At 38.4% G+C, this 53686-nt stretch overlaps 1 protein-coding gene and 1 long non-coding RNA gene across 2 annotated transcripts; both read left to right on the top strand.

Moving 5' to 3' along the window:
* Window positions 1–2648: 2648 nt before the first annotated feature.
* On the top strand, window positions 2649–34410 carry slc30a6 (solute carrier family 30 member 6). Its single transcript, XM_066661624.1, has 15 exons — window positions 2649–2904; window positions 5157–5203; window positions 6878–6964; window positions 9760–9844; window positions 18106–18148; window positions 18261–18326; window positions 21901–21981; window positions 22518–22553; window positions 23177–23271; window positions 26366–26414; window positions 30284–30403; window positions 31204–31306; window positions 31481–31528; window positions 31744–31812; window positions 32474–34410. Exons 1-15 carry the CDS (start codon window positions 2721–2723, stop codon window positions 33038–33040), a joined length of 1680 nt encoding a protein of 559 aa, XP_066517721.1. The 5' UTR covers window positions 2649–2720; the 3' UTR covers window positions 33041–34410.
* A 685-nt stretch (window positions 34411–35095) lies between these two features.
* LOC136687019 (uncharacterized) lies at window positions 35096–44514 on the top strand. Its single transcript, XR_010800400.1, has 3 exons — window positions 35096–35164; window positions 36268–36320; window positions 44441–44514. It is a non-coding gene; the product is annotated as an uncharacterized lncRNA (long non-coding RNA).
* Window positions 44515–53686: the final 9172 nt, after the last annotated feature.

Genomic DNA, 53686 nt, shown 5'->3' with positions numbered 1-53686 from the left:
TACAAGCTTCCTATTTAACACCCTGATTTCAGTGTCCTTCCTTGAATTTGGTAGATTACCATGACACTCACAAAGTGCATTTGTTGAAGTCATCTGATCTAAGTCAAAATGAACTGTCAGCTGATATAGAACCTAAATAAACATCATCTATCTACTTTCTGAGACTCTATGGGTTTTATTTTGTGGACACTGCACAAGTGCACAGAAAAAATACATTCAAATACATCATTTCATGACGGGCAGCAGCTCACCAATCCAGCACAGAGCAGCGCAATCACAAAAAAAGGTTTTGTGTTAGAATGAATAAAAGACCAAATTCATTTCTCTCATTCTCTAGTGCACTGGTGACGCAGTTCTATGACAATATCGCAATTAAAGCACGGATGCAATGCCTATGCTTTAAATAAAATGAGTTAGCGACTGAGATAATGCTAATGTAAACGGTGGGAAAACAAGTTAACACTGGTTGCTACAAAATGTATTCATACACCACAAATGAATAGCATTAGCATTTTGCTACAAAGTTGTAATTAATTAACTGTAGCTTTGAGAAGAATAGGGTTAATTTTGGCAGCTTTGTGTAGCACTGTGGTTCCGTTTTGGTTCATTCCTCTCCGCTAAGTGCATTACAAAGGTTTCTTTGATGGAATCAATAAAAATTCTCCAAACTGCAAATTCGCCTTCTTTTTAGAAATCTTTTACTTTGGGGCCATGTTTGATGTTGTTTATGTGTTGAAATGTTAAAATTCGTCTGTTATTTTTGCCAAGAATAAAAGACAAAGACTGAGACAAAGCACTGCTGTCTGATGTCCCAGTGCTGTTCGCATAGAAGCAGCTACATATCTGAATCACTGCTGACCAAATACATTGTTCCAAAAGTGTTCTGATTTGTCTGAATGATTTGATTCTGACTTTAGACACACAGCAATGTTTTTTTATTATTATTATTATTATTATTATTACTATTATTATATATTTTTTTCTATAACCAGATGAGATTTGCATCAGGTGTAGAGATGGAAATGATTGTAGTTCATTGCTGATAGTGTTCTGTGTAAATGTTGTTCCTGCTTATTTCAGGTCTGTTCTGTAAAACTTTTCAAATAAGGGCATGCTTTTGTTTTACTTTCCTTAGAATTTCTACCAACGGTTTGTATTAACCATCACCAGCAGTTTGTGAATATGGTTAAATCTAACAGTTTCTGCTGTGTACAGAGTGTGTATAATCTCCATAAAATAGTGTAGAATTAAACTAGATTCTTTGGAGCTCCAACACATGCTCAATGACAAGTGCAGGATAGAGGAGTAAAAATCTCCCCAGAGGGTAGAGCAGTGAAACTGACAGGAACAGTATTTCAGCATTTTTGAACTTTCTCTCTCTCTCTGTTCAGTGTGATGGTAATTGCCTTTCTGATTCAACATGAGCAGACAGTTAGTTAAATGGGTGTGACAGAAAAAATGGGGGAAAAAAGAATAGAAAAAAAAAAGAAAAAGAAAACATGTTTGAGCGATGTGGTTAAACAGGTTCTACAGTGTGCGGACACTTGAACATAAGCTTACCATGGACAGGGGCTTGTATGGACAGGAAGAGGGACTTTGAAAAATCAACTGTGTAACACGCTGGACATTTTTAAGTCAGATTAATAATAATAATAAAAAATAAGTAACAAGAGATGTGATGTAAATTAATACACTTCAGTTGTGTCATGCTGAGATTTCCTCCTCCATGTTGTAGTAGTTTTGTAGCCCATTTTGATGTACTATTGTGTTTGGGTTTGAAAGCTTAAGTACCTCAAGAACATATTCCTTGTATTGGATTAACTGAGGAAAACAATTCAAATGTATGTTTAACCTCTATGGAGGACTGAAAATTGAGGTTTTGAGATAAAATTTGAGCTGTTAGTTAAATAATGATAAGACCTTTGTCTCACAAAAACTGAAATATGTTTCTATCTTAAAATAATTCGATATTTGATTAGATACAGGCTTTATTTTAATCCACAGAGCAACGTATTAATGCATCTAAAATAATTTTGGTATTAACAACTGTGTGTAGGAATTAAGTTTAATATATAACGTTTAACATAGGGTGACCAGATGTCCTCTTTTACCCGGACATGTCCTCTTTTTTAGACTTAAAAAAAATGTCCGGGCGGAATTTTACAAACGTCCGGGGTTTTGTTTTTCTAGAGCTTACATAGAACTTCGAGAAGTTTCGTTCACAAACTAGTCCCGCCCTCTCCTACTCCGATTGGTTCGCTTGAGTGAGAAGGGGGCGTGGTGAAGTAGCCTAAAATCTTCTGATTGGACGGTCTGACTGTAGAGCTACCGTTATTGGTCGATAACCTTCTCTGTAAACATTTAATTGGTCAGTCTGCACGACAGTAGTCGTCCACCCCAGAGACGTGTCCTCTTTTTCACCATCTCAGATCTGGTCACCCTAGTTTAACATGTAAAAGTGTTTGAAAGTGGCTCCTAAGTAAAGAACAATTCTGTGCTTAATTCATTTCTGTGCTGTTCCAGTAAGAGAATAATAAGTAAAATTATTTTGGGCTTTTCCACCATTTGTAAACGAGCCCCAGTGTGTGGGGGCCCCTATTTTACCTCTGTTTATGACCCGAAAGGTGTAGAACCCACCAGTAGGTGGTATTGTTGTGCCTCGTGTTTTCTGAGAGTAAAAACACAGCGAAAAAGAACAAGCGGAAGCTCCTGCTGTAAAGATGGCGATGGACAGTTTGTCCACGTCTCCAGCGGGTTTCTCGTTTCACAATGTTTCTGATTTTTACCCCAGGAAACTGGGCCCGAAGCCCGACGTGGTGCCCTCCGGAGTCACGGAGAGGAAAGTGGGAGCCGTGGACAAACCTGACATGGTGGCGGTGGATATTATTAACTTCAAGGACTCGGGTAACGTATGGAGAAGAGCAATAAACTGGCTACCTCGAAATGTCCGTTCCACCTTAAGTAGAGCAGCAGTTACACACCGGCTATCGAAAAAATAAACAGGTTCAGTTTAGTGATATGGTTGTGGACATCTATGGTTATGAGGCGGAAATAAGTTTTGTTTTAATGAATGTTCAGTTCCAATGTAAAAGCGGCTGGGTGGCTCCTCGGGTTTACTGATACATTCTGGTGAAACATTTAAGGTGGAAGGTAGCAGTAGATTAAGGTGTCAGTTTCTGTTTTGCTCTATTGTTATCTTATTTCAATTTTTACCACCAGAAGTTACATTTCTGACGCTTGTTACATTGTCGACGTCATCGTGTGTCCCCGAAATTTCCGTTAAACGGGGCAATAGTTATTTGAGGCGCACTGGGGCTGTACATCTGGTAGACGTTGGTCTGCTTATCGTTTGTGAACGTGTAGCCCACCTCAGCTTTGTAGAAACGTTAAGACCTAATGCTTAGATGTCAACCAGATTAACTCATTTATTTGTAAAGTTTAACTTCATTTCCTTCATTTTATTGACAGATTGAGACGTTGTAGTTTTGCTAGAAAATGTTTAATGAGGGGAAAAGGTCAGTCAGTACCATGGCTGAGTATTTTGTCTTTGAAATTCTTAAAAGGCAAATTCAGACAGCCAGGGTTTCTTTCGACACAAACCTATCCCTTCAAGCTGTAGGTGAGTGGCAGAGGGGTACGTGAAGACAGGCCCGGAGCAACTGCATATTTATATATTTATATCATGTATAGCGTTACGTGTAAAAGAGTTATAATTTTTGAGAAGATTATATTTGTAAATAACTAGATATTTAATTTGATAAACAGAGATGATTCCGTAGGCCTTTAAGTGATGTCTAGAGGGAGTCATTCATGTCGTATCATTGTTTATTTATTTCCTTCTTGAGTTATGTACAGTTCTCACATCAGGAAGCATACACACACACAGTGGATCATTCTCAGAGATCTGGTGATGTGGTGTGTTAGTGTGTGGGACTCACATGAGTGGATCAGACACAGCAGTGCTTCTGGAGTTTTTAAACCCAGGTTTCAGTGTCACAGCCCACTCTATTACGCACACCTACCTTGTTGGTCCTTCTCTAGGCCTTCATCAGTGCTCACTGGACACTGAGTGTCACTGCAGCCCTGAGAATGAGTCACCACTCAAATCATATCTGCTCTGTGGTGGTCTTGAACATTGAAGAACAGAGTGAAAGAGGGCAACATGTATGCAGAGCAACAGATTGACTACAATCTGTAATTGCAGAACAACCAAGTGCTCCTTTATTAACAGTGGAGCTGAGAGATAGGACATTGAGGACAATGACACAAGAAGGTTGTCATGAAGTTGTGACTGATCTGGGTTATATACGCTAATTAAAGGCGCTCTATATGATTCTGGAGAATGAATGTTGATATTTAAAAAGCAAAATAAACTCATTCCTTCCTTTGGTTCTGCTTCAGAAGCTCTGCTCCCCAGTTTCATGCCCATGCATTGCGTAAAGAACATGAACTTGCGCACCAAAAGAAACATGGCATCCTTCTCCATTTCTCCCATTTCCCCGTCGTTTGCATGAACGTGAATGTCCCGAAGTGTCCCTAAGTGTGGCCGACTGGGTGAGTGTTGATATCCTGTGATTGACGATGGACTGGTGCCCCCTCCTGAATTTATTTGGCCTCGTGCCCAGTGATTCCGCATACACTCTGCACGCAACATGACCGTGAAGAGGATGAATCGGTTCAAGAAAATGAATGAATGAATAAATTGTAGCTGAAAGAGAGAGTGGGAGAATCCAAGTCTCATGTCGTTCATCACCTGTGATGTTTTCGAACTCGAGTTGAACTTTGGTTGCCTTTGTTTCACAGTTGCCAAGGGCCACGGTGGAGTAGTGGAGATTAAACACCACCCTGCTTGATTCCAATTGGCAATCGCCATATTTCTTCTGTCTTTCACTCATTGCTAACTCCCATTTCACATCACCAATATTTGTCTGTCTTCTGTCACTGCGAATTCCTAGCTTTCATTAAAAATAACGCCCAGCTGTTGTCAAGGCATGTCACTGCTGGTATGAACACAGGTTAAAATGTACTTCTTTAAATACACACACAGTTAACAAACAAAAGTATTTGCTATATAATGAATAACAAATGCAGTTTATTCAATAGCCCTGGGTCTACATGTTGAATGATGTTAGCTGTTTTGTTGTTTTTTTTAACAGACACACCAGTACACAGGAAAAAGCAAGAAACGGACACCTATATTTTGGTGAGTTCATCACATTGTGGTGGCTTGTTGTAGGTTTGAAATAACGTATCCTGCAGGTTTAAATATACTACGTTTTGATGATGTTAACAAGAAGGGATTGAAAGTCATGGCATGGAAGTTATATTGTCTTCTGTCAAATATATTGGTTAAATGCACTGATAAATGCAAAGTAGTGACACACTGTCCCCACCGTCTGATTCTCTTTGTGCCTAAAGGTTAATATCTACTTCCACGTTCTCTCACACATTTCATCGTGCCACATTTGTCTCTTTGCCATGGGGGCATTTCTTTGTTGTTATGGAAATGAGACAAACAATGCAGCATAGCCTGGCCTCATCTACAGCACTCCTCACAACAGCCACTCCCACTTTGGTGCATTCTTGTAAGTTCAGACAGAGCTAAACTGAAGCAGGGTGCTGCTACCCTTTAAATATCACACATTCTGTGTTTAGCATGCCTCTGTCCTGTACCAGGAAAACATACAGTATTCATAGACTTTTTTATAATGGGTTAATAAGCCAGATGGTAAGGTCTTGCACAAATGTAATTACCTAGCCTGCATGTATTAGAAGGAATAGCTCAAGGCTGGCCTCAGGACTGAGAAAGAACCTATTGATTAGCACATATTGAGCTGTCGGTCTGTAACGTAGTTTAAGCGCTTAATGATCTGGCAGCAGTGGGTCACATTGAGGAATGTTTGAATGTCTTTAGTAGGAAACTTGATTCATGGAAGAGAAGATCATGCATATAAGCTGCAGTTTTTTCTAAGGACAATCAGGGGTCTTCTAAAGAAAAACAAACATATTTACTATTCGTAGTATGGTTACCGCTGGGCTACACTTTTATATATTATTTATATTATTATTATTATTATTATATATTACTTTTATATATATGTTTAAGTGCTTGAGGTGCAACCGGTTTAAAACAAACCTCTCTGAACATAGTGTTTATGATACACTCTACTCTTTAAACACAGTTTGATGGATTTTCATTAATGCCTTAAAAAGAAAGACACTTGTTTCTGCATTTAACTTATTCAGCTTATAGTTGTAAAATGAACTGGGAGTGCTTGTAGGGACACTCAAAAATCTGCAGTTTATTGTGGTCTCTGATGGGAATCGAGTACTTCTCTGCCAATCAAAATGTGTTAAACCTTAAAGTGGACATATTGTGCTTTGGTCAAATGACCACGAATAAGTGGGGCAGCTCTAAAATGGGTTGTTTAATTCAGCAGTTTGATGAGTGGTAGGAGCGCTAGATCCCCATTTTAGATCATTGTTTATATGTCCCCTTAAAAATGTTAATAATTATTTCTATGTTCTTGTAAATTGAAAGGCTTGAACTGAATTGGGTCTTGTGATTAAATGTATTGGAGCTTGTTTTTATGTGTCTGGCTTCTGCTCTACTTTAAATTTCATAGCGTTTGGCCCTCGTTGACTTTCAAAGTAATAATGAGATTTGACACTAGATGGTGGCATTGTGTAAGGTCTCCCTTGGAATGCCTGTTATTGACACGTGATTGACAGGTTGCTTGTTCCAGTTTTTTTGGCAGAGTGTAAAGAGGATCTCATTATATGTTTTTTCATATTAGTGATAGTTTCAGTGTAATTAGGTGTACAACAAAACTACTGTTATTTATTATCAATCTTTTTTGCTTGTTTATTTGCACAGGGCACTATTCACCCCTTTCGCAAGACGCACAAGTCCTTCTTTGGAAAATTTGCTCAAGAGTTCAATCTAGTTGTTTCGGACCGAAGGGTAAGTTCCTCGTGTGTCACACCCTCTCAGCTAACCTCGTAAGTCATTTGTGTTTGTGGGACATTAGGCTATTAATTGTTTTGGGTTTATGGTTTAAGAGGTTTACTTATCCAGCAATAAAACCACACCAAAGGCTAACTGCTGGACTTAATCCTTCAAACCTCAGGCTATTTTCCTGGAAGTCATCAAAGTGCTTTAGCTAAATCGCCATATCTCGAGTGGCTTTTTTTTGAGACTTTGTTGCCAACAGGTTTTGACCCTGGTGGGTCGATGATTTACTCAGCGAGGTTTTAGGTAGCGGTGGCACACTGGATTAGATCACGGTTTGCTGGAGTGGGGGTTTGGTTCTAATCTACTTTTGCTCAACACCAGGGTCCTGCTTTACAAACAAACCAGGATTGGATTACACCTCATAGATTAGGGAGCACACAGAGTTCAAGGTGGGATCTTGAAATTTATTTTTTTTGCGAGGGTTTAGAAAGAGGTCAGGGTCTTTGGGCTTGTATGTTGTAAGTAACAAAAGGCCATACTAAGCAACTATAAAAGTATTAATTTACAAATTAATTTGCTGGTTAATTTATTTGCTCCCTATCTCTAGATACTAAGTAGCTCTCAACTCCTGCTCAAACACAAAATACAAGCTTTGATTCATGTGGCTAATAAACTACAAAAAACAAACATAAAAATATATACACAAGATTTGAATTTCAATTTCACAATGTATGAATTTGAAAGCAGCTGATGTGTCATCGTCATGTAATAAACAGACTAACATATATAAGTCTGTTATATATAAAAATAACAATGTTATTTTGGATCTTAACTCTTGTTTAGCTCACACTAGACTGGATATCAAAACTTCTCATGGACACAAAAATGACTGACTCCTGTTCCCTCTACCAGCTTCATTTGCCTCATCCACTCATCATTGTGGTTGGAAACCACTGGGAGCACAAGCCTGGTTTTCCAATGACCTATCCAGGGCTAAGCAGCTTTAGGATAAACGATGCACCAGCAAATGGTCCATCTGCCAGACTGGTATTGTGTGGGATGCCCTATAGTGAGTCGTCCCAGCAGATATAGGAGGTCTTTAGAGAAAGTGTTGAAGGATATTCAGAATTCAAAAGTGCTGGGTGGGTTATATGACTGGGGTCTGTATGTAAAGGTTAATAATAAAGAGAAGGAATATGTTGTGTATGAGACGCTATGAGCTTATCTCACTGCTCCGTTAGGTCAAAGTACACTCACTCGTATGTTCAGTTCAGAAATCCAGTTAACAGAATGCTCTTGTGTTTTTCTTTCTAATCTTTATTTTCTGAGACTGTATCGTATTGTTCATAACTACAAATGTGTCATGAGTCTTGTGTCAGGACTCGCAACACATTTATAGTAATAGCCAGTGAGCCAATACTAAAGCCTGTTGACTTGAAGGTAGTGCGCTAGAGCGAAGCACAGCTACATAAAGTCGCAGTCATTCTGTGCTAATTCAGTCTGGATTTGTTGCAGGATTAGATTGCAGTCACTAAATTTTGATCTAGAATTTTCTGCTGATAACAACCTGATACTCAGCAATACGTAGAAAAATGTATGTTTTTAAGATTGCTTTCCCGAACTCATAGATGATATCATATTCTGTTTTATTCCTTTTTTCCCAGTTGTTTTAGTGTTTTTATTATTACTCATTCTGCTCTCTTTGGGTTTGTTTAATTGTTTGTATGTAATTCTACTTTACTTTTCCTTGTAAAGGGTCCTTGTGTGTTCTGAAAGGTGCTTATTAATAAAATTGTATTATTATTATTATTATTATTAGCCATCTCTAGAGAAATAGAGATACGATTTTAAAATACCAGATAAGACGCTGTAAGGACTGCCCATTTTTACAAGCAGACGTTTGATGAAGTGCATCCTAACTTAGTAAAAACCAGATAGGAATTCACAGGGCGTACTTTGTAGATACATATTGTGTTCCTACAAGAGCAAAATTAATCTACTTAGAAAGAAAACTAGGATTTAGATTCCCTGGGGTTTTCACACACTCAAGCTCTTCATTGAGGTCATTTCAAACAACTAGTGTGCAATTCTTCTGCTGTCCGTTTGGGGTCAGTCTTTTAATTCTGCATCCATTTCTCCCTGAGGAGGAGTAGTAGGGGGTGTAGGGGGTGGGAGGAGAGCTTATGTCGGGCAACGGGCTGTCTCTCTGTTTACACACAGAGACACACAGTCAAACACTCGCAGACACTGCCACAGGCCCACACACACACACACACTTCAGCTCCCATCTCTATCCGCGGCTGGGCATGTCACATAGTGCCCTATTGCTGTCATAACAACACAAAGCCCTATAATTGTGTATTTCACAGCAGTAAGAGGAATGTGGCTGACTGTGATTTGAAGTGACAGCCTGGGGATTGGTTCGAGATCATTAGGGAGTCCCCTCCTCAACCTTTATGCATTTGAATGTTTAGCGATAGCCCCTTTTTCCAGAGAGTGCCAAGGTGAACCACTGGTGAGCTGCTGCTGTAAGACTCCTGCATCTGGCAGCCTGCACTCTTTAAAGCAGAGGTGACACCTACTGTAAGGAACCTGTCAGTGGATGGCTTAGTAAAGAACACTTTTTGATTATGAAGAACTTCTCTTGAATAACCTCCGCATAAAATAAAGGTTCTGTATTTGTCCTGTGCTGTTTTAACAAAAAAAATATATGAAAAGGTTCTGATGTAGATGTCTTTGCCTCTTCCTAATAATCAAGATTTTAAGCATGAGAAATCCCTGTGTATTACTTCCTTGTGTTGCAGTCATGGAAGATCTTGCTTTTTGGGGTGTTGAATGTGATTTGCACAGCCTGCCTGCTCATGTGGTGCAACTCCACAAACAGTATGGGTAAGTACAGAACAATACACTTGTAGTAAGGCATCATCATGTGTCAGCAGATTGCTATTGGCCTCAAATATTAGAAGCCTTCAAGAAATATTTTCCCTTTCTTGCAACCTATTGCTTGTCACATTTCTACATGGTTGACTACCATTCACGGTAATATTGCCCTAAAACAAAAAACGGATAAAAAGATAAAAAAAAAACTGGTGGCTTGTGTTTATGACTTTGTTTGTTTATTAATTTATTTATTTATTTTACAATTATTGATCCCAGTTCTGGGCGGCATGGTGGTGCAGCAGATAGTGTCGCAGTCACACAGCTCCAGGGACCTGGAGGTTGTGGCTTCGATTCCAGCTCCAGGTGACTGTCTGTGAGGAGTTGGTGTGTTCTCCCTGTGTCCGCGTGGGTTTCCTCCGGGTGCTCCGGTTTCCTCCCACAGTCCAAAAACACGTTAGGTGGATTGGCGACTCAAAAGTGTCCGTAGGTGTGAGTGTGTGTGTGAGTGAATGAATGTGTGTGTGTGTGTGTGTCTGTGTTGCCCTGTGAAGGACTGGCGCCCCCTCCAGGGTGTATTCCCGCCTTGCGCCCAATGATTCCAAGTAGGCTCTGGACCCACCGCGACCCTGAACTGGATAAGGGTTACAGATAATGAATGAATGAATGATCTCAGTTCTAATCAGATTCTTACTTCTAGTGATATCCCAATCTACTGCACTTCAGTAGAATTATGTTATTCCAGCTTTGCTGAGGCATATTCTACATAACTAGAAAAGAGTGAATTTAAATGTTGCATGCTCTCTCATTATTTGCCCAAATGAAGCATGAGATTTAGGATGTGGAAACGTGATTCGTAACCCCGTCTTTGGTAGATTAAATCTGTTTAGCCTCGCTTGATTGTTTTGAATGATGATCATGGCGGGGATTCAGTGGTAAAACCATTTGGGTTCAATCTTTCTGCATACCAGCTACCAGGGAAAGGTGTGTGCGTAAGTAAAAGTGTAAAATAAAGAGACTGCAGAAACCGCCACCGGTGTGTCATAGACAGGAAATGGAGGATGCTCATGTATCGAGCTGTCCGGGCGAAAGGCGATCTCAATGTCAATACTTACAAGCCACGCTCCTTCCTGCAGACAGAGGACAAAGGATCCAGAGGACAGGAAAGTGTTGGTACACTTCCCATATGGTGTTTATACACATCGAAATGAATCGCTAATATTTATGGCTTTGAGGGAAAGATACTCTTTCCCTCGTCACAGACCCAGTTGCAGCAACAGGGCGAAAAGGCAACGTATGACTTTACACCTGCTGCTGTCTTTCAGGCATGAATTATCTACGTGTGAACAGAAACCTAACAACACTTACTTTTAAATATTTAGTTAAAAACAGCACTGTTAAGAAATCATAGTTCACAACTGATTCAGTCACATGGTGATATCTATTTACATCAGTACTGAAAGTGAATATTTTAATTTGTAATACGGACTGCGTTTACTAAACACCAGCCAAAACAAATAAATTGTGTTTTTATTGCATAGACATAAAGAAATAAATGAACCTATATTTAATTTCCAAAAACGTTCCTTATGGTAATACTAGTTTATTATAACAACTATATTACACCTGATACTGTGTATTTTTTAATTGTCAGTTAAGGGGAAATAGTTAAGGATAGTCTCCAGCAGTTTGGCCGAGTAGTCCTCTGTCTGTTGTATTGTAGTCATACTCTATCTAATATAATAAGACAGTAGATTTCTTTTCAGCTCTGTACCAGAACTGGTCAGCACTTGCTCCAATGCAGCTTGTGGATTGTGCCTATATTTTCAGTGCGGTTTTAACACAGTGCCAGCATTGAGCGCGTCTCTGTGACAGCTTGGCAAATTAGATCTCTTCCACATCTCTGGAGGTTTCCAGTCATTGCATAAAGACCCTGATGTGCTACAGTGCTGCACATTTGACTTCTGCATCATTTGGCCCTGCTCTCTCTCGCCTGCACTGAATACGCTGTCCCAAACCACAACACACACACACACACACCAGTCTTAACACAAAAATCAGAAAACTGATTAAAATACACAAGGGAAGTTGTTTTTCTGAATAGAGATTGATCAGGTATCAGGAGATTGTCTCTATTAAGGGTTATTGTTTGGGGGCTCTTAGTAGAAAATGGTGGATCAATGGTGGATGGTGAAGGGAACAAACGAACCTGATTTAAATCTCATAACAAACCTTACCTCAACCAGCACATGATCAAATTGTTTGATGTCATGTTGTTATTTTTTTCTTTCTGTTGGGTGTCGTAATGTCTGAGTAGTTGAAGAGCAATATATTGGATCTTAAGGGTGCTGCTGATTTTTATTTTGGTTTTTCAAAAGATCTGTTTAATCAAATAATGTAATCCAAATAACTAATGTAACCAAATATCGAGTTGTTTGATTTGTAGTGTTTCATTGTAGAGAAATTTACAGAATTGTTCACAGCAGAGGTGAGAGAATCAAATTTGACATGAAAATATTAGCTAATGTAAAGGCCTGCCTGTCACAATAATTACATTATTGACTTACTGTACAATGTAGGGACACTCCCTCATTACATTTTGCTGACCTCAACACCGCACATTGTGTTTACTTGCCAGTTTGTTTGAATAAGCATTAACATCAACAATGTTTCTAACCACTTGCTCTTTTCTCTGGTCTCTCTGTTCTGGGGACGTTATGTCAGTTTGTTTGAAAACAGTTTCATTTTATTTATATTGTTATTTTAGGATATTTAAAATTTATTCAATGTTGGAGTATTTAATAACTCTTTTGGCCGAAATTGCGTTGCACTTTAAAGTGGTGTAATTGCATTATTATACTGTTATATAGTCATTATATTGGTGGCTTTAAATTATGATAATATTATTTATTGCTATTATTTCTGGGACAATATCGACCATAAAAATGGCTATTGTGACAGACCTACTGATATACTACCTGATGCCACTGATAGTTTTATTAAAGTTTTGAGAAGCCCCAAAGGATTATTCATCATTATTTACTAATGAGTTTTCATTTATGAGCTTAGAATACCAATATAGCTTATTTAATATTAACAGCAGTAATAGAAATGATTGAAATTTGGCTTCTGTGTATCACATTTATTTAAAAACCTGGCATGAGTTTAGGGTTCAGAAGAAAAAAAAACAGTTCAAATACTATGATAAAGTGATATTGGGTAAATATGGGGATATTCTCTCCAGTCTTTAATTGATTAGAAACATTCAGATCTATTGTGCATATGGGTACAGCCAGGCTTCCCCTTCCAAGAAGGGAAGGGAAGCTCAAGAAGGGTAGCATTTATTCTCATATTCATGCTTTATTGTGGGTGAGTGTGACATCATGTCACGTTGGAAGAAAGGCACTTGACCTGGCACTCAACCATAAAGGTCAATTTAAGGTCATCTTGATGTGCACACAGTGATTAGCAAACTTCCCCATCAAGGGTTTCCAATTCAGCGAGCCTGTACTAAACCCATATAGCCTGTTTTCTTTTCTTAGACCTCTTTCAGTGTTTTTCACTATGGGATGCCCCTGCATGTTTGCCCGTGTGTGTTGGATTATATATGTTTGTGTGTGTCTGCAAGTGTAAGTGATCCCCAAGGCACTTCAGAGACTGTAAAATGTAAAACAGATGAGTCTACAGGACGCTGCTTGCTTTAGTCAGCTCGCTCAGATCAAATTCTGCATCGGAAGACAGTGTTAGGTTACAAGCTGTTGAAAATGTACGCACTTTAATTCGATATGCACATTCTTCTTTTGTCAACACTTCTTTTAGCCAGATCGATGTGGCACACCAACCCAGACAAAAGAGAATGTATACTGTAGGTTCTTGAAAACACAGAATTGATACAGATTTTCTGTCACTGACCTTTTTTTTCTGCTTTCCTGTCAATACTGGACAAATGTTGGTGGTCTGTTGAACAGCTAAAGCCTCCTTATATGGAATGAAAGCAATGAGGGCAGTTCAATAAATTGTCAACAATGTCAGAGAGAGCTGGAGATGGTTACTTCACTTGACAACAGTTATGAACCTGCAGGCTGCAGATACTTCACTCAGGCCTAATCTGCATGCATCTACATACATGTTTTTCCTTTATTTTCACCAAAAAAAGCACACAACAACAGCATTTCCAAAGATTTCTCTAATCAGAGGAATATTAGGGGACTCTCAAAAGCGCAGCAGGTGGCTCAACTATTTGCACGTGTCTGTGCTGAATAGTAATTTTAATCCCTTATTTCCTTTTTTGTTTTTTGCAGATTTTTTTTGTTAGATTTGCGTTGTAAGCCTGTTTTACTTTGCTTTTTTCTGCAAGAATATTACACTTCCTTTTCACCCTTTTTAGTGGCCAAAATTTTGGTTTTTGAAACTTGACCAAATGCCAAATGCTTGATTTTGTTTGTAAGAGATTGTACAGTGTCATCATTGTCATGATGCCCCCACCCCCTTTTTATTACTTTGAATTTTCTGTGTGATGAATTTTTAAAGTGTTTAAAGTTAGTGTTATAGTTTGTGAGTGTATTGGAGTAGGTCCCCTGGCATTTCTGCATGTGTATCTGCTCTCTTTGTTTTTAGTAGAAAGCAGCAGCTGCCCCCAAAAGGCCATAGTCTAAAGATGGGCTGTGCTCAGCTTTGGGGAAGCCAAGCGAAAGGAGGTCAAGTGCTTGTTTTGAAGGCACAATAACACTTTTTCTCCTCCTTGTGTATGTTGTGAATCTTTTTGGCTTCACAATTCAGGTCTTTTTCATTTCTTCTCTTGCTCATTGTAAACGGAATTGGATGTGTTTAACTAAATACTAATAGGCGGGCCGTGGTCTGGCTCCGGACCCAGGCGTTGTCCAGTGCGGATCAAAAAGGGATAAACTATTGAAAATGATTTAGTGTTTATTTTAAGCAGCGAAGATTTCTTGTCGTTATTGGTACGGCTTTGTGGTGCAATAAACTCATAGACTAATCGTGTGCGTTGTAAGACCACCAAAGGTGCTTCCCAGCCAATCAGATCTGTACAGATTCTGAAGTGGTGCTCGCACACATGCGAAGTGAGAAGCAGCAATCGGAGAATAATTTCAGTCAGAGAAAGGCTAATTCAGGTGGTGTGCTCCAAAACAAAAAAGTGGACAGCGAAAACTGCTTCATCAACTAGACTGAGGCATATATGTTTTTTCTTCCCACAAGCAGTTCCAAACCAACATGTCTCATATGTCCTGAGAGCATGGCACTAATTAAAAGCAGCAACATGAAGTGCCACTAAGAAACAATATAATCACAGATCTTTTTAGTAAACATATCCACTTAAATCTGAACTGAGTGCACAAAAAATTCTATTTGTAAAAAAATGAAATAAATGTAAATGATTAATCGAATACTAACAGCTAGAAACAAACAAGGAGTTTTTGTAAAAGCTTTTCCAAAACTTAGCATCTGTTGAATGCGTTTACGTTATTTTGCCTCAAGTTAGTTAACAGAATGACTTTGTTACTGTCGGAGACCTCCCTTCATTTATTTATTATTTCCTTGTTCCTACAGAATCTATCGTTTAGTTATTCATATAGAATTTTTCTGTAAGAGGGTAATATATTGGCAATATTATGGCAAAAGTAGTTCCCATAAATATCAATTTATAATATATAATTACTCAGTAGTTGCACCTGTAACTAACTAACTAAATTATTTATTTGGGATACTTCTGCTGAAATGAACTGTTTTTTATCCTGTCAAATACTCATTCACTTGTTTCGCCATCATTGCCTACCTGTTTTGTCTTTAACTGATCAGTTACAGTGTGGCGTACAGAGAGTTATTGCATCTCACATCAGCTGGTAACATCAGTTCTTACTCATCTGTGCTTACGTGAACTGGGAACTCAACCCTAGTCATCTACAAACATGGCAAAGCTTTTACCCAATACATCAACCGCACTTAGTTACTTTCATTATTTTAATGTTTAATATCCTACTGGCTCTCATCTTAATATATTTCATTACTTCTTTTAAATATTTTGAACTACTGCTTTGCTCCTTGTGACTATGGATAAATATCACCTCAGAAATGCTTCTAAAATAGAGTAACTTTTTTGACAGGAAGCGAAATAAATGAAGGATGGTCTCTGCATATTTTAAAACATCCTCAGGGTTTATTTTGGCTGAATTGAAATAGGACAACAAGTAAGTGGTGGTTGTCTTGTGGAAGTGAGCTCCTGAGGGCGCAAGACATTGATACAAGCTCCTGTGAGATTTGTCCACCCTCTTCTATTCATTACTGACAACCTACTTAAAGTCTAGTGTTCCCCCCATCTGTGGCTTTGTGTTACACAACCCTATTAATTATTGTTTAAAACCAGCCTCTAATGCTCTTACCATTTTAGGGAAGTCTTCACCCTCATTTGTTAAGTGTCATCAGTTATTGTACACAGCAGTTGCCAGCGGTTATAGAAAGCTCCCTCAATTCTAATGATGAATATTGACTACAATAATGGTCTGAGGTATGGACAATATTTGGGTCCTACTGTAGAATGGTCAGTGGGTTTTCAAATGAGTATCTAGTTAGCTAGAACCAGTGCAGTAGTTGAGTTGATAGGTCTTAAATATTCAAATTGCATCAAATTAAACTAAAACTTGTAGAACTCCAGCTTCAGCAAATACCAAATGGGCTTTACTAACAACAGAATTCTGGGTCTCTGTTGAAACGTTAGATGATGTTATAGCTGCTCTGATACAGCACTGTGCTGAGACATTGCTCTAACAGCAGCAGCATCTGCAAACGGCCAGGTCTCAGCTTACCCCCCCGAGCAGCTAGTGTCAGCAGGGCTTGGCCAGGCCTCTTCCACCCCCTCCCAATGTCTTCCTTCCACGTTCTCCCATTTCCCTCGCCAGGTGTTACCGTGTAGTCAGTCAATAAGGCTTTTGGTTTACATATGGGCCGATCTATTGTTATTTTAATATGCCGCGTCGACAGACACCCGAGCTGGCCCTCGCTCGATACCGTGTTGCAGAACTCAATGACAGCCGAGTGCTGTAGTTTGCAAATCCTCTCTTACCGAAAGTACCCAGCCTGCTGCCCGCCACGCGGTTTCTGAGACCACTCTGTCCTCAGCCGAATGGGGGCTGAAACCGATACCCGCCCCGGGCCACCACTACTAACGGCTGGGTCTAGGGCTCCTTAACTTTATGCTTATGCTTTGAATAACCACGCAGCACTTAATGCCTTTTAATGGAGATCCACTCCCTCGGGGATGGAAGGGAGAGGACCGCCAGGGCAGAGAGCATGGCTGATTGGCCGTGTTTGGTGCTCAGGCCTGCAGACGTTTATTAAATATTCAGTTCCAGGGACCGGCTTCGTTTACCACCACTGTGCCTCCTCCTTTTATCTCCATTGATCAGCTCTGTAAACATACACAAGTGACCTTAATCTGCTCACAATATGCTACAAGGATTTGGTTCTTCTCCACTGAGATTTGCCACTCACTCTCTCTCTCTGACTGTTCCATATTAGACCCCACTTCTCCCCTCCTCAATGTAAAGAAAATTTTACTATAGCTGAAAAATATTAGCTGAGACACAATTTTTGGATTTGATACTAATTATTTCTGAGGTAAATATTTTTTTTGTGTGTGGAAAACACAATTTTTCTAGTTAAATTGTATTGTTTTTTTTTTTAATAAATATGTCTAATGTACAATCTCTGCAGTACCCCTTAGGTTCAGCTCTGCTATAGACGCAGATGACATATGTACTGGTTATAATGATGCGTTACAATATGCTGCCCTCTGGATGACACCCTCCTTGTGCCTCAGTAATAATCAAATCAAATTTATTTATATAGTGCTTTTTACAACTGATGTGATGCTTCACAGAATTCCAATAAAGACAAAGTACTCAAATATACTGGATTATATGGGTCTAGGTCCGTGTCCAATCGCCAGGGGTTCCACATTATGGAAGCTAAACAGATAATGCAGCAGAGCCCCACTACATCTGCAGCACTTTTTTTGCAGGTTCCTTTCCCACTATAGAGAATACACTCAGTTCCTCTAGGCTGAGTCAAAGCTGTCAGCTCTATGATTACGTCACCTCAGATTTGTGTGAAGTGCACATGAATCAGTTAGCAAATGAATACCTCACTGATGCAGTATTCCGGGTGGTTGTTATTGCAATGCCAAATTGATTCTTGTCTGATACATATTATTCCTGCTGTACTTTAATAATGTAGCACAATTTCTCTTTCTGTTTCAGCATTAACAGCTTACACATACCTTACCGTCTTTGATCTCTTCAGGTAGTTGCCTTTAATATTTGCTACTTTTTTAAGCGTTTAATTTGAGACTAATTTGTAAGTTAAGTGTCAAGTTCTCATTGTGCTGTTTATGTGCTTGACCTGTGTGTTACAGTTTGATCACCTGCCTGCTAAGTTCCTGGGTGACCATGAAGAAACCAAGTCAGACCTTTTCATTTGGGTAAGTGCAGTAAAGAATGGTACAATCATTTGTTTTCTTGAAATTATTCTCAAGTCCCTGTTAAGGCGACATTCATGATTGTAAATAATAAAATGTTTTTATAAAATTCAGAAGATCACCTTCCACCTCACCATTTTCTAGCTCTCCAGCCTGTTTACGTGCTTAAAACTGCAATAATGTGTTTGTGAAGCACCGCTGTCGGTAAAGGAGTAAATAAACAAGCTGTCTCAGTCCGGAATGCTAGGCTTACTCTCTCTCTCTGCTCATGGCACAGAATAGGCATCTGTTGTTCTTTTAGACAGTGGAGAGATTTCCAAACATTCAAAAGCACAAACCGAGATGAGGGTATCGTTCTATTGCGCCTCCATATGTGTTCGTAATATTGACTTGTTTTTGCTACTGATTAATTAATGTGGAAATATCTCCAAATTCAGCTAATGGCTAACTGCATTGTCAAAAGTGATACAAAACTAACTGAGTTACAAATGAGTTTCTGTGGTAGTTCAAACAGTGAATACAAACTTGCATATCATTTAAATGTCATTTAAATCATTTAATTTTTCTTCTCAAACATACCATTCTGCATTAAAAGACGCAGTGCTTCGGGACGTAAACAAGCGTCATTTCCACACAATCGTAGATGTCCCCTTTTAATGTACAAGACCTTATTGGTCCAGTTTTTGGTCCTTTTTAAAATTGCTTTGGTTGTGAATACCAAGCTTTGACCAGAGTATTAGCTGACACAAAAAAAATCAAAAGAGCCATGTGACTGTTCACCGTCAGTTATTAGCTTTTTGGTCCTCAGCTTACCCCCCAAGCCTTTGTACACATTATTATGTAAAGTGTATTTTCCTTTTCGTTGTCAAGTATCCCCCTAGTGTGTGAGTGTAGAAGTGTTATCCGATAGCTGGGTGGTGTCAGTGATATAGGTCTATGAGCACAGACGTAAATGTTATTGCATGTTGACCCTATCAGGCACAGTGGGCTGGCTTTGTTGACATGCACAGAGGTCTGTGTTGATGGCATAGCTTTATATGGGACAGTGCACTGCTCTCTGTTCAGCTGCCTCTTCTGACCTAAGGGTGTCGCAGCATGCTGATGGCATAGAAAGTTGCTTTTCAGCTTCACTTGTCTTTAATGTGCTCAGTGGGCCAGCAGAATGGGTCAGCCAAACCCTCGCTTTTCACCAAGCTTATCTCTTCTCAACCAAGAGTGTGTGTAAGCGACTCATCTTTGCTGGCTTTTTACGCTTTCACTAATATGGTCACATCCTCTTTTTGCACTGAGGACCATCTCAAACTCATATGTCTCTCAACTGGGTGAAATCAATGACATCAATATATGCATTGGAGCTGGACTACAAGCCAGGTTTTCATCATGCAGTCAAATTAAGTTCATCAGCTCATTATAAGCCAATACAACAATCGACAACATGTCTATGAAAAACACATTTGAGGTAAAGGCAGTGGGTCTATAGAAAACCTGTAATGTTTGCTTTTACAAACATAGGGCAGTTTTGGATGACATTGTAGTACAAATGTGGTGTTCAGTTTTGGTTCAGGATATTTCGCTTATCAATAGATAGATTGCAAAGATGAGAGGTGGGTGGACATGTGGGATTCCTACACCCTGGGTCACTTTCAACAACCCTAGGGGCTGACGTTTAACAGCGACAGCTCTAAAAATTGGGTCCTACTATCGGTCAGAAAAAAAAAACTGGATGAAAGCAAGTTACAGAAAATGAATGGATGAATGAAAGACCTGATCAGACATGATTTTTGATTGTAAGAGTTTATTTCAATTTTTCTTTTACTAGAAAATAACCAGCAGTCACCAGCAGTGAGGTGACAAACCAGCTGATACTCATTCATTTTCTGAGAGCTGGAGATGTATGGCAAAGTGAGGCAGCATTTAATGTGGGTGGAGTCAGTGACACGATTAAATTGATCTGATTTTAAATTCATGCAAATTAGGAACCAAGTGATGTGGCAATAACAAATGAGAACCCAGTATGGGAGCGCTGGCTTTACTCCACCACATTGAAACTGTGCAGCTTATTTAATCCCTGTCCTGTAAGACTTGCCCTTTCTGTCCCTGTTTGTATAGTTTTGTGCGCCCAGATAAAATGGTGCTGGTGTTTTTGCTGTAAATAGATGGAAGCAATCACCAATAGCACGGTTGTCGTCTCAGTCTGACTGCATCAACAGGGATGCCTTGCACACGGATGGAAATTATAGACAAGTAATTTTAGAGGAGGACGCTTCTGATTGGTGGTATAAATCAGATGGGATTGTCTGTGATTTGTGTTGTGATTCTGAACACTATTCTATACTTCCATGGTGTTTAATTAACGTCAGTTATTGATCATAAAACTTTAATGCTAAATATGGTGATTGTATTAAAAATGGTCCGTTTCTGTCAAATCATTTTAACTTAATAGAACAAAACAAAGTAAAATCGTATTAATGGAAAACTAACTAAATGATTCAGCACTTTCTTAGCGCATGACTCCAGTGTGCTGTGGGCACTTGGCGTGCCAGCTCTGACGGGTTTGTTCCTAAGCCTTTGTTTCGTCTAGGCAGCGCTGTGGGGGGCTCTCTGCTGGCAAAGACACAGTGACCCTGCAAACTACTCAGTGTGACAGCCTGACCATTCAGAATCATTCTGTTGTCCAAACAAACCATTTGGATTCTTATTCAAAACAACCGTTGAGTGGCCAAACTGTGCTGAAGCAGTCCGATTTGTTATTGATTGTGTGTCCAAGCAGGAGGGCTAAACTGACGCGTACTGCTCACTAGACCAGAATAGTGTTTCAGTTTAAGCTGCCTGTTGTGAATTTTTTATTTATTTTTTTTTGGGTGGTTGTTTGTGCTCAGTCAAGGGTAGGTTGGATACAGACAGCATGGCAGGATGGGCTTTGGTTTTAGATGCATAAAAAATAAAAAGGAATATGATGGGCTTGTGGATTAAACATAAATCTAGTCAGTCTTCTTTGAGAGATCTAAGGATGGGGTTATGGACAGAATTTTTATGCTTCATAAGGATATCTTTGATTTCTTATTTATGCCATTTGCTGATTTAATTATTTTTCATAAAAATACCAAAAAGGTATTACCATAGTAAGTACATTAAGTAAATTTATTTTATCAATTGTATTTAACCCTAACCATTGACAATCACTGTGCATTTAATTAGAAACATAATTGTATCTTGTTCTATAATAATTTAAAACATTTTTTAAATTGCATTGATCTCATTTCCCCAGGTTCTTCTCCAGGATTATGATCTTTAATTTTTCACCATTCTGTTCCAAAATAACTGAAGGAGAACACAACTGGACTCTTAAACCACTGTGAATCTTTAACACTGTAACTTTAGTTTCAATGATGTACCTCTACCATACCCTTTTTTCCCCTCAGAGTGTAAGAGCCAGCACCTGCTTTCTCTGAGACGTGTGAAGTCCACAACTGCTTCTTATCCATTTGTTGCTAACGCAACATCATTGGACAGATCAGTCAGTGTGTATGGAAGAGATCACATATGTGTTTTTTTTCTGTGTGTGCCCCTCCCACAGGTTTGAGCGGTTTGAGGTGTTGGCAGTGTTTGCCTCCACGGTGCTGATTCAGCTGGGTGCTCTCTTCATTCTCAAGGAGAGGTGAGCTGCACCCATATCTGCTCCTCTCAGCTCTTCACTACTGTTGTGCGTGCAAAATGGCTCTCATGAATATTTCAGAGCTGTGGGAATGCTGATCAGAGCTCGGGTCCGGGCTGCCCAGTGCGGGGTTTACCTGCCGGTCACTACCCATTCACAAGAGGGGGGAGGACCACCACACACTGCTTAGGGCAGGAATGTGGTAGTGATTGTGAGAGAGAATGAGTGTGTGTGAGACTTTAATCAGCTAATATCAGGTCTCTACTTGTATGTTACTTGACCATTTTGCCCTGGATCTTAGGCATGCTAACTTTCACTTTCCAAGGCAATCGTATGAAAGACAATTTAATGACAGTAGACGTTTACTTGTAGCGTATGTATATTAACCTTTCAAGCTGTATATTGTAAATATTATTTTTTAAAAATATGAAGCAAATTGTACTAGCGTAAAGCGGCCAACTACCTATTAATAGACTTAAATGTAGAAAGTATTGGATGAACAGGTGTGCAGTGGGAAACTTATGGTCATCTTCTTGCAGTGTGGAACGCTTCATGGAGCAACCGGAGGTACACACGTAAGTGTACTTGATTCTGCAGAGCTCACACACTTCAACACAACATGTTTGCACATACAAACACACACATACTCTCACTCAGATGTGCTCCCTTAGGCTAGACTGCTACACACATACAGAGCACCTGCTCCAACAACACTGCCAAAGGACAACAGTAGCATAAATCTTTCAGACTAGTCCAGCTGGGCTCGAGTCCATCCAGGGTGCTTAGCCTGGTCACCCCCAAAATGGGATTTTCAGCTAATCATTGCGCATTCCTCTAAATCAAAACACAGATTAATACTCACATCTCCCAGCCAAGACCCCCCCCCCCAACCCCTTTTCCTCCTTCTGTCTGATTACTATGCTACATTGCATACCTCTCATCCAGGCTAGAATTCCTTTGCAAATGCATTTATGTTAAGACTCTTGATAATCATGTCATAAATTCAGATAAAGCTTTAATTTTGCAGACCACCTACAATCTCTAATCTGTTTGATGTAATTCTCTCCCAGCCTGACCTTAAGTTCTCTGTGTGGTGAAAGGTGGCACGGCTGTTGATGTGATGGTTTTGAATGGATTAAATGTGTGTTGATATTTGCAGTCTACTTATTTCAGCTTTGTCCATGCCATTTCCCTGCAGGGGGCGCCTTTTAGTTGGGACCTTTGTGGCTCTGTTTTTTAACCTGTTGACTCTGCTTTCTGTGAAGAACAAGCCATTTGTCTGCGTTTCCGAAGGTAGGAGTTTTTGCAATAAAGAAAACTAACATAATGTGTTCTAGGTCTTTTGACCGCAGTAATACCAACACTGGGCATCAGTGTGTGATACTGGTACAATGGTATTAGGCACCTCTGTGTCACTGTTCATAATAACCTGACCAGGTCTTGGGTTAAGAAACTGGGCAGAACCAAGTTGTTTATTTGACCAGACAATTTATTGATTGTTTAAATTCACACAACACAGTCTTCAGTGAGTTCGTGTATGAGTTACTGCTGTTTAAATCATCAGCATTGATTTTCTCCTTCTGTTCAAACATCTACTCAGAAATTCCATTTATATATCTATTTCAGACTAAATGTTTAACCATGCAGACCCAGTGCCTTTTTTGTGTTTTGTGCAATCTTCTATGTGAAAGTTAGTGGAGAGAGATCACTGTGTATTAATACAGAAGTATCTTTTATATTCTGGCAATTATTTGATAGGATCATGTAAATAATGCCATGAATTGTGTTGAACTGTGCTGTTTAGATTATCATTTCTAAAGCTGCAGTCCCTCTTGACATTAGTTAATAAAATTTTGCAAAACGTAATTTAATGGTTTTGTCTGTGATGAGCAGTTTCACACTGAAGACATCTGTTGCGAATGCATTCCATGAGTAAAATTTCGCAGTTTAAATTTGACATGCAAATTTGTGTCCTTGATCAATGCAGCCCGTTTTGTATTTGGTTTAGGTTAGAGGACAGTTAAGAGGACAGAGACACAGCTACAACACTTTCACAATAAATAAAACCATGACGACCATGATATTTATGTTTGTTTCAGCTTGGGCCAATAACGATTGGTGAATATAACTTTAGAAAATTGAGTAGCGCATCACTGTCTTTTTTTCAGTCATCAATGATTGACAGCTCTTTGCCCTGTGGGCGTTCCCGCTCTTAACCAGCAGAGGGCTGAAGACACCAAGGTCCATATGTAATTTGAATGCAAGTGGCTGACCGTGGATCAGTTTTTTTTGCCTTTCATAAGGTACAAAAGACTAGCCATCGATGATTCTAGATCAGCTCTCCTACTAGACATTCCATGTTTAGCGCATATGGACCCTGATCTCACCCTGCAGCCCATCCTTCATTTGGCCCCAGTGTTGTGTAAATCCAGTCTGCTGTAAGAGGGGCTCAGGCCTAATTGTCTGCCATAGACATCTAAATCCTTGTCTGCATCTGATGAGCTGCTGATTTTCTCTCCATTTATGCCTGAGCTCCCAGCAAAACCAGTGTGGGGATTTCAGATGATGTCTTTGAATCATTTAAGCATGGACTGTAGAATCTGGCATTTGGCCATGGCTTCTTTATATTTGCAGTTCCTCTGTGATCTAAACTCACAGTAATCTAGGTTAAACAATCAAGAAATCACAAACTTATCATTTGGCACAGTGTTAGTGATGATTATTCCCACTTTCCCTGCTTTATTTTTGTCTTGGCAGTTCTCTGTATGTGTGTCAGCATCAGAGAGTAGATCATGGGGATTGGTCTAGTCTTGTCAGCTGCAGAAAAGAGATCAGACAAAAAGGATTGGCAGAGGAGGGTGAAGCAGATTTGCCTTATTTGTGCCTCTTTACATTATAAACAACCCTCCAGGGTGGAAGTAAACATGCGTAAATGTTTACAGGGTTTCCCTCTACAAGGTCTGCCCTCTGCACTGAGGTCTCACCTCACATTCGATTGGTCCAGATGGCACTCTCTGGCCCATGGCAGGTCTAAGAGGCACTAATTGGCTTTTGTCTCTTATGCAATTAAGCTGTTTAACAGAACTGTGGCTAGGTTAGACCTTATTTGCTGCTACCACCTACCTGCAGAATGAAGAACCATAATCTGTCTGAGTAGTAGTATTCAGTTGGTCAGTTCCATCACATGATCGTGTGTAGCTATTTTGGTGTATGGACAATTTTTAAGTAGTTGATGTGCACATAATAATGAAGTTGAAGGTTTTTACTTCTTTGAAATGTGCATTTCTAATCGGTTGTCCTGTTCATGTTCGGTTATGTACTCATTGTAACTACAAAGGGCCGGTTTCGTAGAGGGTATTTAGTGTAGTTTAGGTAGTTGCCTAACTGTTGAAAAGACCCGAGATGTAAGAGATGTTTATATTAAAGGTGTGTAGTTCACAATTGTAATCAAAAACACTTATAAAATTCATATGTGTCCTCACAATTTGCTCGCTCTCCAGTCTGTTTACGTGCTTGAAACCAGTTTGTGTTTACAAGGACCCAGTGTATATAAAAGTAAAATAAACTGGTTCTGTCCGGTATGCTATGCTCTATCTCTCTCTGCTCATGGCTGAGGGGTCTGGGTTTTTTTCTTTAGACAACAGAGATAAATCCAAACATTGAAAAGCACAAAACAAAATGAGAACTTTTGCTGTTTTGGATCACTTAAGGTGGAAATGACCTTAAACTGCGGAGACGGCTAACTGCATTACTGATGACTCCAATTACAAATGAGTTTCAGTGGTAATTCAAACAGTGAATAAAAACTTACAGATAAGTTAAACTTCCTTTGTGTACAAACAACTGTCTCTTTTTCCTCTCCAACACACTGTTCCACATTAAAAATAAACATCATGGAAGCTCTGTTTCCCCACAATTGGAGACGTTCCCTTTAAGCTTGTATCTAAGATGTTATTTGCCCCAGTTGTTGACCCTTTTACTCATTTCAGTTTTTGGAATTAAGACTTTAAATATTATATAATTTAACATTTCTTTCATACGTTTCTAGAAGCCCCAAAATAATTAAATGTACCATTTATCGTTTTGAACCTACATAAGCATCAAAGATCATTTCAGCGTTGTGTCCTGAAGGTTTGTTTGTATTACATCATGGTGACAGGAAGGACATGTCCTTGTATAAAGTGTTTGTGTGAGAAGTAATATCTCATGCTGGGATTTTGCTCGTCTGGGGCTTGACCCCACCCTGATCAAATGGCAAAATGGCTACTGTTACTCCAGTCGATCACTGTGGCAGCCCTACTGGGGGTATATGTTTGGCTCATGTTTGAAGATGGTGGTGAGGATGGCAGTTTTCTGAATATATTTTTCCTATCTTTGTCTCCAACAGCTGCCAGCACCAGTTGGCTCCAGGAACATGTAGCTGACCTGAGTCGAAGGTAAGATCCCCTTTCACTGAGTCATCCATCTAAATTGATCTTTATCTGTCAAGTCTGAAAGGATGTCTTCAGCTTTTGTTGTTTATGGGCAGTAACACTGGGTAAAGGTGAAGGGAAAATAATTTTTAGAGATAGAAAGGCAAATACATCCAACCTAAAAACAAATATAAAATATTCTTCCTCATTCACTATATTCATGGTTGATACAATCAGATATTACGGTCCAATGGATTTATCTGTGTTTGCAAATATTCTGCAAATAAATCACTGATTTTGTTGTATTGTTGTGAAACGCCAAAACATAATTTCTGGAGTTATTATGGTTTTAGATAAATTTAGTTTGTTTTTACCAAAGACTGATGGGTAGACAGTCACAAGAAACGCCTCATTAGTGCAGCATTATATCAGAATTAATTAAACATAAATTAAATTTGGACAATTCAAATATATTCCTTGAGTTCACAAATGCAGAGTTCTGATTTACTGGATTTCTCTGTTTTAAGAGCAGAGCTGCAGCAGATCCGTATCCATGATGTCCCAACTGTTTGACATTTGAACTGTGTTTTTCTAATCTGTATCAGGTACCATACCTTGCCCTAGGTAAGCTTCCCTCTCCACGCCAATAGGGTTAGGAAGAAACCAGTTCTGCTGCCACTTGAAAAGGCTACAGTGTATGGACATGCTTCACTGGCTTGTCTAAATAATGAATGTGATAGCATTGTGTTTCAGACTAAAGTGTCAAGACCTTTTCATCATTTCAAAAGCAGCAGATGTTATCATCAGTCTAAACACAAACATACACACAGAGTTCTCTTTTACGTCTTAACGGGAACATGGATGTAAATCAAGATGACGTGTTGAAAAGTGAAGCAATGTCACATTGTTTATTTCATACGATTTCCAGTCGCAATGTTATATTTGTATTTAGGTGCGCTTTTTCATGTCTTTACGAACAACACAAAGATTACAATATCTGCTCTGTGGTCCTTTCTGTGTGAGTTCAAATGTTTTGTGATACTGAGCAAGGTTTCTGAACATTTCACCTTTTGCGGTGCTCATGATTATTCAGGCGTCCTGCACCAATTATACAGTTATATAACACACAAAGCAAGCAGTTATTGTTCTTATCGGCTCTAATATTCTATACCATATCATCTGGTAATTGGCCTCATTCTCTCTGGATGTACAGGGGTTGGACAATGAAACTGAAACACCTGGTTTTAGTATTAGTAGTAGTAGTTTTATTAGTATGGTGTAGGGCCTCCTTTACATCATCAATTCGTCTTGGGAATGACATATACAAGTCCTGCACAGTGGTCAGAGGGATTTTAAGCCATTCTTCTTGCAGGATAGTGGCCAGGTCTCTACGTGATGCTGGTGGAGGAAAACGTTTCCTGACTCGCTCCTCCAAAACACCCCAAAGTGGCTGAATAATATTTAGCTCTGGTGACTGTGCAGGTCATGGGAGATGTTCAACTTCACTTTCATGTTCATCAAACAATCTTTCACCAGTCTTGCTGTGTGTATTGGTGCATTGTCGTCCTGATACACGGCACCGCCTTCAGGACACAGTGTTTGAACCATTGGATGCACATGGTCTTACTGGTGCAATGTGCAGTTAATGAAGATTGGCCTCCAGGCTGCTCCAATTTAGCCATGAAACCTCCCACACTAAAATGACAGGTGTTTCAGTTTCATTGTCTAACTCCTGTATCTGTATACCTCATCACCCACCCAGGCTTTTGTTACCTGGTGCAACAGAAGTAGCAGGAGAACAATTAGTGTTCTCCTTGAGTTGCGTTAAGCTGTTCAAAGAGGATGCAGTAGGAGCCTTTTACTCTATCAGCCTGAAAAATAAAATTCATATGCAGACTAATTTTAGATGGCAAGGTTCCTTCCTGGATCATTTGAGGTCTTCGCTGATAATGTGTTCAGGAAGGCTAGGATTTAGATACTACTTTAATGAAATGATGACATGAGTGCTCATTCATTGGATCTAATCTCTCTGTTTTACATAAGCCTGGTATGCAGTGCCTTTACTCACTGTAGTGTATTGAGTTTTAGGTGAATTGGTAGGTGAATAATATCAAATATTTGTTTATCTTGCTATAATCCTACATTTTCCATCTCAAACACACCAGGATTTATACACAATGGGACACGCCTCTGAAAACAAGAGGAGGGATTTTCCTATTCCCTGTTCCACAGACCGTGTTGACAAGCTCCATCAGAATCACACTGCTCTGTTCGTACTCAAATTATTTCAGGGCCCCAAGGAGATTAACAGATATTTGGGATTACAAAATCAGCCCACATCACATCCCCTCTATCTCTCCATAAAATGTTTGTTTTTAAATTCGAATGGTGAAGTGAAAGGTGCTGTATTTAGAAGGTATTTAGATTATTTAAAAGAGTGATTGCTTCGTTGCAGGTCAGTGCAGTTTTTATTTTTGTAAAATTTTGCATTTAATCTGTAATCTTGTTTTGCAAAGCTTTCACAAACATTGCTTATTGAGGTAATCCTGTATTACTATAGAGGACTTGTGTCGGAACATCAATCCTTAATCACCACCAGACCAAAGGAGATCTACCCTTTGGGGGAAAGAAAGAAAAAAAAGATTTGAATTTATTTATTACTAGAACAAAATGACTGAAGGTTAACATGAAATCAATTTTTTAAAACTGTTGTAGTTTTCTTTTGTTGTTAGGTTAGACTGGTTGTTCCTGTTGTTGTCAAAGAGGATTGTCTCAGGTTTTGCGTCTCTTCTTAAATTCACAATTAAAATGCACTTGATCCTCAAATTATTCACAGAGACCTGAGTTTGTTCTGTAATGAGGCTATTTGACCTAGAGCACGGTGAAGAGAGATCATTTTGGCCCTAATCTGAAAAGTTTAAATGTTAATGAAGCAGTTCTCAGTATCTCTTTGACAACATACATTTACTGATGAGCTTCTATTTGATCAGTTTCACAAAAATTGCAGGCCGGCACACACATCGCCCTGTTACACATGGTGAGGCACGTTTATGTGTATCTTGTGCATCTCAATGCCTCTTCACATCCTCATAACTCAGACGTTCTAACTCACAATAAGATGGAACCAAAAAGGCAAAGTGCTGGATTTTAATACAATTAATAAAAGACATTAATACAAAACATCAATAAATAGTCATTTACACACATTAGGTTTTTATAGACCCCAGAGTGTTAAGAAGAATAACTGAATTTTTCTTTCTTTATTTCTTTCTTTCTTTCTTCCTTCCTTCTTTTACTTTGTCTTCTTTCTTCATTTTCCCTTGCTTTCTTCTCTCATTTCTTTCTTTTTTATTTTGCTTCTCCTTTTTCTTTCTTTTTTATACTTTCTTTGCTTTCACTCCCTCTTCTCTCTGCATTAGTTTTTTTCATTCATTTCTTTCTTTCTTTCTTTTCCTGTCTTTGTCTTTCTTACTACTTTTTTGTTTTTCTTCCTTCATATTTAACCTTGCTTTCTTCTTTCCTGTATTTCTCTTTTATTTCTTTTTCCTTATATCTTTCCTTACTTCATTTCTCTTTCTTTCTTTCCTGTACAGTTGCCAGCTTAATAAAGTATAATGGTCATTCCTGGTACAAGTGTAATAGCATTACATATAAGCCTCTGTTGGTCAGCGAGGGTGACGTGCTTTGACGTCTTGTCATTAGATCAATTAATTTTGAACATAATCATCTAGATAAAGGGCAAAAGTATATAATTAATAGTCACTGACATTGATACAGAGAACAAACATCTCCAGTCATTTAACATTTTAGGACATTTTATTGCTGATAAAATGTATTTATTTAATACTATGGGGAGATTTGTGATCATAATATTGTGTGTTGTGTACTTGCAGCTTGTGTGGGATCATCCCAGCATTGAGCAGCTTCCTTCTGCCTCGGATGAATCCCTTTGTCCTGATCAACCTGGCTGGGGCCTTTGCTCTTGGGATCACTTACATGCTCATTGAGATCAAGTAAGAGCATCAGTTTGTCCTGTAACTTTTTTTTTTTTTTTTTTTAAACAGTTACTGCACTTATTTACAAAGAGTTTCATGGTTTTTCCTATTACTGCTAACCATATAAATAAGCATAAATATATGGGGTTATTGCGCTGTGATAGACTGGCACACTGTCCAGGGTGCGTTCCTTCCTTGTGATGAATCATTCCTGGTAAGCTCTGTACGCCACCACAAACCTGAACAAAGCGAACAGAAAATGAAGGAATGAAATGAGGTTATATTTTTGCACAAATAACCCAAAGAAATTATTAATATTGATCAATGTCTCTAGGATCTGTATCTCTGACTAGCAGTGGAGTAGAATATCAGTTCTGACATTTAGAGAATTTACTTCTCGTGTAACAGGACACTCCCAATTTCACATTTTTTTTAATCTTTTAATTGACATTAAAAGTCTTTGACTTTGTTTTTACAGTCCTGAGTTCCTTTTTACAATACACTGGTTGGCATTGATTCCCTTTTCTCCAAATTGACAAATGTGGCATAAAATCGTGGTAATTGATGTCTGCAGGTTTCATCTTCATTCATTCATTCATTCATTATCTGTAAGCGCTTATCCAGTTCAGGGTCGTGGTGGGTCCAGAGCCTACCTGGAATCATTGGGCTCAAGGCGGGAATACACCCTGGAGGGGGCGCCAGTCCTTCACAGGGCAACACACACACACAGCCACTTTTGAGTCAGTTTTCATCTTGTAATGTATGAAATATGATTACACATAATGTATAGATAATTATACTCTTAAATCATTTTGTAGCAACTACCATGCAGTGGACACTGCCTCCGCAGTGGCAATCGCCTTGATGACTTTTGGTACCATGTACCCCATGAGTGTGTACAGTGGAAAGGTCCTTTTGCAGGTATCAGACTAATCTTGTTTTGAGTGTTTTCACTGTGTTTTCAATGTTGACCTGTTCCTGATTCTTTATGCTCTAGAAACTTTTTGGCACTTTCTAAAAATCTGTGGTAAATGTTTCAAAGCACATAGAGTGAAACCACTAAAAGACTAATGGTATTTATTTTTTATCCTGCAGACTACACCTTCTCATGTCATTGGTCAGCTTGATAAACTCCTCAGAGAGGTGAATATCACAAATTTTTGACATTGAAACGGCCAGATAAGCTCCATGGTTATATGCCAGTTGTGTAGCATAGTGCAGTGTTTTTACCACATACTTGCACGGTTTCAACTATTCCCGGTCCTGATTATTGTGCTAATTATCAAGCTCTGCTGAGCTGTGGGCTGAGAACAACTGACACAGCTGATATATATATATATATAATATCTTTCTTCCAGGTCTCTACTTTGGATGGAGTTTTAGAGGTGCGAAATGAACACTTCTGGACTGTGGGCTTTGGCTCTTTGGTATGTACATTTTATTTATTTATTTATTTATTTGCCATGTATTTATCCCATTTTTCATTCCTTACATTTGTAATTAACCATAATCTTGTTTTCCTTCGGATATTCTGATGCTTTGCAATTCAATTCTGGGAGATTCTGGCGAGAAATATATCTAGCAATTTGGCCTTGGTGTGCTCCCAAATATTTTGTGGAACTTAAAGTTTCTTTCCACCACATGATCCTAAGCTTTGTTTTGCTAAATGAATCAAAATGAACCTTTTCACTGGGCACTGAGTTTGCCCTAGTTTTCACCATAGAAATGTCCTGGAGTGTTCTGGGCATAATCCATTGTTTGCTGGTCTAAGACATCAAGGTGTGAGTTTAAGCGGCTTTACTTGGCACACAACCAAACACCATATAATAATACAGAAGCCTGGGGATGGACTATTCAAAGTGAACTGTTTATGCCAATAACTTGCTTTAAAATGTGAATTGAAACACCAAATCCACAACAGAATGAATAAAAACCCCGCTATTTGGCTTTCTGGAATAGTTGGCATATTTGGCACAGAGTTTGTTGAATCGAGGGAATGGGGGGAGAGACAGACGCTTACTAACAGAACTCATTAACCCCCTGTCTCGTAATTTTTTATTTATTTATTGTTTTTTGTCTGGTGTGCAGGCTGGCTCCATCCACGTCCGCATTCGCCGGGACGCCAACGAGCAGATGGTCCTGGCTCACGTGACCAACCGCCTCCATGCACTGGTCTCCACGCTGACCATTCAGATCTTCAAAGACGACTGGACTCGCCCAACCCTGGCAGCTGGCGTAATGCCAGCCGGCTCGCACAATCTCTCGGATTACGGAGGCTCGTCCGGGTTGCTCCCTCCAGCTTTGACCAAACAGGCTGAAGAGGCAGACCCCCTCACATCCACACCGACCAAACTTAGCAGCCCACCACCTGAGTTCTCTTTCAACACCCCTGGAAGAAACATGCAGCCAGTGGTGTTACCAAGCACTCATCAGCACAGGCCCTACAACATGGGCCTCGCCTATGGAACCTCACCCTATGCAAGCATGCTCAACCAAGGCTTTGCACAGCCCAGCAGTGGTCTAGGGGTCAGCGCTGGCTTAGGCATGGGATCAAGACTGCCCTCAGTCCAAGGGTACAGGACTTCGTTCAGCGTGGCTCCACAAAGATACGGAAGCAATATTCTGCCTCCACAGATGAACGAATACAGACCTTAATTATAGCACCGAGAACCATTGCCCTGTAATGCTGGGCTAGAAACAAGCTGACCTAGAGACAATGATGACTATATGTGACTGTAATGGAAGATATATTTATTTTATAGGACCAAGACATTTAAGTCTTACCCTTAATGGATTTTCTAATTTTCTTTTTTTGTACTATAACACAGATACAGACATATTTGGACTATACTATATGTGCTGTTTTCCACTGTCTTTACTATAAGGGGATGGTTAAAGAGGCCCATGGTCTTTGTACTGTAACTTTTGAATTCTTTCAGAAAGTTAATGTACATTGCCGCTGGATGTTATATAATTAGAATGAGGTCAAATATTTTGAACAGGGTCCAATGCAGTGTCTGCCCTCAGTGTTCGAGATATGTGGTATGAGCCCATGTTTTTATATTTCATTTGGAATCCTAATCACTCCATAGTTAACTTAAAGTGGTGAACTGAAAGCTTTGAATACACTCAAATTCTCATGCATTAAAATAATGATGGGTAACCTAACTACGGTCTGGTGTAAGAGGATTATATTATTTTCAGCCGCCACAGAACTCGTGTCGAGTAAATGACAAATTATGGTTTGATGGAAAACATGACCTCAGCTGAGGCTCACCTGCAACTAAGATGGGGCACATGCATTTATTAAAGCTGAATATTTGGATATTATTATTATTATTATTAGTGCTACATATCATACATGGTAATGTTTTCAATCAGTCTTTAAAACTGTGCCCTACCCACAGACTTCAGACAAATCTTTTAAGCTGTTCAGGTTTTTCACTTCATACATAAAGCCCTTTGTGTTTTTTTTAAACTGCTGTTAACCTGATGCCTTTATAGCTAGGGACCACCAGATTCTCTGTGGACATAGGGCTATATGATGGAGTGAATCATACAAATATGTATATAGCATTTACTTCTAGCTAGCATGCTTAGGACAGAATATAAATTAAAAGATTTATTTCAGGGCTTGGTTACATAAACCTGTTTGACGCTTCAAATGGATGTTTAATCCTGAACTCAGTGCTTAGTGCATTGTCGGCCCTCTCAGTAAGGACGCTGACCTTGTTCAGGTGCTCATGATTGGAACAAGAATCGTAAACTCTTAAGTATACTTGGTCATAAATACAGCTAAATTCACTAAGCCTGTTAAAATATAAAACGGTGAGTCAATGTATCTTTACAAGTTTACTCATGGGCGCACATGAATAATTATTATTATTATTATTTATGTCTGTGGTGGTGTTTATATGATGTGTAAGACTAAGTTGAGATAATTGTCAGCAAAATAAGCTATGGCTGAGAATTTTGAATTTTTTCCCACAGTGAATTATTTTATAAGCAGGACATACACATTGCTGTATCAAGAAAATTAATTATTTATTTCATAATCATGATGTTTTAACAATATTTTAGAGAAAACAATACATAAACTCCAGTAATCGGTCGTCAGTCGTGTGGTTTTTGTCCGTGATGTCACCAGCGCGCCATTTTTCCAGTATTGTTAACGTTAATATAGAGATCTTAAATTATTTTTATTCTCGAGCAGTGAGACATGAGCAGTGTGAGAGTCCACAGGGAGATGAATTCAGCAAGGACACCACGTTGTCATATTTTAACAATATTGGGCCATTTACAAACATTCTGTTTAAGGTAAAAGCTTGTGGTGCTTTTAGGTCCTTTACACCTTTATTTACTTCACAAAACATGGGAATTTCTTTTTAAATTCATCCGATAACTTACATTTACCTTTCGGCGTAGCTGCTCGAGATGAGGGTAGGTACACAAGCTTTACCTGACGTAAACAAGGAGTACTGACGTGCAGACTGACCAATTAAATGTTTACAGAGAAGGTTATCGACCAATAACGGTAGCTCTACAGTCAGACCGTCCAATCAGAAGATTTTAGGCTACTTCACCACGCCCCCTCCTCACTCAAGCGAACCAATCGGAGTAGGGGAGGGCGGGACTAGTTTGTGAACGGAACGCTTCTCGAAATTCTATGTAAGCTCTAGAAAAACAAAATCCCCGGACGTTTGTGAAAGTCTAAAAAAGAGGACATGTCCGGGTAAAAGAGGACGTCTGGTCACCCTACATAATTTTACACAGACAGAGGTGGTAAACAATTAAAGCTTTTGGTTTCTTCCTCTAAACAAGTCCAGTAACACAGTCGAGAGGTGCAGTGTTTGAGCAGGATACTTTGTAATAGTTATTATTTTACACTTTCACGTGAGGATAAGGTATTGGCGCTGGTAAGTAGCGTGTGTGTGCACTAGGATATAAACCATTTAATACCTGTGGTTTAGCCGTATGCTAACGTAGCCTACCGCTGGAGCTCTATATTAACATAAGCTGCTAGAGAAAGATTAACCTTATTTTACACTTTGAAACTAAAATGTACATTTGTGTGTAATAAGCTATTTATATTTCATTTATTTACAGCATTTACTATTAATATTTTAATTAATTTACTATTTTTGTAATTTATTTACCATATAAATGTAAACACAGTCATGGTGATTGTGATGGTGTATTAGTGTGTATTGCTCAGGTATGCGTGGATGAGTCACAGCAGTGTGGCTTGAGTTTTTAAACAATAAGTTTAGTCACTGTCCACTCTATTAAACACCTCATTGGTCCTCCTGGTAGATGTAAAGTCAGGGATAGTAGCTCATCTGTTGCTGTATAGTTTGTTTCTGTTGTCTTCTTGTCCTTGGCTGGAAATATTTTGATCTGTGTTCAACACTAAAATGGAAGTTTAAAAAATCCACACTGCTGCGTCTGATCCATTCATACTGGTGCAACAGTACACCACCACCACGTCAATGTTACTTCAGCATTGAGAATGATTCACCAGCCACATTTTATCTACTCTGTGGGGGTGGGATCATAACAATTAATGATGAGGGTGAAAATGTCTGAAGTGTACAGAGCCATAGATGGACCACAGTCCATTGTAGAACCACAAAGTGCACCTATATAGTAAGTGGAGCTCATTAAATGGGTAGTGAGTGTAGAAACAAGAAGTGTTTTTTATGTTTTGGGTGATTACTGTGTATTCTTCAAATTGGAAGAAGACTATTGCCTTCAGGACAGCTCCAGAGAGGAGTGAAAATTGTCTGGGTGCATAAACGTGCACAATTTATCTGATTAATTACCTAAAATGTCAGTTTTTATTTGTATTTATTATTTAAACCCTGTCGTTTTGTGTCTTCCAGCGTGAACTCAACTGAAAGAAGCCTTCATCTCAGTCACAGTGAAGCAAATAGAGGTTTGTACTCAAGAAAATTTAAAGAAGCCATGTTGCAGATTATTGTTCTGTGGATCATAATGTCACAAGGCATGCTAAACATTTTATAACTAATTAGTCCAGCTCTCTGCGTGCTGGATTAACACTGTGAGATCAGTTTTACTGATTGGATTTACGATGTATCGTGTTTTACTTTCCTCCTAACTGTCTCTTACATCATCCACATCATTTTCTGCATTAATATATAATTAAAAGAGGCCTAGGTCTCAACACACTTCCTTAATCACACTTTCCCAAGCCTTTTCCAATGTGGAGAACCGTTGAACATGCTCTTTTAGCATTGCTTTAGAGAAGAGCCAAGAGTCTATTTACTATGCGCATACTAAGTGAGGATGAAGGCAGCTCGTAGTGGGGTGTTAAAAGGGGCACAGCTGGTGTGAACACCAGCTCCAGCCACACTAGTCCTGCAACCAGCAGGGCTGTCACATCGCATGAGCCAAGAGAACGCTGCAAAGAACATCAAGAACTTTGCCTGTGGTGCTAGTGTGTAGTACGCCAATTCATTTCTCTCAGCTAAAAATGGCTCGCATTTAAATGTCTCAGTGAACCCATAACATTAGATTATATTAAATGCAGTTTGTAAATAATTAGGCAATACTTGTTGGTTCTGTAAATAAAAACAACTGTGAGGGCAAAGAGATGATCTGGCCAGAAATGGTCTGGCAACTAGCATGGAGCTACAAGGCTATTTAAGCTAGAAAGCAAGATAAGGATATCACATTAACAGTGTATATAAACTGGACCCAGTGATGCTGCTGTTTTCAGGTTTTCTGGCTTATTTCAGCAATGCCTTTTTCTTAATTCTGACCGCAATTAGGGTGGTGCAGCAGGTAGTGTTGCAGTCATACAGCTCCAGGGTGACTGTCTGTGTGGAGTTTGGTCTGTTTTCCTTGTGTCTGCGTGGGTTTCCTCCGGGTGACTGTCTGTGAGGAGTGTGGTGTGTTCTCTCTTTGTCTGCGTGGGTTTCCTCCGGGTGACTGTCTATGAGGAGTGTGATCTTTAGCAATGTTGTGGAAAAATGTTAATTTTTCAAATATGAAGAGGTTGTTAAGCTTGTGGATCAATTGGGAGAAAGTCCATTCTTTGTAGAAGAGAACCTGGGCTGTGTCATAATTGGAAACAGCTTGGAGATATATTTATTATGGGTTCAAAAGCACCCCAAAATGAATGGGAGTGAATGGAGAGCTACTCTCGAATAGTCCTCTTGTAGCTCTGCTTCTCACTTCCTGTGGCACACTTTGGAAGGCAAATCCTGGGGACTTGGGATATCACTGCTCAATTAGCAATTGTACAAACAGCATGCCTAAATTATCACTTGTCTCAAACTACATCCAAGTGTTAAATAAGAATGATTGGGCCACACACAGCTCAGTGTGGGGTAAAATGTAACGTGTACAAATGTACAAGTCACCAATATGCACCTGTATTATCAGCAGTTTAATCAGTAATACATTAATGTAGCAGCATTTTGAAGCATATAACCAACTCACAGTCAAAGCTAACCTGAGTAAATATCACCTTCAGGTCCACCTGGTGGAAGTAAAACTGAGGGCTTCTGAGAACAGAGAAACCAGTCAGACTCTCTGTTGTATTTGGAGGGGACATTAACCGTCCAGGTTTTTATGTTAGCTGACAGTGACCTGCATTGGCTAGCATCATGCTGGGCATTGTGATGTTAACCTACCCACCCAGAGAGGGAGAGGCCAATTGTGTTCACTTGGACTCCTGGGCACAGATTGCATTGTTAACATCTGGGGATCCAGCTCATGATCGCTCAGTGATAGGGCCAGCTCTTGGATACCTGCACCACTTCCATGCATTTTTGTAAACCATACTATGTCATCATGAGGCATCAGAGACTTGAGATGTTTGGTACATAATTTCAATCAATCAATCAATCAATCAACAATCAATCAAATTTATTTATATAGCGCTTTTTTACAACTGATGATGTCACAAAGCAGCTTCACAGAATTCCAGTAAGACAATGGTTTAACATTAAATGTAAAAATGTGAAGAATGTAAAGATAAAGCCAAGGGCTCAGGAAGAAACCTTAAGATGAACCAAGGCTCACAAAGGGTGACCTATTCTGCTCTGGTCAATCTACTGGTAATAGTTAAGTCGTTTCCCTTTGAGGATTAATAAAGTGTTATCGTACTTGTGTTCTGTTGAACAAATCAGAAATACTGTCTAAGATGTGGGCATGCGGATTGGAAAGGCTACTCTGAACCAAACAATATACAGCATGACCTCGGTAGGTTTTGCATGAGGTCAGAGTAAACGCTAGTAAACTTCAAACAAAGAAAAGGTAGATTACTCTTGGTTAAAAGAATTCATCTCTTCTAGAAAGAGAGGAAACTCATGTACTGTCATTGAACTTGGGGGAGGACAGATGAACATTTAAGCTTCTTTAAAGGTAGAAGAGTCACTCTTACTAAAGCCAAAATCCCTAGAACATGACTGAGTCCAGTTTGAACAGACGTAACTAATGAAGATCCCAGAATCCAGACATTGGGAGTGTTAAATATCGTAATTTCATGGCAATACTATCATTTTCTTTCCATATCGTGCAGTGTGCAGCACACACTCTTCCACCCTGAACCTGACAGTTAAGGATGAGTATAAATTAAAAGGGCTTTGATATGTTTGTTCTATTTCTCTTCCCAAGAATGGGCCTGCACATGGGCGGTGTGTTTTCCATGGAAGCTGCCGGTACCTTCCAATGAGTCATATCTGTATAAAGGGGTTCGTTTCGTTCATCTCATCGACCTGAACGGCAGGGCACTAAAAGCCCTCAGCATGCTGAAGAATGTGCATCAAGACCCGTAACACACAGACACGGTGCCTCTTTTCATATTTCCTTCACGTTTCTCCACACAGGCTTCGGAGAACAGTATCTGTTACCAATTAATGACCCGACTATGATCAGTGGAGCAGGAGACAGGAGTTGAATTTTTAAACTTGTTACTGCAAAACAGTGATACTGCTCTTTTTGTAAAGCAACATAAAACATGTTCCAACGTGCTTGGGATTTGTTTCCCAGCTTGCTTTCTTTTGAAGCTTTCGTTTGTTTACTAGTCAGTAACAGTATAAATCAGTATTGTTTTGCCCCCTGCAGCTTTGCATTCAGTATGTAGGTCAAACGGGCACAACATGAAATATTTAACCATCTCTGCATTCGTTGTAAACATGAAATGCCATAGTGGCTTCTGAAGTGATATTCTTCTGATTTCAAACTAATGAACAACCCTTGTGATGATGATATATTTTACTGATTTTTTTTCCAATCAGAAGCGAGTTTTGTCCTACCATGGAGATGATAGTTCTAGCTTGTAACTCGCACTCATTCCCAAGTCTTCAAATGTCTTTGGTGTTTGGAATCTATCTGTCCTTGTAGGATATCTTTGGAGATCTTGTTACATATAGAATCACATATAGCATACCCATTTAATTAAAATGCCCAAACCCAACTCCAAGCTTGGGTCGGAAGAAAATAAATACTTCATCCAGTACTGTACTTCATCCAGTACTTCTGGCATGAGTTGGGGATGTGTTTGTGATACAGAACTATTCATTCAGTATCAGGGCAAGTGGTTAAATGCCCTCCTATCCTCACAGCAATGATTCAACATCTTGGCTTTTTTTTAGAAATGTAGACATGATATTATGTGATTTATATAGAAACGTATATGATGAGTTCAGACAATTATCATTTGTAGTCTATTAATACTTTAACTAATCACTAACATGGCGGCACGGTGGTCCAGCTTCAGGGACCTGGAGGTTGTGGGTTCGATTCCCACTCCAGGTGACTGTCTGTGAGGAGTTGGTGTGTTCTCCCTGTGTTCGCGTGGGTTTCCTCCGGGTGCTCCGGTTTCCTCCCACAGTCCAAAAACACACGTTGGTAGGTGGATTGGCGACTCAAAAGTGTCCAAAGGTGTGTGAATGTGTGTGTGTGTGTGTGTGTGTTGCCCTGTGAAGGACTGGCGCCCCCTCCAGGGTGTATTCTCACCTTGTGCCCAATGATTCCAGGTAGGCTCTGGACCCACCGCGACCCTGAACTGATTAAGGGTTACAGAAAATGAATGAATAAATGAATGAATAATCACTAACATCACTAATGTTTATGTAAATTAATGCAATTAGATCTTTACAGATGTTCCAGCATCTAGTGTAAAGCCTTCACTTGAGAGCAGAAGCTGTTACTGCAGCGTGAAATACTACCTGTTTATACCCTTAATTTAAAAACACAGAAAGAGCACAAATATTGAATGTGATTGTTTATTAGAGCCTATTAATAATACTCCTATTTCCACTGCTGTAGATGTAGTACTGAAATATGGTATTTTTTGTTGCTAAATCTAAATAAATAAATAAATCAGTATTTGCCTGAATACAGTCCTATGTGTTTATGTTGATTGGCATGTTTAGTTGTGTCAGATGTGTTGTTTTTTCATGCTGTAACTAATGGGAAATATACTGTAAAACCCTTATGTTGTCCTCTAGCTTTGGCTAAGCTGAGTCATACGAAAAGGAAGGCTGTCATTCCTCCTCTCTCAGGACACCAACTCAGCAACATTGCCTTGTGTTCGCTCCTTTTTCCACTCGAGTGGCTGAATTAGCCTGATTCTTTGCGACAGAATGTAGCCTTTAGGCCATTAGGTCATTCAGTGGGAAAAGCTCCCTCACTGTCTCTTTCGTACTACTCTCTTTCCCCCTCCCTCACTCATTCACAATTTATTCTATTCTTTCTGTCTGTCTCTCTCCCTCTCCCTCTCTACTCTCCCCACACTCCACAAGGCCCTACTGTGATGTACTAACCACAATTTTAGCTTTGCTTTTTTTTTTTTTGCCCTTCCCAGAAAGCATTGCTGCCTGAACGAGCAGGACCCTGATAGGAAAAACCAATGTAGTGACCAGTGATAGGCTACTGATGTACTACTGACAGCTCTGGATTCTGAAGAGAGGGGAAATGATGCTTGGCTGTCTGCATTTAGAGGATTATCCCATACAGTAACTGTAGAGGCAGAGCAGGTTCATGTGTTTTTATAATACACTGATCATTTCTGAACAGTAGCGTTCACCACAGACCGATTCTTTAGGACTCAGTGAAGAATTGAATTGTGGTGTAATATGATGTTGTAATGACTGCCCTGTGGTTTGCTTCTTCGAGAAACGAGGGAATGACTTTTTGCATCATTAAATTTCAATAGGATTCAATTCTTTAAGCAACAATCCAGTCTTTCACGACAACAATTCACCGCACCATGAAATCCCAAATTTTACCACGAGTTGATTCCTTAGTAAATGTTCACTGCAGCTTGAAATGTCAAATTTAATCATGCTTTGATTATTTAGGGAATTATTTACTGCATCATGAAATACTACACTGCAGCCACAATTCATTTTCAGGGTAAGATTTACTGCATCATTTAATCTTACCTTGGAGAATGTTTTCATGGGTTTATACTGATTTTAGGATTGTATTTGGTCTTAAAATCAGTGCATGTTTTTTTTTTTAAATGTCATGATCTGTATAAAGAATTAAAATACAAAAAAGAGTCAACATTTCCAGAATTACATAAAGTTTCAAGTTTATTTGTCATTTTAACAAGATGTCAGGACATTTATGCTTTCGAAATGCTCGTGGAGAGGCACAGGTCATCACTTTACAGTAGGGTAGCATTAATATACATAGTAAATATACTAAATATGCACAGAATATACACAAACTATACAGACACAGTGGGGTGTAGGCTCTCATACTCTGTACTAATACACTAGAGAAAAATAGAATAAATTTAATTGTAGCTTAAAGTGACTGAAATATACCTTCAGACTGATGCATTAAAGTCTATTATTTTTGATATTATACGTTTTCATTCTACCTCAGTAATATTCTGGTGCTTTGGGTTTTGGGTGCTGTGATTTTGGAAGCTCAGATTAGTGTTGTGGCGGCAGGATTACGCTTCAGTTAGCAAATGGAGATTATTCCTACCACATACACAGTTGCTCACATTTTGATGGCTTTGTGCTTGTTTGTTTGTTTTTTGCATGAGTCACATGGGGACACAAAAGCTGTTCATTAGCTCTGGGGCAAAAGGACGTGGTGCACGACCTGTTAAGCTTTGCAGGACCTGAAGGTGTGAGCTGATCTGAGCTTTTGGTATGCCTCAACTTCCCTCGCAAATCTCTTTCAGCAAGTTTAAGACTGTGGACATTCTTACACTCATAGACTGCTCTTTGAGAACATCGGGAATACATCTGACATTTCTGATTTGGTTCTTGGATTAAGTGCATTATATACGATGTGAAAAAGCTGCACCCTTGAGTACTCAATTTAGGGCTCTTTTATCACTGATGGCATGCTGTACTCATACGTTTATTCTTTCGTCTGTCTTCTGAAACTGCTTCATCCTGTTCAGGGGGTGGCGGTGGATCCAGAGCCTACATGGAATCATTGGGTGCAAAACATGAACAAATCCTGGACAGGGTGTGAGTCTATCACAGGGTATCACAATCTCACCCAGTCACTAACACACACCTATGGACACTCGTGCATCTACCAACATGTGCGTTTTGGGGCACACGAACACCAATAGGCAGACGCAGACGAGGGGAGAACACACAAACCAGCGGTTCCTTGAAACAACCTCCCTTTGCCAATTTTATAACGGATGATTTGAAGAACCACTGTTGTAAAAGACACGTCTAGAAGCACGTGATGTGAACATTTTATTCTTTTTAAAATATTAGACCTGGACAATAAACATTAAGGAATGTTATTTTTAGTATTGTTGCTTATATCTAAATTTAAGATAATTTAAATTCGGTTTGTTTCTCATAAAAAAAATAGTAAGAAGCTTTGTGTCACTGATTTGAATATTAGTTTTAATCCAGCGTTAAAGTATTTAAAGTTTTCTCTCATGTTTGCTAACAAGCTCTTGCCCAGCAGACCTGCAATATGGGGCCATAAGGATTTTATTGTCTGCTGGTCAGTAGGGGGCAGCCTTCTCTTTGGTCAGAGTTGGCAGAGGCCAAGCATAATCACTGTAGCCTTCTGTAGTGAGTTAAAATATTGACTTCAATTTTTTTAAAGGGGTGTGGGCGTGTATCATCAGTAGATTCAGACAGATCCGATAGATTCAAGACTTAACAATAAACCAATCATTTTGTTTTAATTACTTTTTAAAAATATTTTTAATATATTTTTTATATAACACTGCAATATTTTGTTCCTATTTTCTATAGTAATAGCTTCTAATCTTCTGGGTAGGCTTTGGATGATGTGGAACATTTCTGTGAAGGTATCATTGCATTGACCAACAGTATTATTGGTGAGGTCAGTGCTAATGTTGGATGATTGGTTCTGGACCACAAATGCCACACCAACTTTTTGGACGGCACTCCTTCACTCCAGAGCCAAACGCTATGGGGAATAAAACCCCCTTGCCAATGGGGGCATCTTGACCTTAGTCTTTATAACCAGAGTGACTTGAATGGGCTGGGCTACAGTGCTGTAGTGTGCAGAGGTGGATGAGCATAAATACATTGTTTTTTTGTAACTTGAAAACAGATTCTAAATGAGTCAGAAGTGTGTTCGTCTGATGTGGTATTTATATCACACCGTACACCTCTAACCTAATAAGGGTTAATCATTTCCAGTGATAATAAACACAACAAGAGCAAGGCACAGAAAATATCTCCTATAATTGTTTGCACTTTCCACTCAAACCCCAATATAACCAGCTTGTTTTTGTACTTATGGAGACTTTAATTTCTTCAATTAATCTTTAGCAGTGGGTGTCACAGAGGGACCATTGAAATTCTTGGCAAAGACTCTGTCACAACAGGCCTAATGCCCGTTATTAAACCCTGAATTTGAACATGGGGGTGCAGGGCAGTTAGTTGTTTTGCTGGGCCTAGCACAGCTGCACCGTCTCTCTTAATTAAATGGTTTTATGGCCAAACAAGTAGCAGATTTAAAGCTTTTTTTTGAGAGTTAGTGATGCAAGCGTTTTAAAGTGGCATGTGGAGCTGAGCCTTAGCATCCATCAGCGTTGACTTTTTTACATTTCAGCTTGGCAGCTCGGCTTGGTCTCCAGTGTTTCAGGCAGGAAGTGGAACACCAGAGAGGAACGTTGGACATGGCAGGTAATTCTAATTTGATTTTTGCAGATGTACTCAGAATATTGTGTAGTGGAGTAGTTAACAACTACATTACTATAATAAAGTCCATTCAAAAGTTAAGTTTAAATTGGATCAAACCTCTGTTGTTTTAGCTGAATGTAGAAAAAAATCAATAATAAAAAAAAAATAAACAATTCATATTATGGTATATATATATATTTATTTATTTATTTATAAGCTAATTTTTTTATCTTGTAATATTGTAAAATGTAAATATGAATAAAATTTCAAGTACCTTTTTGTTGACTGTGCCCTCTGTTACTGAATAAAATAACAGCAATTATTAATGTAACAAATTACTCCAAACTTTTGAATGGTAGTGTTAAAAAAAAAAACATCCTTCTGGTTTTATGAATTTGAACCCTTACTGGTATGTGTTAAATAAATACTGATTTATGGTTCTCTTTTAGGGGAAGTAAATGCTGCTACTATAATCCAACTCCAACAGAATCATGTTTACTTAAATATCAAAATGCTAAGTCCATACATTTTAAAATGATGCTTAGATATTTAATATTTCGCAGGCTCCACATCTCCTTTTCCTCTGTATGAGTAAATGTAAGTAGTTAAGTGTGTGTATATGTGTGTGTGTGTGTGTGTGTGTGTGTGTGCATGCGTGTGCTGCCTATTGGGGGAAGGAAGTGGATGCTCCTCTTCGTGTCCTGTAATCAGTAATGTGACTGAATTTGTTTAAGTGACTGATTGGCATAGCTCACAGATGTCTACGATGGTGAATACGTATTTGATTAATGCTGATTACAGCAGGGCAAGCTAAAAGCAACTCCCCACTGAAGGTAGTTAACCTGCATCAAAGCTCCCAGAGAAAAGTTGAAAAGTAGTGTGACTATTACAAAGTACCTTTTCTTGTTGATGAAAATCAAAAGTAATTTTAGCTAGTAAAAAAAATATAAGGAGCTTTATAGGGTTAAACCTTCTGTTCTTTTGTGCGCATTGTTTTTACATACGTTTTACACATTATATATGTTTTTAAAATAAGGATCGACTATAATAACAAGAATAACGCACACTGGATTTTGATAGTTTTCTAATTTCTCGTATTATATAGCAACATACTGTAGCATTTAATTATACTCAAATACTCTGTTTTTTTTTTTTTAGATAATTTAGTAAATATGATCAGCGTTTGTATAAAGTTAGTATAATGTGGACATTGGAAACTGTAAAACTGTTGTTCCAAAATTGGTAATTTGACACGTAGAGATGTCGTATAGAAGCATTTCTGTTACTTTGTTTCTAATGAAATATTCTTATATACAAAGCTACTAATGTTTTTAATTATATCCTAAAGAAGGAATGCTGGTACAGTTATTTCAACAGCGACATTATATTCATACGCATTTTGAACATTGGGCAACATAAGGCCAGACAGGCAGGTATAGTAGACTTTAGACGTAAAGCTATTTATACATTAGAAGACGGATCAGAAAATTATATCCACGTCTGGAACTCGGTGTAAAGTTTACAGCCCTCTATAGCATCAGCTGTGACCTGACTTTTATTATAATTTATAAGTAATGTGTCCTGTTAGAAGTTCAATGTGTTTGTCACTTCACTTAAAGCTTTTAAAGAAGCACTTGTTGTGAGTTATAAAATAATTTGCACTGAAATTAAATATTCTCAACATTTAAAACAAAAAAAGGAAACTCTCTAAAGACATTGTATAGCTTTGTGTTTTTACATATATTATTGTACATTTCAGCTACAGTTATTATACATACAGATTGGTAATGACTACTGGTAAACTTGGCTAGGTTCTAGGTATTAACCAAGTAAATAAGAGCAAACTAATAACTCATGAAAACTCATGAAGAGCAAACTAAGGTTGTAGGCAGATACTTCCAGTAACAAAGTCCTATGTAGTTTTTCTAAATTGTTATGAAATTCCAAACAGGATCTAGATATTAACAAGTATGAGGAGCAAACTGTAAATGTCTGAATAAATTGTAAACACCTTCAAGTACTGGTTGAGTTATATGGTGTAAAATGTTGAAAACTTAGCAAAACTATGTAGGTAAAGTCTAATAAGTGTTGTTTTCAGTTACAGCACCAAATTCAGTTTTGTTTATAGTTAATGAATGGGTAAGGTACATTTACCTTACAACAAGTAATACCCAATCAATACTTTGACCATGCACAGCAGTGTAAATAATTGTCCAAAATAATTACGTAAGAGACTGTGAAATTAAGTTAGCAGTTATTATAATGTGTAGCGTAACCAGGTATTATGATTGTTTTTTTGTGTGGTATTATGCATGTACTTAAACAACAGTTATACCCATATAACACAGTTACAAATGCACTTTCAGTACCCTGTGATATAGAATATTTGACCCATGATCTTTAATCATGGTTTATGAGCATGGCCTCAAAAATGACAAAATACATATCCAGTTCATGGCCATTACTTCATGAATAAATGCTAACCCGATTACATGGTTGTCTCCGTTTGTGTCCATGTTTCTGAATTTAGAAAAAGGACGTGTTAAAACAGTTCCTATTTGGACTAAACCAGGTGCTGTAGGAATAGAATGTGAGGCAGATTTGGAAGGTTAATATTCTGTAGTAGGATCATTAACAATCACTGAGGTGCCTTTGAGGTTTATGTCAGAGTGTGCAGGCCTTTAGATATAAGCATAAGCCCAAGGGGATTTACCGTGCAGCTGAACCTGAACCTGGGGTCAGCCTGTGAGTGCGTGAGAGAGAACAGCATGCAAGAACATTAACTGAGTCCTTCTACAAGCTGCTCATATACAAATGCTGCCTTTACGTAGCAGTGGGATGTGTAACGCTAATAAGCTGTATAGCGGTATGACGTTGTTCGTCAAGTGGAATTTAAACCTTGATAAACCCAAACACTAAACCACAAACAGCTCTACCCCTAAAACCCAACCCGATGCTGCATATGTACTTGGTCATGATGTAAACAAAGGCTGTCAGCATGCTTTGACGCAAAATGCTCTGATTTAGCGTAAGCGTATCTCTTAAGAATTGTTCACAGAGCTGGAGATGGGAACCAGGTGTCTGAAGAAATTAAAGCCTGTAAACGCTCTCACAGAAAGTTATTACATTACATTCTTAGAAGTATGCTGTCCATTGCTGTTTTATGATAGTTGTGTGATAATAGCATTTTTAAAAAAACATATTTTTACCTACTTTCTGGTGGAGACGTATATGCAGGGAAAATCTATAATTCCAGGTTTACTACTGTTTCAGCGTTATCAAGAGTTTGTTTAAAAACTTGCCAAATCTGTGTTTGTGATGTAGCCCCTGATTTCTGTCACCTATTATAAAAAATCAGAATATCTAACTTTAATTTTAACTTTGTTCATTAAAAAGGGATGCCGTGAACCTTTTAAAAGTCAATGTCTAAGCTTTATATTGTGCAATGAGAAACCTTTTGGATGATCTTAACCTTAGAATTTAACACTATACACAGCAGTATTACAATACAATGCAGGATGACAAACATGATACAAATATGTTAAACAGTTTTAAATGTATACAAGCTGATGTTGTAAACACCAGAGTGATAAATATAGGGGATAAAATGACGCTGCTTATTTGGACCAGAGGAGTATGTTGTGTGTATAAACAGTGCAGTATAGTCCCCGAGAGTTGTATTAAAGTTTCTACTGCTTCTTGTGAATGCATATTAGATTATGAACAATCTTACTTCTAATACTGGAGCTTAGGTCTGAAAGTGGACAAAACTGACTTGGTGCAGAAGCAGAAACGTTAATAACAGTTATATTTGATGGGCTTTGTTCACAAATGGCATACAAATAAATATCAATGCTATATTATGATTTTCATATTACGATATGAATTAACACCTTAAGGAAAATAAAACAAGTTTCAAAACATATTTTATATATATATTGTTAAGCATTCAACATTTTACATTGAATCACTGCAGTTACCGTTCTTTTGTCCTTATATTGCACTAACATATGTGTTTGTTATTGTTTGTAGAGGTTGATATAAGTACTACATTTTCAGATGCTAGAACTCCACTGCTGTACAAACGTTAATGGTGAGTGCTGTTTGTTTTCAGCACAGACTTGTTTACTGCATCTGTTTTGCTGTTGTTTAATTCTTCACATATGTATTCATGATGGCTGGAGGCTGAATCTCGTGGTTGTGTACTTGTTTATTGCTCTTGTTCATGGTGAAATCTGGCCTTTGAATTGTCTGCATCTCTGCCCTGTTTTACAGCATTCCAGTGTGAATCAAAACTTATTTTACTATTTCATGCCCATCATTTTAAAACATCATGTTCTGTCCTGATTTTTTATTACTTTTTTTGTGTTGTTTAAAATTGCAGCTGCTTTTAACATCATATCAACCTTTCATGAAAAGTCAGCCCAATACAAATAACTATTTAAAATGACTTCTAAGGTATAGCCACATTAAAGTAACCTGTAAATAGCATGTGAATTGTGTAATTATTGATTCCATGCACAGAAAATAAAGCGTCTTAACATTGTTAGCCTGGATGTATTGTTTTAAGAACAATTGCTAATTGTTAAAGACAGTGTATAGTAACATTTATATGGAGTTTCTTGTTTAAAATGTTCTTGTCCATACGTCATTTATTAACCAATTGTTTTTTGAAGAGCCATCTACTGAAAAGAACCTTTAATGTGTTTAATTCTAAATTCAGTCTGGAAAGTTTTCCTTGTTTGTGTCGGTCCCTGGTCAATCACAGTTCACCCTTTAATGCCATTTAAAAGACAAGATACTTGTTTTCCTGCAGTTGTTATCTGAGGTGAAAAGACTCCTTTGGAGTGTTGTTTAAATATGATTTTCTACACAGTTTTGTACGTATATGATTGTATAAAGTTGGGAGACTTTAACGGAAATGTAAAGGTGTTTTGATCAATAACAGTTCTGTGTTTAGATTAGTTTTTCCTTTTCAATCTGTGTTTAGATTAGTTTTTCCTAGTGTTGTACACAACATACAACACTAAAGAGGTCAGAGTATCCTAAATGACATAAAGTGTAGATGGGTCATCAAACGGATGAAAGTTTAGTTCCTGTGAGATGTATTAAGATGTAGATGTATTAACAGTAATACATTTATCTATTGTTCAACCTTCCAGATTATTCTACAAGACACATTTAATAATTCAGCTCCTGACAGAACACAACCTTTGTCTTTTGGTTGATGCGATTGTCAGTGTTCGTTTTAGTGTCCGTCAGATCTGGGTTGTGTGGTTAAAGCGACGGTGTGTTTTGACTGGACATTTGTGTAGGTGAGGTTCTTGCAGGTTCTTTTGAAAAGCGCTGATCTAATGCGCCGTGTCACTTCAGCATTGAAGCCAGTTTGAGCTGGCAGATGGAAAAGGTTAGAGAAATGATAATGGGGTGATCCACCAACTCTCATATGGCCTCCACTTTCCCACTTTACATATTAAAACAGCAGAGGTTTATCTGTCCCAAACAGACCATCAAAGAAGTGGAGTAGAACTAGAACCAGCGCAGCGACTGTTAGTTCGTATGAAGATAAAGTAATAATAATGAGCCACTCGTCTGATTGTGATGGTCTGAAGCTACTGATTAAAAATTGAAGGCTTTCTGTAAAAACTTGGCCATTGGGCACAGCAAGAGATAACTGGAGTTTTTGACCATAATGTACCATAATGTAGCAATTACAAACTTGGGGCTAGACCCCCTGAGGGGGCGCATGGATGTGGTGAAGAGGCCAGAGGGAAGTCTACGAAGCTGTACCACTAACTAGCACGTTTTAATTTTGTCAGTGTATTGTAAGCAAACATAAGCGATGAATATTTAAAAATAGTAGATATCTCCATGCGCAAAGAAAGCCTTAGGCTAAAACAGAGATCTGGTAATGCACATGGGCAAAAGGTCTAGATGACATATATGAAACATATTAATGTGTCTTGTGTTTTCCCCTCAATTCTAGTCAAGGAAATTAGTCAGAAGACAGTGAAAATTAATTGTAAATTTACAAAACTATTTCCAGCAAATTTGGCACATTCTTAAGTTTGTTAATATTCATGAAGCTTTTGAATTATGAATGAATTATTCTAATGTTTTCCCTGAACAATGTGACTATATTTTGTACATTATAAGCATGTTTGGAACACATTCATGCCTGCAACACATTCCTAAAATCTGTGACTGAAGCATTTTTCCCTTTTGCTAACACTGTTTAATCATTTGGGAATGAATACACCAATTGTTATAGTTATAATTAAAGTATAATTTAAAGTAAAGAAGTATATGTTTTTTTAATACTTTAGCTGCTCAGCCCTCCATGCTGTTTCATGATTCTCCTCTCCATGATAGCCCTTAGGAGACAGATCTGTTGGTTGGCCAGTTCAACATGCATTCTGTGTCTACAAAGTGCTGTTGTAGCATGAAATAACTATGGACATCCCAGGAAATGATGCCGTGTTGACGGCAGCCTTCGTCGCTCTAAAAACCCAGTGTTTGCGTCCACATCAATAGAAACGTCTCACATGTGCAAGTCACCAATGTGGTGGTCACTGATGAATCCCCCCGTACCCCCCGTAAGAGATGTTGGCCTTTGCACCCATCACTGATAACAGTCTGGATGATCCCTTTTGTCATTAGCATGGAAAATATGACGTTAATATTTCATTAAAACAAGCTGAAATATGGACTCCTACACATGAAACAGGAACAGCACATATTTCTATTGTCTTTTGGAGCATCTGGGATGAGCTTGGACCCAGAGAAATTGTTAGGGTTTCTAGAATTGATGTGTAGCTTTCTCATTGTATAACTGAATTTCAGGTTGTGTTTCTTGATGCGGTGGCAGGCTCCATAAAGTGACAAGTTTTATGTCCTCCCAAGCCTTTGTAGAAATTGATTTCCAGCCTTTGTGTCCAGCTTTACCTTACAGCGACTGGTATTTCTCCAGATTTTGTGAGTCATTTACGAATATTAATAATAATAAAAAACGTATATTCTTTGCAACTTTGTGTTGAAAATGTACTGTTGGAGCTATTTGACAATTTTCTCATGAGGTTTAGAATAAGTTGTCACTCTTATTTTGCATGTCCCAATATTTTTTTGTAGTGGGTTGTAGGCTTCAATTTCAAAATTAGTTTATATTTACAAATAACAATACATTTTTAAAAAAACTCTATTAGATTGATATATAGTTGATCTTTGGTAGTTTGAGCATTGTGGCATATTTGAGCTGTTAGGCATCTTTTTCTGCTTGTTTTCCTACAACCTAGCATTCATAAATGTTTATTTGAGGCTTTGACCTCAGCAAGTAATCTCAGTCTGCTTTTACAGCAATACTTGCGAACATTTGTAGCTTTCTTTTACTAATAAACTGTTTGGTCTACAGTCTGTTGATATTAGTCCTAAAAATAATCTGTGTTGGCACAGTCCATCATGGTCAAAAGAAGGGGCTACATATTATGAAAAGTTTTGCCAACAACCTAATCTCAGAACACTGCTACAGTTATTTGTATTTTCCACAGTCGATGTTGTAATTCTTGTCGTTTCATATAATTCTCGTGTGTTTTTTTTTTAAAAATGTTGTTTGAATCAATTACAGTAACATGCCGTTTTTGGGTAAGTAACAGAGATGAGCTATAGAGCTCAATTGTTGTCAGTATTTTAATTCTATATAATTATTCCATTATAGAATAAATGGTAATGATGGTAAATTGTAGAGCTATCTCTACTAAGTCATTCTTTATTTGAAAATAAAAAAACGTAATATGTTTGTGGACAGCACTGTTGGGTTTCAGGCATTGTCACTGATACACAGCTCCAGGGGGCTCACGTTCCTGGAAAACACAGTCTAAATCACATGATGGTAGTTCAGTTGGCTGTGTGAAATTGTCCAATGATGTGAGGATATAAGTGTATGTGTGTGTGTGTGTGTATATGTGAGGTCCTGTGATGGACTGTCCAGGGTGTGTTCTTTCCTTGCATGCAATGATTCCAGGACGCACTGTGACGGAAATCAGGAGGAATCCTTTACAGAGAATGAATGAAGAAAGGAATTAGTGCTTTCGTGTTTTCTTTGGCATTTTGCTGCATTGTAGTTAACCCAAGTGAACTAGATAATTTACTTTACTTAAATTACGTAAAATGTACGTGTAATGATAGATTTACATTTTCTTAAATGTAGTAGGTAGGTTTTAATTAGCACTTGTTGCTTGTAACTGGTTGTTAATAAAGAACTTGTGAGTTCTAGCAGTCATAGCTCTTTAATGTTGTACTTTAGATCTTCAGTATGTCTCCAGAGTAAAGCTAAGCTAATTGCTGTAAATATTATGCAATTGTGAATTTTTTTTTTTTAAATGTGTTTAAATTTTAAATTAAAAGTATTAGTCAGAATGGCCCAGTTTTATATATATATTATATATATTGTTAAATATGTTTTAATCCACAGTTCTATTGTCTGAATTAGATGAAAGTAAAACAGTCAGTGTGCTAAAAAGTTTGGGGGAAACTACCGTGACTGTACTGTGATCCAAGCATGGTAGTATCCATACCTGCCCGTCTCTTCTTCAATGCGGATGTAATGGGGGTGGAAAGGTGTTGAGTTGTTTCAGAAGTCCTGAAAAAATTCTGAATTCTGAATTGCAAGAAAATGCTTCCGGATGTGCAGCTCCTTTTTATGCAGTAACATGTTTTTCCAAAACGTGTGTATTTCACACGCAAAGTTCAGAAAGCCTGTGACCGTGTAACAGTGATACGTTTAACACAGTAGTTTGCAGGTCTTCTCCTTTAGGAGTCGGTACTCCAAAACATCCAGGAAAGTAAGGGGAAAAAAAACAATCGATATTACTCTGAAGTATATAATCATCGTTTTTAATAATGTAAAAAAATAAATGTGTTGGTTGGTTCCTAATATGTGCATTTCTGTCTTTTAAATTGAAATCCTTTCTGTATTACGCAGGATACAATAGCGCAGTAATAAATATTATTTAAAAATTTAGAGTTAAGCTACTTTTTATCTCAGTACACCAAGTTGGTCTTGAGATCATAGTGAAGTGTGGTGAATCAGATGTGTGCCCTCTTTCTAACTGTTAGGGTGCTGAAGTATTAGTTCAGTTAGGCTACCAAATATGCATTACTAACCCACCATATAAATCCC

The sequence above is a fragment of the Hoplias malabaricus genome, chromosome 2 (assembly GCF_029633855.1).
Source record: "Hoplias malabaricus isolate fHopMal1 chromosome 2, fHopMal1.hap1, whole genome shotgun sequence".
NCBI lineage: Eukaryota > Metazoa > Chordata > Actinopteri > Characiformes > Erythrinidae > Hoplias > Hoplias malabaricus.
This window is presented reverse-complemented; position numbering and strand designations above follow the sequence as displayed.

Coding starts and splice junctions, on each gene's coding strand:
- slc30a6 (XM_066661624.1), top strand. CDS start 2,721: ATGGCGATGGACAGTTTGTCCACGTCTCCAGCGGGTTTCTCGTTTCAC. Junction 21,982..22,517: donor CTCTTCATTCTCAAGGAGAG/GTGAGCTGCACC, acceptor ATCTTCTTGCAG/TGTGGAACGCTTCATGGAGC. Junction 31,529..31,743: donor TTGATAAACTCCTCAGAGAG/GTGAATATCACA, acceptor TCTTTCTTCCAG/GTCTCTACTTTGGATGGAGT.